This window comes from Artibeus jamaicensis, unplaced genomic scaffold (assembly GCF_021234435.1).
Source record: "Artibeus jamaicensis isolate MK-2021 breed Jamaican fruit bat unplaced genomic scaffold, CSHL_Jam_final contig_519, whole genome shotgun sequence".
In the NCBI taxonomy this organism is placed as follows: Eukaryota; Metazoa; Chordata; class Mammalia; order Chiroptera; family Phyllostomidae; genus Artibeus; species Artibeus jamaicensis.
The window spans coordinates 12,437,851-12,506,996 of NW_026521871.1; the positions used below are offsets into that span (position 1 = coordinate 12,437,851).

Here is a 69,146-nt window from a genome sequence, read left to right on the forward strand (position 1 = left end):
TTAGGCCCTAATAATTTTGAAGGGCCTGCCTCTAGTACTTTCTCAGGTAACATTAGCTGGTATCATCATTACAACTACTATTTCTCTCATTTTCATAACCCTCACCCCCCCCCCCCCCCCTTTACAGGCCCCTAAAACCCTGGGCTCACTCTCTCCAAGCCGGTGCTTGAGGATGGGTCTGCTCTGCTGGGGCAGAGTCCCACACTCACCAGCCCTGTGACCTTGTTGACTTTTGCAGTCTCAGTTTGCTCATCTGTGAAATGGGAGTCCAAGAAAGCCTCCCCTCTCTCTACTGCCCTAGGCCATGTGGAGGATGGAGAGACCGAGTGGTCTACAGTGAAGATGCAAGTCAACAGGCAAAGTCTGAGTCAAGCCTAGAACCTGGAGTGACTTCTACTTGTGTTTGGTTAATACCGCAGAGCAGTGCCTCCTGACTCAAGGGGGCCTGGCAGCCCATAACTGCCCAGTAAATGTCGGAGGAGGAGGCGTGGGGAGATTAGGCAGATGGAGAGGATCCGACCGGGTCTCCAGGCTTCCGGGATAGCGGCAGTTTCAGTTTGCCGCTCAGTACCGGTGGGCTGGGTCATCCGTTGCTCCCGGGGGCGGAGACCGAGGGGCGGAGACCAAGGGGCGGGGATGCCGGCCGCCTGGCGACCTGGGGTGATGCCGGCGCTCCGCCCTACGGGCGGGCCCGGGAGTCTTAACGCGCCACCGTGCGGCCCCCGGTCTCTGCCGCTGCCTGTCTCCGCCTGGGTCGCAACGCCGTCTCCTGCTCACCCGGCCACGCCATGGAGGGCTACCATAAGCCTGACCAGCAGAAGCTGCAGGCCCTGAAGGACACGGCCAATCGCCTGCGCATCAGTTCTATCCAGGCCACCACGGCGGCAGGCTCTGGGTGAGCGCGGGGGGCGCGGCGGGGCTCAGGCCTGGTGGGGGAGCCGTTTTCGGCGGCCGCGGGCACGCCGGCTCAGTGTGGCCCTGCACGGAGCCGCCTCGAGGGAGGCGGCCGGGGCCAGGTCAGGTGGCGGAGACCCGCACCTCGCAGAGCCTGGGCCGGAGGCCCCTTTTGCTGCGTCTCTCCGCAGGGCTTCCGCCTCGGCTCCGCCTCGGCTCCCTGTGCGCCTCCGGCTGGCTCTGCCCTTGCAGCACTCCGGCTACTCGGCTGCACTCTGGCGCGGGGAACACGACTTGTGAACCGCGCGGCCCCTCTGCGGCCCTGCGGGGAAGGCCACCATTATTACCTTGTCGCGGAGAGCCAGGCCCTGCGCCGTGCGCCACACACGCGCGAGGCTCAGGGTTTAAGTCAGTTGCTCATTGTCACACACGGTGAGAGCTGGAATTTGAACCCACGCTCCCCAACTTGAGAACGCCTGTTTTAACCCTCGTGTTGCAGAGACACTCGGGCCTGGCCTCCAGTTCTCCTCACAGTGCCCCTCACCTGACATTCCTGCCACCTTGGGTTGGGGTCCAGCTCTGCAGCAGGGGACTGCTGAGACCCCCGACTAGGAAGTAGAATGGGGTGGGGAGGAAGGCGGCCACGTGGATGCAGAACTCTGGCACTGTGAAGGGGAAGTCTTAGATCTGACTTGGTGGGTGGAGTGGGGGGCTCTAGGGCTTGTGGAGGAGAGACTTCAAGGCCAAGAGAACGGAGGACCTAGTCCCAGGGCCAGCAACCAGGTATACTTTCTCTGGGGCAGAGGCTGGGGTACCTGTCTCCCAGTATTTTTTTAGGGCCAGTCCTTGCTTCCGGAGGTGAACAAGGGCAGTTGCTCATCCCAAGGAACCTCTACTGAAGGAGGCTAGAAGCAGGAACAGTAATTACAACAGGGGCCACTGCACAGGCACCGGGTGGGGTAGTTAAGGGTGTGTCTCCTACTCTGAAATGAGAACAATAGTAGCGCCTGCACTCTGGGTGGTTTTGAGGACTCAAGCCCCTCCCTTGGGGTCTGGGGCAGAGGCTGTACAGACAGCAATGTGCTGGGTTCAGGAAATTAATTTGGGGGCTGGGCGGGGATGATTTCCAAGAACTTTCCCAATCAAGCTGTGTGTCTAGAACAAGGACAAGATTCTAGCTTCTGGCCAATTTCATACAAGCCATATTATTAATAAGTACATCTTTTTGACCTTAAGGTTGGGCATGCATGACACCTTTGTACCTTTAAGACAGCCAGTTTTCAGAAGGGATTAGACCTGTCTTGGCAGGCCCTTTCCCTCCACTCCACCCCCACGCATACTTTGGACCTGTTATGTCCACTGGGGTTAGACCAGTCCTACCCATTGTGTGGGAGTCCCTGCCCAGACAGGGGCCCAGCTTGCTCTCCAGGCCTCCTACCCCAGCCTGGAACACAGTAGGTCTGCACATTGTATTGCTTACTGGGTACTATGGGTCCCTTCCCTTGACCATTTCAGGGGGTGGTTTGTCCTGCAGGGGGTAAGGCCTTGTTGAACCTTATTGTGTGCTAGGAGCTATGTGGTCAGGCCCCTGGGGTCCAGCTGGAGAGACATAGCAGTTACCCAACTAAATAGTGTCACACACCTGAGCATCCTACAGGGTCATATGAGACCTGCAGACGATTATAGGGCTACTAAGCCAACTGGCATCTCTGATGTGACACAGAGCAACCTTATGGCTAATATTGTCTCATGCATTCTGAGAATGACCCTGGGAGACAGATGCTTTACACTCAGATTTTATAGATGAGGAAACTGAGGCTGGAGTGTTACGTGACTTGCCTAGCTGGTCTCTGGTGGCTGTTACGTGCTGTCCAGTGAAGGGCATGCATCTCGACTTCTTGGGCAGGTGGGAGAATGGAAAGAAATTGGAAATGGGGCAGTCAGGTGGATTAATGGCAGATATCAATCAGTTTGAAGGCACCTGAGGGAAATGAAACATTTACAGTTGTTGGGGACTCCCAAAGGGCGGGGTGTAGAGTAGGTCTGCTGGATCAGGGGGCTAAACTCTGATTTCTGTGAGCGGGAAAAGATACTGTGTGGCATCTGAGGCTTAAGCTAGGGTTTACATTGTAGTCATAGGGAGGAACCCACTGAACTGCAAGTGTCCATATGCAAAGAGAAAAAACGTGCAAAAGGCTGTGAGTGTGTAAAAGGTGCAGGAAAGAAATATAGAGAAAACTTATTTTGTAGAAGGAAGTAACACTGCTATGCAATCCCTATCGCAGAGATATTTCGAAAGGTGTTTAACAAGAGCTCTATGTGTGCACAGAACGGTTTTGAAAGATTTGAGGTCAGAGGGGTGTTCTGGTCACCAGATGTTTGTTTTGAGGCTCGCTGCTTCCTCAGTGTAGTGACCGAGCGCCATCCAGTGAAGGATGCCCTGAGACTCGGCCCAGTGCGGCAGGCAGGCAGATCCGAAGTGACCGCCTGTCAGGGTGCCCCCTTTCTGGGGGAGCTTACATCCATTCTGGGGGTGAAGCAACACCTTGCTTAGGTCTTTTCACGGTCACCCACACAGGCTGGACTTGGACATTCTGTCCAAGTGGACCTTGGCGGTAGGGTTCAGAGTTCAGTGAGGTCCTGGTTTCTCAGTGGCTTTTCAATTCCTGTGCCATCGCCAGGCCCCAGCAAGTGAGGACACTGGCTTCTGTGTCAGAGGAGCTGAGGGACAGAGGACTCTTTGTGGTTGCAGCACCCACAGTGGCCAGAGCTTCTCAGGGGTCATGTCCCTCCACGTGCTCAGGGAGCTGTGGCAAGGGTCCAGCTCACCCAGGCTTTAAAACAGCGGAACCCACTGGGTTTATCAGAAGGGGGCTGGCTGCCGAGGCTGGCGGTAATGGTTTTGTGGTCCTCACTGACCACGGCTAGACTGTGGCATCGTCCAAACAGTGCTGAGTGTCACCTGAGGACAGAAGCAGCCCTGAATTGGGGAGGCGCAGGCTGTGCTTTTAACGTGTCCCCAGGGCTCTGACCCACAGCGTTGGGGAGGATACTTGGAAGCTGCTATCTGGCAGGACCTGGCAGTGAGCACAGGGGGACAGGAACCCAACCCTGGCTCTGGCTCCGTTCAGAGTGGCTGTGTCCTGGTCAGGAAGGCCCTTCCACCCAGGGCCTTGATTTCCCTGTTTTTACAGGAGAGGTTCATAGATAGGCGGTTTCCAAACTGGGTCCCTCGGGAGTGTGACAGGGAGCAGAGGGAGCAAGCTCTGGGGCCCTGCGCCCTGCTGTTGTGCGATTCACGTCCTGGTGATCCATGTGACTTTGAAGTGGCCGGAAGTATATCCCTGTTCCCAGCTCTGGCGTTCAGGGATGCTTTGGCTGAGTACCCCCAGGCCCCCTTCAGGTCTCTGGCTTCTCTGGGCAGAAAACCGTGCCCAGGGCCTGCTTCTCCATTCTGGCTGCCGTGTCCCTGCCTGGCCGCGACTGAGGCAAGAGCAAAGCCCGTTGAGATTGCCCCAGCAGCAGCATTTCCCAAGCTGCTGTGAAGACACCTGGTTGCCCTGTAAGGACTTGGTCTGCTCGAGAGACTCTGACTCAGCAAAGCTGATAGCCAATGTTTCTTGAAGCTGGAAACCAGGTGCAGCCCCCTGATTAGGGCCTGGCTGAGAGGTTCCCCTGAGCTGACCACACTGTGGGCTTGTTGCAGCTCTGACTCCGAGACTTGGCTCCTTCAGCCAGGCCTGGTCACTGGAGCCTGGTCCCACAGAATCAGGAACTCCCTTACCGCCACAGATCAGAGCTCTGAGGGCAGGACTGCCAAGAGCCAGGTCTAGGCAAACTCTGCTCCGATCCTGACTGTGAGGAGTCCCCACAGAGGGGTGGGCTTGCAGGAGCCGGGTGGCACACCGAGTGTCCTGCCCGGAAGTCAGTTGCACTCGTGGGCTGGATGTGACCCTCTGAAGGCTGCGCAACTGGGCAGAGGGATGTGGACACTCGAGAACTTCCTCCTCTGGGCTCTCAGCACCTTTTTCTTAAAAAAAAAACAACAACAACAAATCTTTAACAGCTCTGTTAAGTCTAATTTGCAGATCATAATATTTGAAGTTTACAGTTCAGTGGCTTTAGTAAATTAGCAGCGATCTACCATAAGTTTTAGTGAATTTACCTCCTCTAATTTTAGGACGCTTCCTCCCTAAAAGACCCCTCCTGCTCTTTTATTGTCACTCCCCCGCCCCCCCTCCAAGCCCAGCTGCCAGGCAACCACTAATCACCTCTCTGTCTCTGTAAGTTTAACTCTGCTGGACATTTCCTATAAATGAGATCAGGCAGAATGTGGTCTTTGGGGTCCAGTTTTTATTTAGCGTAATGTTTGGATGCTCATGCATGCCGTAGCATGAATCAGCACTTCATTTCTTTAACTGCTGAGTATTCCATCGTGCAGATACACCACATCTTGTTCATTCGTTCCTATTTCTCACAGCATTTGCTCTTGTCCTACCCGGCTCGCCTGCTGGCAGACAGTGTGACCTTGGCAAGTTAGTTCCCTTCCGTGGACCTTAGAGGCCTCACCTCAGAATGAGGAAGAGGTTGGACTTCATCTCTGAATGTTAAGAGCTGATACTGAGCCATTGCCATCTGCTTGTGTGCTGTGCCAGACTCTCTGCCCACACACAACCTCCTTCATTCAGATTCTGTGACCGTCTCCATTGGACAGTGAGGAAACCGAGGCTCAGAGAGGTCATGTCCAGAGGGCCTGGGAACCAGGATGTATCATTTATTCATCTGTGCACTTCGTGCCAGGTGCTGTTATGGCCCAAGGATACAAGTGGAAAGGTTCACAGTCCCAGCCCTCTTGGAGCTTGAGTTGCAGTAGGATAGACAGCCAGTAAATAGACACATGATGTCAGTGGTGGCCAGCGTGAGTGAGGGGAAGAAGAGGCAGTAGTGTGGGCAAGGAGGGCTTCTCTAACCAGACGACACGGGGAAGAGCTGTGAGGGGACGTCCGGAGGTACGGAGAGGCAGCTAGGGCGTTCTGAAGAACAGGGACAGCTTCTGAGGATCGCTTCTGCCCTGGCATCCTGGCACATACCCGAGTATTTTTTTTTTAATAAATATATACTCTTAAAAGAATATAACGTAGCCCTGGCCAGGTGGCTTAGCTGGTTGGAGCATCATCCTGTACACCAAAAGGTTGCAGGTTTGATCCCTGGTCAGGGCACATAGTTAGGTTGAGGGTCCAGTCCCCAGTCAGACATGTACGGGAGGCAACCAATTGATGTTTCTCTCTCACTTCAGTCTTTCTCTCTCTCCCTCCCTTCCTCTCAAGAAAACAATAGACATCCTTTAAAAAAAACTGTAATATAAATGCTGTAGCCCTGACCAGTGTGGCTCAGTTGGTTACAGCATTGTCCTATAACCGAAAAGTTGCAGGTTGGATTCCCAGGCAGGGCACATACCTAGGTTGGGGGTTTGATTCCTGGTCTGGGTGCCAATCCCCAGTCTAGGTGTGAATGGGAGGCAACCAATTGATTCTTCTTTCCTCCATTGCTGTTTCTCTCTTTCCCTTATTTGTCTTTAAAAGCAGTGGGAAAAATGTCCTCAGGTAAGTATTAAAATAATAATAATATAAATACTGTATGTAGATTATAAATAATGAACCTTTATGTACCCACCACCAGCCTTAAGAACTGGAATGTTACAGTCCTTAAGGAACTCCTGGGTGGACACCCTCCTCCCCCAGCAAGAACTGCACCCCGAATTTTTCACGATCATTCCATTGTTTTCCTTGTAGTTTCACAGCATTTGTATAGATTCATAAACAGCGGTCTTTTCTGCTCTGCAGACCCTCCTGCATTTCGCTCCAGTCACGAGCATTGTGTGGCAGTGTTGATGTCGTGTGTGGTTCCCTTATTCGCACTGCTGCAGAGGTTTACTGGGTGAATGCCCGTGTGTTGTGCTTCACCTGTTACTGGTGCACACGTGGGTGGTCCCCAGGTCTGGCCCTCGCCCACAGTGCAGGGCCCTCTGTGTGTCTCCAGCACCTGCGTGACAGACGCGTGTGCGTTTTGTTCTGGGCGTGTTCCTACGAGCGGGGATGCTGGGCCTCGGGTGCAGCTCCTGATTCGCTTTCTGTTCACTGGTTAAAAGGTTACGTGGGTCTTCTGTTTCTCGAATCAGTTTTGGTAAGTTATTTTTTCCGAGTATTTTATCTGTTCTTATGCCCCTGCTTCCACTTCTCACATTGCCCTTTACTTTTCCTGGATCCTGCCTTATCTGAAGTTTGCTAAATTTTTTACGTTTTAGTTTAGCTTTTTTTTTTTTTTTTAGAATTAACTCTTGGCTTTGATTCTAACTTTTTGAGTTGGATCTTAGGTAATGGTTTTGCACTCTGCCGTTTTTCATTTACTTTCTTCTTAGGGTACTTATTTCTTCTCCATGACAGAGTTTATTCTCTTCTTTATTTTTACGCATTGAGGATTACTCCGACAGGGCTGTTTGAGGTGCTCAGCCTCCCCGGTGTGTCCACTCGCCGAGAGGCCATGTGACCGGACCCTGTGACTCAGGCCAGCGTGTGTGCGGCGTCGGTGTGCTGGGAGGCGTCAGGACGGTGGGAGACAGGCCACTTCTTAATGGAAGCTGACAGGCCTTGTGTCTTGATAGTGGAGGGAGCCCAGCCAGAGGAGTGAGGGATTTTTCTCTCCACTCTTCCTTCTGGAAACTGTGAGTGGGCAGAGTGTGTGCTAAAGGCCAAGGCACATCAGGAAGAATGTTTGTCCTCCTCCGGGTGGGGGCGTCTCTGAGTTTAACCGCTTTCGGCCCAGCTCTGAGCTCTCAGCATTGCCTCCGTAGACTGCACTGCCCGGCACTGTCAGTGGACTGTTCAGGCCAAGGCAGGGGTTTGGAGCTAACTCATTGACTCCCGTGCCTCTGGGGTAAAGCCCCCGGCAACGCCCCCTCCCCTACCTGTATTCCACCGAGTGTGTGCCCCTGGGTGTGACCTACGCAACACGGTGGAACGGGGTCTCCACCTGTGGTTGTCCCCACCGTGGAGGACAGGGTTACAGGAAAAGGTCAGACTCTGAGTCCGGGGACTCGGTATGTTTTCAGATCCGAAGGCCTTCTAATAGGTTGAGTTTAAAAGTGACTGTGTCTCCCGAATGCTCAGCACTTTACAGCTTACAGAGCCCTGTCTCAATTCTTGGCTCGTTTCTTCCCTCCCAGCTGCCCTGTGGTCAGTGGTTGGGGGCGGGGCTCACAGTCCCACGGGTGAAGAGGTTTGGCGTCGGGTCCTCCAGCAGGTGGCGGTGGCTGAGGCATTTTGAATGCATGACCTCACTGGGACTCCTGGGCCCCTCCCCCCCACATCGCAACTCCGTTTACAAGTGAAGAAGCTGAGCCTCGGGGAGGTGAAGCACTTGCACGGATCTCCACCTGGGACTCAGGGAGACCCCTGAAAGAGTGGGGCAGACTTCTGTCCCTCAGCACCCTTACACCCGAAGTATGTTTTTACTTAGTGGTCTGGGACCACGAGTGTGGCCAGAGGCAGGCTTTAGAAGAGATAAAACAATGCTGGCTCACCCACCGTGGGTCTACCTAGCAAGGGTTAAACATCAGCCAGTTTCTGCCTGCTGACGGCCCTCCTGCTCCTCCATGTCCACTCTGTCCAGGCCTGGGCGCACCTGCGCCTGCAGTGCTCTGTCTCGCACCCTCTCTGACAGTCAGGCCAGAACACCACCCTGGATTGCCCTGGGGAGGGGCGGGCAGAGTCCTGCACCTGCTTTTCTTCTTTCTCGAGGGGGCTGTTCGGCCCACTCTCTACCCACATCCTTCCCCTGCTCCTCTCATAGAAGGGTCAAGACGTTTGAACCAGGATTCCTCAGGAATGGGGCTGCTCTTGGTGGCAGGAAGGATAGGAGGTCAGCCTGAACCAGCGGTGACTCGGCTGTCCTCCAGCTGACGTTTGGCGCTGGGGACAAGGAATCTGGGTCCCCGGCAGGCAGAGAAGTCTCTCGTTGACGTTTCCTCACCTCCCTCTTTCAGGTCTAGTGTCCTTTCCCCATGACCAAGGAGCTGGTAGAAATGGTGAAGTATAAGACGGGGGTGTGCTGGGAGTGCGTGTACTAAACCAGCATGGACAGTTCTGGATTCCTACTAATGCGTCTGCACTGGGAGTGACTCACCCCTAACCCGGTGCAGGGTGGCAGCTGGCAGGGGAGGAGGGAGGCCTATGTGAACCCAGATGTGCATGTGCCCTTTGGTTTGGCATTGGGCATTTCTTAGCGTGAAGGACCTCAAAGAGTGTTGTTAGGGCTGCGTCGAGCTGCATGGCAGGGCGCCGTGGAGGCCCGTTCCCTCAACAAAACCGTGCGCCAGAGTGCTTCAGCAGGGTTAGCCAGGCATGAGTGTCCCGGCAGGAACCCTCACCTCTAACCCCGTTCTAGGGCCGGAAGGGCAGGCTCCGGCTTTTGTCAACCCCACCTCAGCTCTTGTCACAGGCAGAAGGGATTTTTATCTTTTCATGATGGTAGCCTTTCCAATGAAGTGTGTTTTACCTTTTAAATTCTACACGAAAGCATGACTCCTGATGGCTATAGCAGCCCTCGAAAGGCCCATTTAAAAAGGTGCCAGGTGGCCCAGTGATGCTATTGGAGAGCCTAAAGCCCAAGTTCTCAGACTATCAGCCCCATGAGGCTTCTGGGAGGTTTGTGGTAATTCCGTGAGCCACAGTTCCTTACCCCTTGCCCGTGGCCTCAGGACCAGCACCCCCGGGACCTGGGAGGGCAGGGTGACCCTCACAAGTAGGCAGAGTTGTGGGCAGTCCCAGTGGGATGGATGTAGCTCGCTGGTTCTTCACAGAGGGGCCACAAGTCCTCAGCTGCCAAGTCCTAACTCCTGCTGGGAGCCACAGGGCTGGAACTGGGCTCCACCCAGCACCAGCCACACCCCAGCCACAGCACTGGGTCTGTGTTAGCCTGCACAGTGTCCTGGGCCCTCCTTTCTCACTACAGTTCAGCCCCAGAATTTTTTAGCTGAGTGACTCTGAGGGAATAAACTGTTGGCCCCTAAGAGTGTGCAACCCCCATGCTGCCAGCAGTGGCTTCCTTGAGACCCTGTGTGGCCTTCCCCTAGGGAAGGAGCACATGGCACTCTGTGACTCCTTGGGACATGTATCCCCAGGCCTGCGTACACGGGCTAGGGTGAGCCCTGCAGGCCAGGGATCCAGGGTCATAATGCACCTGTCCGTCTCTCCTGGGCCACAGCCACCCCACATCATGCTGCAGTGCTGCGGAGATCATGGCTGTGCTCTTTTTCCACACCATGCGCTACAAGTCCCAGGACCCCCGGAACTCCCACAACGACCGCTTTGTGCTCTCCAAGGTAGGAGCCACCCTTCACCTGGGGCTGCGGGTTGTGGGCCCTGGACCCCTGAGAAGATGCTGGCAATGGGCCATCTCCAAGGGGACCCCGGTCCCTAGCGTAATCCCAGCCCTGGCCCGAGCTTCTTCCCCCAGGCCCCTCCCTCAGTGCCCTGCTCCATGCTGAGCCAAGTTAAGGAATAAATTAAAAGGGGACAATGGAAACGGTCTGCCGGGTGTCGTGCCTGTTGGCACATGCGGGACTTGAGTCCAGGTGTGGGCACAGCTTTATGGCTTTCTGCGCAAATCTTTCTGTGCTGTGCTAGCACCTCGGGCCATGGCTTGCTCCCTCCACCGCAGCAGGGTTTGGGATGGGGCACCCTGACCGGCCCCTCCCTCTGGAGAAGCACAGCCATGGCACAAACCCCTGAAATTCACCTGTACCCAGGCCTAGCTCTGTGGCCTCTCAGGGCATTAGAGCTCAGAAGTCTGTCCAAGTCTGCTCACACGCCAGAAACCAGGGATTAGGGCAGCCGGCTGCCTGCTGCGGTTTTGGCTCCGCAGGCCTCACAGCTGTGCTCCCCTGCACCTGTCCTGGGGCTCGCTCAGCCTTGGCTGTGGAACTTCGGGCTGGAGAGGATTAAAGGAGGGGAAGTAGCCTTCACGTGGTTCCTCCTTTGAAATGGATACCCTGGCCAGGCCCCGGGTGTCAGTGTGCGGTGGGAACAGCCCCGCAGCGCTGGCTCCCGTCTGACCACGCCCTCCACCATCCGCGGCAGGGTCACGCGGCTCCCATCCTGTACGCCGTCTGGGCTGAAGCCGGTTTCCTACCCGAGGCAGAGTTGCTGAACCTGAGGAAGATCAGCTCCGACTTGGATGGGCACCCGGTCCCGGTAAGTGTACGGGAGCCGCACGAGCCTCTGTCTCCACTTCCTGTTTCCCAAGTCATGTCAGAAGTGGGGCGGCGGCGCCCAGTGAGGAGCCAGGGTATTGAAAGGTGGAGAAGGGCACTGACTTAAGGAAGGAAAGAACTGGGTGTTTTCAGGGCTTGCTCCATTTGGGGTTGAAGGGTGAGGCCTTTCCAGGCCCCCGCCCAGGGGGCTCTGGGTCCACTGCAGAGACGACTTCTCCGCAAGCACCGAACACCCAGCTCTCCTACCCCCACGGGCCTCCCCTGCCATGTAGATGAGCTCGTGAGAGGTTCATGGTGGCAATAAGGGGGTTGTAGGATGGTGCCCCAGGGAAGGGACCCAGTGTGCTCCTCAGGGTGCTAATCCCTGAAGGTTACCATGGAAAGTATCAGCCGCCTCCCCCTCCCACACCTGGGCACCCACTAAGGCCATGCGTTCTGGCAGTTTTGTCATTCTCCCAGCTACAGCATGGGGTGAATGGTGTGGACTCCCCTCACAAATGAGGGCACTGTGGCCCACAGAGGTTCAGTTCCTGGCCTGAGGTCACACACCTGCCTGGTGGGCAGAGATGGTACCTGAACTGCACCCACAGTTACTGCCGTGTGCGACTGAGAACTCACATGTGGGTGGAGCTGCCCTGGGGCCGAGCCTTCTGCCGACCCAGCCTTCTGCAGACCCAGCCTGCACGGCCGAGCCGTGGGGATGAGGCCAGGACCCTGCGAGGTGAGCTGCTTCCTTCTCTCCCCTGTGAGTAACTGTGGCCCTCTGTTATGACAGAAACAAGCTTTCACTGATGTGGCCACTGGCTCCCTGGGCCAGGGCCTTGGGGCCGCTTGCGGGATGGCCTACACGGGCAAGTACTTCGACAAAGCCAGGTAACTCTCCCGTTCCCCACCCTGTCCCTCAGTAGTTCAGGGGGAGGGGTTCGGATTTAACTGCTGCCACCAGGCACCGGCTCTTGCCTGAGTCGGAGCCAAGGAACAACAGTGCACGTGTGGCCTGAGGCTGGTTCCAAGACCTGCTCCCTTTTCAGACAAGGAAACAGGCTCAGGGGAGTGAAGGGACCGGCCCACAGGCCCCTGACAGTGACCGCTGGGGCCAGGCTTGGGCCCAGCGCACATGCTCCTGACCTTGTGCTCTTTGTCCAGAGTGCCGTGGCCAGTGAGTCCCTGTGCCCCCCCCAGCCTGTTTCTTGGACCCCAGAAAGTCTCAGTGGGCCCCACCCTCTAGTGTTTGAGTAAGTGCCACAAGCCCAGGCTGAGCTTGCCTTTGTCTTGGGAAATGAGAAGATTGTATATTCGGGAGGGTTCTGGGCACCTCTGGGCCCCACCTATCAGCGGGGGGAGAAATAGGCACTGGAGAGAGTGACCTGACCGTAGAGACTTGCTGGTCCAGCACCAGGTGGTCAGAGGCACATTTCAGCCACAGGGCTGTCTACTGCAGCCCCTTTGACCTGCAGACCGGTCTCCACTGGGGGGGAGAGGTGGAGTGTTGGCTGTAGGCTTTGTCAGATGGTCTCTCGTGCCGTTACCTGTACTCAGTGCTCAGGGCTTCAGAGGCTTTCACCTTGATAAGCCCCCTATGAGCCGAGAGGTGACAGGTGTACAATTACCCGCCATACACTGATCAGGAAACTGAGGTAAGATGTGATGGAGGCAGGATTTGAACCCAGGGCCTGTATCCCAGGTCCATATTCAGAGTCCCCAGACTGTTCTGAGGGGCCAGAGGGAAGCATAGGGGGTTCAGGGAGCCCTGTGGGTAGGAAGTTTCCTAGAAGAGGGGCTGCTGGAGCCTGGCCTGCAGGTGGCAGGAGGGGTGCAGCTATGCAGCAGTGGCTTCCCCAAGTGCCTACAGTCCCCCCCGGCAGAAGGGCCACAGCCAGGTGGTTGGTCATGGGGTTGTGGTGGTTACTGCGGGCCCACCAAGGACAGGTGGCTGCAGGGAGCCTGATTGGATGCTCCACCGCAGTGAGCACCTACTGTGCGCAGGGGAAGGGGCTCCAGACAGCTCTTTGGGGTGGGGAGGCGGACTGTGAGGCGCCCCAGGCCCCCTCAGGCCTCTGTCACCTGGCAGCGCTTCATTCGGCTTCAGTCCCCAGAAGTGATTCACTGTGAAGTGAAGAAAGTCACGAAGAGTGGGATGTATGTTCAGGAGCATTTTATCTGGCACAGAACCAGAGGTGTGAGTTCATTAGTCCCTACAGCTGCTTGAAATGATTCTCTGGGAAGGGCCATTTCCTGACCCTAGTGCACCAAAAGGAGCCAGTGTAGGGAGAAGGTTGAGCTGGGTTCCCAGCAGCAGGGCTGGCTGAGGCTCCGGGCCTGGGCCTGTACCTGGGGGTGGGGCGGTGGGGCTGTCAGGAATTAATCAGGCCATGCCAGGCTCCTGGGGGTAGTGTCCTGATAGAGCAGACCTGGCCTCTGGGCCTGTAAACCCAGCCACCAACAGCTAGCGTACATCACATTGACTTTTTCTTTTTTAACTGATTTTTGTGTTTGGATTATAAAATACCTACTCATTTGAAAAATACAAAAAAAGCATTAAAAAGAAATTAATGCTTTTTTTATTCTTAACCACTCCCCCATTTAAATCTCACTTAATGTATCATAGTTCCCCCATATTATCATGAGGAGAAACATACAAATTTGTAATCCTAGTGTTTGTACAGTTTGACATTCCGCTCTCTAGAAAAATCTAAACACCGTGAACATTTTCTCATATTGTAGCTGTCAGGGAGTCATTTTAATGATTATGAGATGCTCTGTGCCACGGGCCTGCTGTAGCCGGTTTGGACTCTCCTCTTGGACATTTGAGGCAGTTTTGAAACACCTCTGCAGCAGGGGCTGGTCCTCTGTGCAGGGCCCTTCCCTTTGTGGTGGTAACTCAGAGCCTGGGGGTGAGACCCGGCTTCTGTGGGGCTCCAGTGTCTTCCGAGGACCCCAGGTGGCTTCCTGACCTGAGGGCTTCCAAGGAAGTGGGTGTGGGGTTGGGAAGGCAGCCAGTCTGCTTCCCGGGAATCCTTTTCTGGAGAAGCTGAGTTATCTTCGGGCCTCTGGCTCAGCCCCATCTGGCTGGTGACTTCCAGGAGCTTCTGTGCCAGGCATGACCCCCTGCAGAGCTGAGCTTTGGATAAGCCTGTGCGGGCCCTGGGCCTGCTGCTCCTGGCCAGGGAACTGGTGGCCTGGCCTGTTGGAGGACACAGAAGGGAAGAATGGGGGACTCTTCCTTGACCCGCTGGCCTACAGTGGTGCTGAGTCATGCTGACAGGGCCACGGTTTTCCCCGCCCCTTTCCCCATCCAGGGCTGCCTCCTGCTGCCAGGGCAGGCAGCCTGTCCCCTCTGCGCCCATCCAGGCACCAGCCTCACTCCCTGGGCCATGCACCTGGGCCCCGGGGAGGGGGCATGGGGGGGTCTCCCAAGTTCTGCTGCTCCTCCCCCTGTGTGCCTTCCTAGGCAGCAAAGAGCGGCAAAGAGCGGGCAGCCAGCCCTGCGTTTGAATCCCCGTTCAGCTACTCCCAACTGCGTGACCTTCAGACAAGTCCCTTAACATTGGAGCCCACTTCCTTATCTGTATGGTTTGGGAATAACACCTGCATTTACCTCCCCTGCAGGGTTCCTCAGCACAGGGCCCAGCACCCTGCTGGGGCCCCTGAGAGCCCAAATGCCACATGCCAGCCTGCGAGCAGGGTTCTGGTGTCTGTGCCCGTGGCTGCTGTCCCTCAGCCGTGCCCTCACGTCTGGGGGACATTGGGAATGGGACTCCCAGGGTCAGAGTCCCTGCTGGGTGCCCTGCCTCTGGCCTCACCCTCTTGGCTCCACCCTTCCTCGGGTCCAGGGAGGGTTCTGTTCACTGGGTGGCATCCCAAGTTCAGTGCTCCTCTAACCGAGTACACTGCCTTTGCAATGACTGTGGTTGCTTGTGTTGAGGGCGGAAAAAGGCCCCTCGGGTGGAGAAAGCCCAGACCTAGCTCCTCTTGTCTTGGGCATCAGCCAGCCCCGGACCCTTGGGAGAGTCCATCCTGTGAGGCACCCATCCCATCGTGAGTCCCCTCCTTCGATGGTGCTCATTCCTCACCTGAGGCCTCTCCCTCCAGGTGCTGCTTGGCACTCCCCCCAGCCTCCCCAGACCAGCTCCTTGGAGCAGAAAGGCCCCTTTCCCGCTGGCCCACCCAGCGAGTCCCGGGGCTCGCCCAGCGCTCCTGGTTCGTTGGGAGGTGGAAGGAAACGGGCCAATCAGCTGGCCTGATTCTCTGCATCTTACCGACCCAACTGCTGCGTCTTGGAGCTGGTTCCATGGCAACCAGCGCTTTCTGGAGCTCCTGACAGCTCCCTTCAGAGCCATTTCCTTGGGGTGGACATCAGGGAGCGCTCAGCACTGTTACACGTCATGGGTGGTGGCCCCTCTACCCGGAGCGCAGGCTCCTTGGGAGGGACAGGTCAAGAGCGCAGTGGCCCAGGCGAGAGGTGCCAGCCCCGTGCCCCTCCCCACCTGCAGCTACCGTGTCTATTGCCTGCTGGGAGACGGGGAGCTGTCGGAGGGCTCCGTGTGGGAGGCCATGGCCTTTGCCGGCATCTACAAGCTGGACAACCTCGTTGCCATTCTGGACATCAACCGCCTGGGCCAGAGCGATCCCACTCCCCTGCAGCACCAGCTGGACGTCTATCAGAAGCGCTGCGAAGCCTTCGGGTATGTACGAGGCCACGGCCAGAGGCCAATGAGTCTCCCTTCCTTAGTTTTGACTCACGATTTCAGCTTTGGGCATTTGGACTTAAAGTGACAGCCCGGGCCACTTCGAGGGTTTGTGGGCTAAAGCCCAGTTTTCAATGAGTTCCTTCGTGCGGGTGCGTGACACGAAAGTTCCGAGGCTCCGTAACATTCTCTCAAACATCCTTACTTTATTCTTGGGGGTGTGGTGGGGGCGCGGGGTGTGAACTAGGCTTGCTCAGTGAGGCTAAGGGAGAAGTAGGGGTTTGAACCTGAGTTGGCTGGCTTCCGTCGACCTGCAGAAGAGAACAGGCCCCTCTCGTAGTGAGATGGGAGAAAGCATTTTCAGACTCCCCCATGGGCCTTGAAAGGTTGTGAACTCAGAGTCACGAGTTACAAAGCGGGGAGGTCCTTCTGGGTGGACACCAGCCAGCAGGGTGTTCCCTCCCTTACAAGCCGCTCTGCAGTTAGGACTCGGGGGGGCCCCCTGCAGATGTCAGTGGCCGAGGAAGGTCGAGGTGGAGCTGTAGTGCTGAGTACACAGCAGACGTGGTTTGTCATCTCTGATGACTGCTCTTACAGGGAAGGTGAAGAGAGCAAGTATTCTTTCTGCGGGACAGAAGAGGGAACTGAAGCACAGGGTGCCTCAAGGGTCTCCGTCAGGCTGCTTCGGGCTGGAGACTTGGAGTAATACCAGCACTGGCCTGTGTCTAACCTTGTAGCTCTGAAGCCAAATTCCTTGAGTCCTGGCTCTATCACTAAGTTGCTTTCAGACCTTCAGCAGGTTACTCCACTTTCAGTGTCTCGGTTTACTTATCTGTAGAATGGGGGCGGCAGTGCCCCGCCCCCCAGCCTGTGCGGAGACTTGCACAGGTTAATGTGCGTGGCGCTTGGCCACCGCCTTCACGGAGTATGCACTTGGTACATTAGCAACTATTTTCATCATTATTTTGTTTGTTGATTTTAACAATAGAGAGGAATGGGGGGAGAGAGAGACAGACATTGATTTTATGTTCCACCTATTTACACATTCATTGGTTGATTCTTGTATGCGCCCTGACCAGGGATTGAACCCCCAACTTTGCACTGGGATGATGAACTAGCTGGCCAGGGCTCATTATTACTAACCTGCCATAAAGTGTCCCAGAAGGGATTGCTCCGAAGGGAAAGGTTGCCCCTCCCGCTTTTCCCTAGATGTTTGACAGCAAGGCCCGATTTAAAAAGTTTGTACCACCACATCCAGCGTCTGTGGAGTGATCAGATAAACAAAAATTGGGCCAGAAAATTCATCAAGAATCCAAACCAGTGCATTGTCCCAAAAGCAGCTTTTGGTAGGAAATGAATAGATCAGGAATGAAAGAGGCAATAAAGGAACTAAGCTTTGAATTACTTAGGAGAAGGGTTCAAAGCAACCAAGAGGAAGTGAAATAATGTGAAAAGAGAAAAGAAAACCCAGACTGGAAACAGGAGTGTTTTACACGCCCGACCCGCTGCTCTTCTCCAGACTGTAGTTGTGTGGTGGAGGGAGGGCAGGCCTTGCGCTCACTGCCCCCTCTCTGTCCCCAGCTGGCACACCATCATTGTGGACGGACACAGCGTGGAGGAGCTCTGCAAGGCCTTTGGCCAGGCCAAGCACCAGCCGACAGCCATCATCGCCAAGACGTTCAAGGGCCGAGGGATCTCGGGTCCGTAGGCACGAGCCTCCTCCCCCCCGCCCCTGGGACTGGGCCCTGTGGCTAGTTGGGGGACTGGGGGGCTGGGGGGGGTCGACGCAAGGGGGAGTGTCTCGAAGATCATGTGTCTGCAGGGGCACCGGCCCTTGGCTGCCCTCTGAAGTGCACACCAGCTGGTGACTCAGTGGTCTGCATGGCTGAGCTAGGGTTCAAACCCAGGGCAGGGTGGCCTTGGCTGAGGAGCACATGTGGGCAGGAGGAGAGGCGGGGCCTGGGTGGGGCCTGCGGGCAAGGAGAAGGGACACTGGTATGAGATCATGCCTCACATCCCTTCCCTGGCTGACATTTGCAGTGTCCTTGACAGCCCCAGCTGTCACCCCAGCTGAGCAGAGAGTCCTGGGAGAACCTGGAAAGACTTGGGTCCTCCCTGAGAGGCTAGTGGGCAGGACAGCCCTGCCCCAGCAGAACAGGGCTTAGCGAGGATCTGGCAGAGGGCCCTGCGGCAGGCAGGAGCGTGATGCCGCCAGGCTGCTCCCCAGCAGCCAGCTGGGAGGAGGGGCTGGAGGTGGTCGGGAACTTGAATAGGGACACGGAGTCTGTGGCACTGGAGGGCCTGGGACAAGGGGAGCTCTGGAAGCCGAGGTGTCTAGTTGGTTGGGGACCAGGCCTGTGGAGTCCTGGTCACCATGACTCCTTTCCTGACCCGCAGCGTGCCCAGCACAGGGCTGCCCTTGTGATGACACTCTTCCCCCCTCTGCCCTGACCTTCCTTCCACGGGCGGGGGCCCCGTGGAGGAGCTAGCTTCCTGGCCCCCTGGGAGTGTCTCTCTTACCCGGCTCTCTGCCCTCCCGCGTCGGACCCGCAGGGGTAGAAGACAAGGACTCGTGGCATGGGAAGCCGCTGCCCCAGAACATGGCCGACCAGATCGTCCAGGAGATCCAGAGCCAGATCCAGAGCAAAAAGAAGATCCTGGCCACTCCCCCGCAGGAGGATTCCCCCTCAGTGGACATCGCCAACGTCCGCATGCCCACTCCACCCAGCTACAAAGTTGGGGACAAGGTAGAGTGGGCCTCGCTTTTCTGGGCTAGCTGGGTAGGGGGCCGTGGTCTCTGACCCCCCAAAGTTGGGGCCAAGATATGTCTCTAGAGGGTTGGCAAAGTGAGGACAGGGATCATTTCAGAGTGAGAAGGAACCCTGAGGAGCTACTCCTACCAGTTCATGGGAACAGCCAGCCCTGGGATCATTTATCTACAGAAGCTCAGAGAGGGCAAGGAACTTGCCCACAGTCACACAGCAGGCTACTGGCAACACTGGGATCAAAGTAACACAGCTCCTGAGTACCCCATCAGGGCCTTGGCATCTTACAAAAGTTAACTTTCCACAGGGATGAGTGTGTTGCTCTTTGTTTTTCTGCCCTAAGTTTTGCTCTCTTCCTTCCTAAAAGGTGTAGCTCCCCAGAGGCTGTGCAGGGCGGTAGGCTGCAGGCTGCACCTCACACGTGCCCACAGTGGTGCTCAGCCTTCCCGCTGTCCTCTCCACAGATAGCGACCCGCAAGGCCTACGGGCAGGCCCTGGCCAAGCTGGGCCACGCCCACGACCGGGTCATCGCTCTGGACGGAGACACCAAGAATTCCACCTTCTCAGACCTCTTCAGGAAGGAGCACCCAGAACGCTTCATTGAGTGCTACATCGCCGAGCAGAACATGGTGGGTGCCAGGGGTGGGCAGGTGGCACAGGGCCAGCCGCACCTCGGGGGGGAGGTCCAAGGTGTGCAGGGGCAGGACTAGAGCTCCTCCGCACTGATTTGGGCAGCTACACTGGTCGTGCCAGGTGCCTCCCAGGTGTCTAGGGAGACCCCATAACAGCTAGGACCTGGCATTGACCCTTGACCTCAGTAGCCATAATTTGCGGGGCAGGGTGTCACATCTAGGTGTAAACACACTGGATGAGTGTGCAAACAGAGGAGCTGAGTGGGGCTGCAGGTGCGCACAGGAACTGCATGAAAGCCAGGGGTGGTGGTGAATGGGTTCTCTCTGGAGCCGAGGGGCCTTCTCAGTGGAAGGCGGAGCTGAAACACGATGGGCCACCAGTCAAGTCTGCTAAGCCCTTTTATGTACAAGCCTCTGGGCCTCTGCCATGCACACAGTTGGGTTAGCAGCCCCTTGTCAGGAACTGAGCTGGTGAAACAGGGAGGATGTTTTGTACTATTTTTCAAAATACCTGCTTCTCCTGGCCGAGAAGCCCAGTTGGACTGTAGGCCTTTAGGGACGGAGAGCTTCCTCCCTCAGGATGGCTCTACCACATCCAAACTTCTTCCAGCTGAACGTGAGGTGCTCACTCTGCGGCTTCCAGCCTTGGCAGCTGGAGGGTCCAGACTAGACTGGTGGGTGTGGAGGGCAGGGAGTCCCTGGATCTAGAGAAGGAGGGATCGTGTCTGCAGTGGGTTTCAGAGCTGTGAGGGGGCAGCTGGTCTGGAACCAGTGCCCATACTCGGTGCTGCTGGGCTGGAGCCTCCACGGGCACACAGAGGGGCTGGGAGGACTGGTCTCTGCAGAAGCCTTGGGGTTGGCAGGGAGGGGTGGGGGCTTGCACAGGTGGGGAAGGATAGACTGTTCTGTGCCTAGACTTAAGTAACCTGCCCTGTGGAAGGCTTTGCTTGTTACTAGGGGAAAAGGTATTCCCCAGGACACTAATTCTCAGAGTACTTCTAAAATGGTTATTTCAAGTCGGAGTTTGGTGTTTGGAAACAGACTGCAGAGTCCGTGGACGAGCAGAAATCAGCTGCATCAGGGAAGGGGGAGAATCCACAGTCCCTGGGATGACAGAGCCCCGTGACCACCTTCTCCCTCCTCTGCCCCCAGGTGAGCATCGCCGTGGGCTGTGCCACTCGCAACAGGACTATACCCTTCTGCAGCACGTTCGCAGCCTTCTTCACACGGGCCTTCGACCAAATTCGCATGGCAGCCATCTCCGAGAGCAACATCAACCTCTGTGGCTCGCACTGTGGCGTGTCCATTGGTGAGTTGCGCTGGGGCTGGGACACTTACACCTGTAACTTCCCTGGACTTCTGGACCAGGCAGTAAGCGGGGAGGTGGGCCCACGGCCGGGGGTCTTACTTCAGCATATCCTTTCCCAAATCCCAGGGGAAGATGGGCCCTCTCAGATGGCCCTGGAAGATCTGGCCATGTTTCGATCAGTCCCCATGTCAACTGTCTTTTACCCAAGTGATGGAGTGTCTACAGAGAAGGCGGTGGAATTAGCAGCCAATACAAAGGTTGGTCACGCCGTGCCTATAATTTTTTCAGCTGGCAGCTAGCTCTTCCTTAGAGGGGCGGGCAGGGAGGCCAGCACGCAGGCCTAGGGCTGCTTATTCGCTGCCCCACAGTGGTGTCTCTTGGCCTTGCCCCTGCTGTTTGTAGCTTGCAGGAGTTAGACTAGGAAAAACAAGACACATGCCATCCTCCTGCCACAGGGCATTGCTTGGTGATGGTCATGCTTTTTCTCCACTGAGAGTCCTGGCAGCCCCTGCCAGTGGGGGCAGTTGATGCCTCCCTGGCCTCCCTGAGTTGGATTCGTTGCGATGTAGTGAGTGGTGCGGGCCTGACCACGAGCCGTGCTGCCCCAGACCAGAGCGCCCTGAGGTCAGCGTGCTGGATGCATTCCAGCCAAGCGACTCCACGTGGAGGCCACTCTACCTGGTGGAAAACTCATTTTCCGTCTGGGGTGGGGGCTGGCAAAGCCGTTGGGCCAGTGTCACTCAGGAGGAATGTTTGGAGAGGTACGTGCTACAGAGGGCAAGAGGGTCCTTTTTCCCCCCCAGAGCAGCCAGCATGAGGGGACTGACAGACACCTCCATAGGGACAATAGCATGGAACATGTTTGCAAGTGGGAGGTGACAGCCTCTCTAGAGAGACTTTGCTATTCCAGGTTGGGTGTGCTATGTCCTGCAACCCTCAGTTATTCTGTTTCCTTCCAGGGCATCTGTTTCATCCGCACCAGCCGCCCAGAAAACGCCATCATCTATAACAACAACGAGGATTTCCAGATCGGACAAGCCAAGGTCGGTGCAGCTCATGCCCTTGCGACACACCACAGAATGCGCCCGAAGTCAGGGCCCTCCTCAGGTCACCTGTCCCTGAGTCTCACTGGACCTCCCTCCCCCGTGTCACCCCCAGGTGGTCCTGAAGAGCAAGGATGACCAGGTGACTGTGGTTGGAGCTGGGGTGACCCTGCACGAGGCCCTGGCTGCTGCGGACCTGCTGAAGAAAGGTGAGGAGGGAAGGACCCAGTCTTAGGTCAGATGCTGATGAGGTCCTAGATGCATACGAGGTCTCAGGGGCGGGAAGTAACTTCATCCAGTTACGTGATGATAACAGCCTCCCTTTGAGCACTTACTGCGTGCCCAGTATGATGCTGAATCCTGGGGCTGTAGTGGCCACAGTCCCTACCCAGGGGTTGAGGTGCCTAGCACAGCAGTCAGATCGGAGGCCTTGGGGCCTGCCAGCGCGAGTGAATCGCCACTGAGCTGAGCACTATTATTACCATTGCTAGCTTGAAAGTGTTGGCTGCTGGGAGTGTAGGGGAGACAGGCATTAGCCTCCCTACAACAGAGTCACCGATGTTACATCTCAGCCACGCTGAGCACACAGGAGAGGGCAGACGTGGGCGTTCTTGGGGCAGGGGCCTCAGATGTGTGTAGGACTGATAAGCAAAGAGGGGAGTGAAGAGGCCTAGGCAGAAGGAACGGCACGTCCAGAGCTCTGAGGAGCTGGAGGAAGATGGGGCCGGAGCAGGATGGACTGGGGAAGCCAGGGAGCCTGGCCCCAGCAGGGGTGGGATCCAGAGGAGGGTGTGAAGGAGGCACTGGCAGAGCTGGACTTGTCCTTCTGAGGTTGTTCAGCTGGGGGGTCACCTGACTTACGCCCTCACACCTGCCCACAGCCGCAGCTTCCCTCCCCATCGTTCCATGAGCACCTGACTCATCTCAGTGTAGACCCTTGGACCTGTCTCTAGCCAGAGAGGACCTGGAGACAGGTCCTCTCCACCTCCAAAGGCATCTGCGAGGTTGAAGGAAAGCTCTGCAGACCCTACCCACGCCACTTAGTATTCTTGGACAGTCCAAAGGCCAAGGTCCCCTGCCCCGAGGCGTGAGGGAAAACAGACCAGACGCTCCTGAAACAGGCCCGGAAAGGCTCCCAGGAGGCGGGCGCGTGCAGAATGCCGGGGCACATGGGCGCCACAGGGCGGCAGAGGAAAGGGGCCGGCCCCCAGTGGCTGGCAAGCATGAGCTCTATGGTGGGAATGGGGCAGGTGGCCCGCCCCGGGACAGGGGCAGGACACAGGCTGAGCGTTTAGCTAGGTGACAGACAGCTCTCAGGACACCCCAGCCAGTCCCTTTCCTGGGGGGCTCATCAAAGGGCAGGCCCACAGCATCCAGCCCAGTTCCCCTCAGCCACATCCCCTCATCTTCTACCCCTGCAGAAAAGATCAACATTCGTGTGTTGGACCCTTTCACCATCAAGCCCCTGGACCGAAAACTCATCCTCGACAGTGCCCGTGCTACCAAGGGCAGGGTCCTCACGGTGGAGGACCACTACTATGAAGGTAAAGGGCCTGGGCCAGAGGGCCTGGGTCACAGGAGGGCCCGGGACACAGGGCTGGACAACCCTCCTGTATCCCAGCCCTAGGAGGGAAACTGGCCCTCCCAGGGGCCACCCCAAAGCTGGCCTCAGAGCAGCTGGGCCTGGGAACCCAGCAGACGCTCCGCTGTGGGAATTGCTCCACGGAGCCCCTGCCACCCTGGAAGCCAGTGGGGATCCCGCTCTCACTGCTATGAGCAGGGAAAAGGTGGCTCTTGTCTGGAAGTAGCTGTTGTGTTGAATGAAACTGGGAAAGCCACACAGATTTGTTTCGTGAGTCCTCAAAGCTGTCCTTGACAACCACACACCACCTTCTCCCCAACAGGAGAGGAAATGGCCTAGACTCTGGGGTCAACTGCAAATGCTAGTCTATTGATGACAGCCACCCAGAGGATGTAGTTAAAATGATTCAGAGGCCACATTTGGGCTGACAGAAAAAACAGTACAGCGACTGATGGAGGAGTCATGTCTGCTCCTGCGGCCCTCGTGGGGAAGGGGTGCTGTGGGTGCCACCACTGCCATCCTTGGGGTGGGGCATAAACTCAGGGACAGGCAGAGGGCCAGGGGCACCACCCACTGCTCCGCCTGGGGCCAAGTCACCTGAATCACCTCTTTTCCTTCGCCCAGGTGGCATAGGTGAGGCCGTGTCCTCGGCAGTAGTGGGCGAGCCTGGCGTCACCGTCACCCGCCTGGCTGTCAGCCAGGTCCCGAGAAGCGGGAAGCCAGCTGAACTGCTGAAGATGTTTGGCATTGACAAGGACGCCATTGCACAAGCCGTGAGGAGCCTTGTCGCCAAGGCCTAGGGAGGGCAGCCGCACACATTCCTGAGAGGTCCCGGCAGAGGTGCTCAAAGATGTGCTGAGAGGAGTGGTAAATACATGTTTTGAGAAAAATCAGCCTCTGAAACGTTTTTTCTTTGTGGATGCAACCAGTGCTGGTTCTGAGGAAGAAAGCTGGGGGGACACAGAGGGGGACAGGTCATCCTTGTCTCTGGGCCAGAACTTGGGGGTCCCAGGGCCTTCTGCAGTCACCTCCCGTGGCATCCACCTCAACCACAATAACCGCTGCTGCCTCACAGACACCGCCAGGTGGCACTGGACTGCAGTCCACTCTCCTGCCCAGAGGCTGCAGCCCCAATCCCTCGCCTCACCCCCAGCTGCCAGCCCCAGGGAGGGTGGGAGCTGCCTCAGGCCAGGAGCTGTCCAGGGTACCTTAGGGCCACCTCAGCTCCCTCAGGGACCCACAGCCCTGCGATCAGAGGAGCATTTGTTCACTGTCCCTACTCCTTGCCATATCTTAACCAGTAATCTCCAAGAAGTGTCCTGGGAAGAAGGTGACCCTCGGGTTGGCATCAGAGCTGCAGGTGGCAGGTAACAAGAAGGTCCAACTCCCACCCTGAGCCACAGACCAGAAGTCTTCAGGACTGCCTCCCCTCAACTTGTTAAAATGACCCTGGGACTCTCTGCATTCTGATGTCACTTAGAGTCCTGCAGGTCTCCACTTCGGACCCTACCCACCGCTGGTTTCCTCACTTCTGTGACCACAGTTTATTTACCCCCACCCCCGCTACCTGGGCTCAGAGTCAGCTCTGCTTGTGGCCAACTGTAGAGACCTTTGCACTAGCCTAGGACAAATTAATGCCAGGGAAAGAGGGCTGGATGTCCCTGGCCACTGGTGGGGCTCCCCAGGAAATCCTCAGAGCTGGTGGGGCAGAGGAGACACATTGTAGATATGACCACCTGTCCATGGATAATCTGAACAGAAATAACCAGCCCAAACCCCAGACAGCAAACTGCCTCCCACTTGGCTATTGGTCCAGGTTTGGCTGTACCAGGGGCTACGTGTCTGCACTCAACTCACCCATGCCAGAGGGAGAGGAAGAGCAGAGATGGAGAGGAGGCCTGGGCCCGTGTGCCCATTCTCCACCTCTGGGTCAGGGCTTCTCAGCATGCAAGCACTAGCTGCAAGTGACTTCACTAGGCTTGGGGTTGACTAAGCCCCAGGGAACCTGTGGGCACCAAGCTTTGTAGGAGCCCACATGGGGAGGAGGAAGGGATTAGGCAAGCCCTCTCCTGCATGGGCCAATGGGGGTGGGGTGGGGACAGTTCTCAGCCAGAGCTCTGTGTCCAGACACAGTTATCATTCCCCCTTCCATAGTCATATGCTGTAAAACAACACTCTGGCCAGCAATGGAATGCATACCTGACAGTGGTCCCCGAAGGTTGATGCAGCTGAAAAGTTTATATCACCTAGTGACGTTCATAGCACACGAATTATCGACAAGTGGGTGTGGTGATTGATACTGGTGTAAGCAAAAGTATAGCAGTGTCTAGCACATATAGTTACAGTAGTATGTCATACCATTTAGGTTTTGTAAGTACACATTGACATTTGCACCTAAGGATGCATTTCTCAGAAGACATTCCTTAGTTAACTGGCATGTTACCATAATCAAAACAGTAGTAGCCCCGACCTGGTGGCTTAGTTGATTGGAGTGTTGTACACCAAAAAGGTCATGGGTTCTCTCCCATCAAGGCACATAACTAGGTTGTGGGTTTGATCCTTCGTTAGGGTGCATGCAGGAGGCAACCGATCGACGTTTCTCTCACATCAGTGTTTCTCCCTCTCTTCCCACGTCCTCTAAAATCGATAAAAACATGTCCTTGGTGAGGATTAAACACAACAGTAAACCATAGAAGAGTAAGGAAATGCTCTTCTGTATTTCCTGGGAGTCTACGGTCCTGGAAGGGGAAGCAGGGGTGTGTGCCACCTGGTGGTCTTCCCTGGTACTGCAATGCCTGGAACAGCCCCCAGGTGGCGCTAAGGGAGCAGTTTGGGGAGGAGCTACTGTGCTGACAGGGCTGCAGCCCGCAGGGAAGAGTGAGCATCAGGAGTGGGAGTTGAGGGTGATATGACTGAACACCTGCAAGCCAGTGCTTTCTGTGATTGCATCTTCTCAGTCCTCACAACAGGACTGTTCCCAGTTTACAGGTGAGGTAGAACTGAGGCCCAGAGGATATGCCAGTTACCCCAGCACAGAGGTAGAGCTGGGATTGAAACTCCGGTCTCTGTTACTCCGAGATCCCAGCCTCTTCACCCTGTTGCCCCTGGGGCCCACTGTAGAAGGGTTGTGCAGCAGACCCCCGGAGAAGGGCCTTGGGTCCTACAGGACAATGGCCATGGGGAGTGTGGAAGGAGCTCAGACCCTGTACATCTGTCAGTAAAGTCGCCTGGAGTCCCCAGAATCTATGGGCCCTCAGGGAAGTTTCTAGAAGCAAATGGGGGGACAAGGGCACCTGAGCCACAGGCACAGGCCTGGGCCTGCAGGGAGGCTAGTCTGGGCCTGCTGGGCCTGTGTCTCCTGGGAGCAATGGCCCCCAGGACCCGGGCAGGAGAGGCAGCTGTCCTCACTCCAGCCTGCCGCCGGCCTCTCAGGCTCACAGAGCTTGAGGAGAAGAGAAGGCCTGGGTGGGCAGGCCCCTGGGGCTTGGGCAGGCTAGGGGGGCCATGGTCATACTCCCAGGGTCCCTGACCCAGTCACCCACAGTCCTGGCCCAGCAAGTACACAGGAGCCTGGGACCTTTATGGATCCAGGGGCTATGAGGGGCCCCTGAAACTGCCCCCTCTTTTTTTGCTGAGAAGACTTAGTACAGGATACACTTGGTGCAGAATGTGCCCAAAGACAGTCAGCCGGACCCTCCTGAGAGTTTCAGGAACCTCTCATTTCTCCCTCAGCCCCAGACCAGGGAGGATGAGGAGCCAGGACAGATGGCCCGAGGCTCTTCATGGCCTGACCTCTCAGCCAGGAAGGCCTGGCCAGTCGGCATGGCCTGAGGAGGTCAGCTGGGCACCACAAAAGCCTCAGAACAAACTTCTCAGGTATGGAAGAATGGCCCTCCCAGGCCAGCTGGCAGAGAGAGGGGGCCAGAGACCCCTTTTCTTCACATGACCACACAGCTGTACATGGGGCAATGGAGGCTGTGGGCAAGTGTGTGCCCTGGTCATTTTTCACAGCCTCCAGGCCCCTCAAGTGAGGCTGCAGCCAGCTGAGCCTGACAAGGGGCAGCAAGGGAGACAAGCAGGGCTGGGGCACCTCACAGAGCTTTGCAGACCGGGCTGCGCCTCCTGCCTTCAGACCCCACCTTCACTGTTCTCCGCTCTGTGCCGTTGGGGGGTTACCTCTCCAAGCCTCGGTTTCCTCCCCTGTTAAGTGGGAATGAGAGGCGCCTCATAAAGCAGCTTTGAAAATGAAATGAGGGGCGCAGTGAGGTTGCCAGCACAGTGCTAGGGAGATGAGGGCTCTGAACGCAGAGGCAACACTTGACCAGTCAAAGGCAAGGCACCTGGTGGGGTTGGTGGTGTTCAGCCCAGGCCTCCGTATAATTGCAACACTTAGGGGTCACGGGACTCAACCTGCAGCAGCTCAGGATGCGGTCTCACAGCTGTTGTTTTTTAACAGCTTTACTGAGATATAACTCACCTGTTATAAGTGTACAGTATAAGTTTACACCCCACCAAAAATTTCATTTCACCTGCTCTCAGGGGCACAGTCCCAACAACCAGCTGCTCACCACCACCCTCAGAGAACTGAACTGCATCACCTTGCAGGACACAGTGGCCCATGTGGAGGAGGAATCTGCACCCCTACCTGTAGGACCAGGGACAGGTGGACTCACGGACCAGAGACCCTGGCTGCAGTTACACAGCATCAAAACTGCAAGATGCAAACTGGGGCAAAGAGGAAGCTTCTAGGCTATTACCCCTGAGAGGCAGGACAGGGCTCTCTCCCAATAACTTCAGGTCCTGTAGATTTTACTTCCTAAATGGTCCCAAATGTGTCACCTTCTGCCCTTTCCTGGACCAGACCCCTATCACCTCTCCCAGCACAGAGCAACAGTTAATGGCCTCCAGCTGCCTCTTGACCTCTGCCCCTCCCCCCAGTGTATTCTCTACACAGCAACCCAAGAGAACGCTGGAGAGCCCACACAAGCGCTCTCCAGTTCAAACACATTCCCTGCCCCGCTCCCACCCCACCACGGGTTTAAGCCCGACCTCGGGCAAGGAATGGCCTCCTCATGGCCCCTCCAGCCTCACCTCAAATGTCTCTCTTTTGCTCTAAAGGCCTCGAGCCAGTTTCAGTTCCACCATGGTCTCTCCCACTTCCTCTTCTGCCTCCTTTCCCTCCAGTCTGGGCTGGTGCTTGAACTCCTAGGGCAGAGGAAAACACAAGTCAGTTTGGCAATAGGAAGAAAACGGGGACCGACCAGAAGGAAGAGAGAGCTCAGTGGTGGCAGTGGGGGAGGGGATCAGAAGAGACTCTGGCGAAGCCTTGGGTGTAGACTGGGCTTTGCCTGCAAGTAGCCTGCAGGAGCATGCGCACTGGGCAAGGGCCGCCAGCCGGAGGGCGCAGCCTACTTGGGCGACAGTACACATCTGGTTTGACTAGAGGGCACGTGTAGGGGATGGCATTGTCACCGGAAAGGGACCAGGCCAGGAGCGGTCTGCCTCCGGCCAGTAGTGTGTGGGTTCTTGACTTCATACAGGAAAGATTTCACAACCTGACTCCAGGTGATGTTGAGAGTATGTTTATTAAAGTGGGGCGGGGGGCGGGGGCTGGGGTGGGCAGGCAGTGAAGCAACAGGAGAGAGCCTGGGCGGTGCTCTGCTTTGGTTCCAGAGAAACGTTATAGGAAAGGAGTGAGCCAAGGCGGGGGCAGCAGTTAGCTCACTGGAGGGTGAGAGAAAAGGGGGCCTTGGAGACGCGTTCAGGGACCAGCTGCCCGTAGCTCCCCTGGTTGCAAGTCTCATGGAGACCCCTAGAGTTTAGGAGAGAAAAGGAAAGGTGTGTGCCTGAGAGGGAAGGAAGGTGTGGGCGTGCTCCAGAGAGAGCCCACACTGGGTCTTCGTCTTGAGGACTCTTCTATTTTCTAAAGGTGGGAATTTTAGGGGAGGATCTGAATAGAATATTCCTTCAGCTTTATACTGATGCATCAAAATGAGGTTTATTCCCTTTGACTTCACCTGCCCTTGGGTGCAGTTGGCCAAACGGCAGTAATGGAATTCTGCCCTCTCCTGAGTGTGGTGATTTAAACAATCTACCCTTGGGTTGGGCAGAACTTTCCTCTCAGGTGTCCTTGGTTAGGGATGGTAGGATTTTGAGATTTACTAGATGGCGACTAACTGCTTAGCCATGTAGCCCCCTGCCTCAGTTTCCCTGTCCCCTCGCCCTGGCTTACTAGCCCATCTCAGGATGATGCAGCCTGAAAGCTAAATTCATCGTTTAGGCCCAACTATGCCTCAAAAGACTTCCATTTTTGCTTTTACAGGAAGAGACATTTTCTCCTTCTCCAAGCAGTATTTCATGAAATACTTTTCACTGTGCACAGAGGAACCCAAAGATGAACCAGCCCTAATTCACGGCCACCAGGCCAGGGACTTCCCACGCCTGGCTGAGGCAGAGTGGGACAGCTCCATGCATCCCTGGCCCAAAACACCACCTTTCTGTGGCTTTCTTCAGCCAAGACAAGACAGGCCAAAATTCTCAAAAAGGGTTTACTAAACCAAGAGCAAACAGGAAGGAAATAAACTCCTAGACTACTTGACATATAAAATGAATCAGACTTTCCACAGGTTCCCAAGCCTCCCAAGCCAAAAATGTTGTCTTTCTGTTCTCATCTGAGAAATCTGCACGCAAGCCCAACATGCGGTCGTGACAGCCAAGGCCGCCCACCCTCTCTCTCACCAGCCGCTCTGGAGATAGCTCATCTTAGACATTTTGGTGGCGAAAACAGCCTCCCCCCACTCTGCCCCTCACTTCCTGTTACCTGCGTTCTGGGTCCCCTCTTCCTCTCCCCTTCTCTCATTTCAGACTCACAGCACAGTAACAGACGGCGGGGAGGGAAGTGGAATATTTAATATGATACCCAGAAATTTAATCCTTTAATCAGAAGTTGCCAATGAGCAATAAGATAGAGCCTTTCCTCAGTAAATATTTCTAACTTCTCATGCTTTGGAGGGTGACCAAAGAACTGGCCCTCTGACCTCTGGCTGAGAGAAATCTCCCTGTCAGTGTCTTCCTTTCATGAGGCAATTGTATGCATTGCCTCCTATCACAGCAATTTGTCCCAGATGGTGGAATCCTTAAAACCTGGGTGATTTTCTGGCTCATCTTTACTTTCTCCACATAGCCAAGTGCAGGGTTGGGTGTGGGGCAGCTGCCACACACAGGGCTGGCTGTCCCACAACGTGGGCAGTTTCAAGGTGAGTGGCACCATGGCATGTGCCCCTGAGAAAACTCCAGTTTGGTGTTTGAGAAAGTTGCTCGCACAGATGCATTGCTGAAGATCTCCTGCATTTCATTCTCTGCACAGAAGCGTTTTTCCTGCCACGTGGCCACGCCCAGAGCAATCATGACATCTGCTGTTATAAAGGAATCTCAAATCACGAGACCTCTGGAAGTTATTTGCCTGCTCTGCAATTCCAGATCACAGTTCACCCATGTAGTTACTGCTTCTGGTGTTTGTTCGTCAGGGCAGATCTGTGTTTGCACCTGGGATGCTTTTCCTTGTGCCTGAAGGACTTGCTTTAACATTTTCCATAGATGCAGGAGATGCTTCAAATATCTGAAACACCCTCTCACCCCGTGCTGGACAGGGGATTCTGGACTGACTCTGTGTGTTGGTGCTTTTAGTGTTTTAAAGACTTGTCCCCATTGTGTCACTTGTTTGTTTTGAAAGAAAAATCTGTTATCATCCTTAGCAGCCTTATTTTTGTTCCTCTGTAACATGTTTTCTTTGGTTCTTTTTTTTTTTTTTTAAAGATTTTATTTATTTATTTATAGAGAGAGGGGAAGGGAGGGAGAGAAACATCAGTGTGTGGTTGCCTCTCACACACCCCCGACCGGGGACCTAGACTGCAACCCAGGCATGTGCTCTGACTAGGAATGGAACCAGAGACCCTTTGGTTCACTGGCTGGCCCTCCATCCACTGAGCCACAACAATCAGGGCTTTCTTTGGTTCTTTTAAGATTTCTCTTTATTGCTGTTCTTTTTTTTTTCTTTTCTTAGTCATTTAATTATGATGTGCTTTGGTGTCATTTTCCTTGTCTGTTATGTTTGGGATTCATTGAGCTTCTCGGACCTATATGAGGCAGGATAATAAGAAGCTAGGAAAATTCTTGGGCAAATGAAATGGGGAAACAGACAAGAAAATTTAACAAGGACAAACCCTTAGAGCAATTTACAGCCAGCTAGTGAGTTGCAAGACCATATCTCCCCTAACCAAGGACACTTGAGAGCAAATGGCTTACACTTCTCCTCCCTGACAGAGAGCACTCAACCTCCCCGGCCACAAACCGTGGACCTTGGGGAAGAGAGGAAGAGGAAAGCCAACGTGGATGGGGACCCAGCAGCCCGCTTGGGAAGAAGCTGCACATTCCCGTTCAGCTGCACCTCCCAAGAGAAACAGCACAGCTGCTCTCCGCCCAGGAATTTCTCCCTCCCAGATTCCTCCATTTCCCCTGTGTAAACTTGCTTCTGAAAGCCCAAGGGAAGGTGAACCTTAGTTTTAACCCTCCACCTGCTCAGACTGCTGGCCTCTGATATGAATAAAAGCGCAGTTATAATCCAATCCTTGTCTCTGCTTTTTGGCTGAGCGGTGACAGGCAGCACAAGCCCTACGCTCAGTTACCCTCCAGTTTCAATACTATAGATTTTATAGTTTTCGTCAAATCTGGAAATTTGCTATTATTCCTTTCAGTTTTTCTGTCCCATCAGCCCCTCTGCATTCAGAGATCCCACTTGCATGTGTATTACAGTGCTCAAAACTGTACCACAACTCAATGCTGTTATTCATTTTTTTAAAGTTATTTATTTTTAGAGAGGAGAAGGGAAGGAGAAAGAGAGGGAGAGAAATATCAATGTGTGCTTGCCTCTTGCACGCCCCCTGCTGGGGACCTGGCCCACAACCCTGGCATGTGCCCTGACTGGGAATCGAACTGGTGACCCTTTGGCTTGCAGGCCTGCACTCAACCACTGAGCCACACCAGCCAGGGCTCTTTCTGAGTCCTCTCGTAGCCCACATTGCCAACCACCCTAACATTTTGGTGGCCTGTACAGGGACATTCTCTATTTCTCTCTCTCGGGCCCTGAGACTTGAGACTAGGGGGGCAGTGGGCAGCAGAAGCTCAACCAGGTTAACCCCCAACCCTGGCTCTGTGAGGTTTGGAGAGCAGATTCCAATTCTTCTCTTTCTCTCCAGACTCTGTAGGCAGCCTCCTCCTCACCCATCTTCACGATGTTCGATATAAGAAAATTAGGTTTTTTCCACAGAACAATTTGACTGGAAATCACCGGAAAACAAGAACAGAACATGATTAACCATGCCCTGCAGCCGCGGGCAGAAGATGACACTGGAACCTACCACAGCCTCTGTTGTTACAACGTCCAACAGTCCGGGGGCCACACAGCAGCAACCTCCACTCTTTCTTAATCCAACATAAATCAATAAAAGCTCAAAGCCCCCCCCCCCACTTCAATGCTGCTGTATCTCTCCACACCATGCCCCTCTCCTTTCTTGGAGAGTGAATAAAAACTTTACTTTCCCCTTGGCTGGTGTGGCTCAGTGGACTGAGTGCTGGCCTGCAAGCCAGAGGATCTCTGGTCGATTCCCAATCAGGGCGCATGCCTGGGTTGCGAGCCAGGTCCCTGATGAGGGTGTGTGAGGGGCAAACACATTGATCTTCTCTCACTCACTTCTCCTCCACTTCTCCTCTGCCTAAAAATAAATAAATAATCTTTAAAACAAACAAAAAACAATTTTACTTTCTCCAAAAAAAAGTGATTGTGATTTTTATTTTATATCTCCATACCTCTGCTTCACTTAAAAAAAAATAGGCTCTATTTTTTAGAGCAGTTTTAGGCTCACAGCAAACTGAGAGAAGGTAGAGTTCCTTTATACATCCTGCCCCCACGTGCATAACGTCCCCGCTGTCAACACCCCCCACCAGAGTGGTGCGCTTGTTCTGTTTGATGAACCTGCGCTGACACATCATCATCATTCAAAGTCCACAGTTCACAGTGGGGTTTGGAGCTGGAAGAGCCAGCCTTCGTGCTGGCTGTCACTGCCAAAACCGCTAAGTAGAGACAGGGATCGGACCTCTCTGGGCCCTTTATTCAGACGCCAGCGATCTGAGGAGACAGCAGGTTATGTACCTCAAATACCAGCTTACGTCTCCTCTCAAGCTGACCTTTCTATAAGGAGAAGGGTAGGTAAGGGGTTTGGGAAAAAAAGATTAATCAGATAAGAGTTGCAATCAGGGTGGTTTTTCCTAGTACTTTTTATCTATTGATCAACAGTTCTTTATCTGCATATCCTCCCTAGAACACAATGGCTCAGCAGATTCCTGGGACACAAAGTTTAAACTGCTTGCCCGCCTCCTGGAGTCATAAATTCTAATTCCCGGAATAACTGCTTTCCACGTGCATTAATCACTTAAGCCTATCAACCATCATTAAGGCTAGAATCTGTGTCTCTCGAGCTCTCCTATCAGGCTGACTCTTAGTGTCCAACATTCTCTGGGTTTAAACAAATGTGTAATACCATATATTCATAATTATATTTCCACTGCACGATACAGAGTTATATATTCTGTATGATACAGAATAAGTTCACTACTCTAAAACTCCTGTGCTCCTCTTAGTCATCCTCTACTTATCTTTTTAAAAAATATATTTTATTAATTATGCTATTGCAGTTGTGCCATTTTTTCTCCCCTGTTTTTTTCTCCACCTGCACCCCCCCACCCCTCGCCACCAGCATTCCCCCACCTTAGTTCATGTCCCTGGTTTGTACATATAAGTTCTTTGGCCTCTCCATTTCCTATACTATTCTTAACCTCCCCCTGTCTATTTTGTACCTACCATTTATGCTTCTTATTCCCTGTACCTTTTCCCCTATTCTCCCCCTCCACCTCCCTACTGATAACCCTCCATGTGATCTCCATTTCTGTTATTCTGTTCCTGTTCCACTTGTTTGCTTAGTTCATTTTGTTTTTGTTTTTGTTTTAGGTTCAGTTATTGATATTGAATTTGTTGTCATTTTACTGTTCAAATTTTTGATCTTCTTTTTCTTAGATAAATCCCTTTAACATCTCATATAATAAGGGCTTGGTAATGATGCTCAACCATTTCTGTGAGCATCCTAATTACTAGTGTTTTGAACTGTGCATCTGATAGGTTGGCTATCTCCTCGTCACTTAATTCTATTTTTGGAGCTCTGATCTGTTCTTTCATTTTGTCTCGCTGCACCACTACATAGTAAGGGGCAGAGCCTTAGGTGTTCACCAGGGTGGGGCAACCCACTCAGCTGCATCCTGGTGGTCTATGTGGGGGAGGGGTCCAAGAGGGAACAATGCCACTTGCTCAGCTCTCAGCAGGCTTTCAGTCACTTCCCCCGCTACCCACAAGCAAATTGGGCCCTTCTGGTGCCGATTTCCAGGCGGGTGTGTGTGTGTACATTCTAGGGCCCTGTGAATCTCTTTAATGAACTCTCTTGTGAGGCTGGGTGTTTTTTCTGCTGCCACAACTCCCACAGGTTTTTACAGTCAGAGTTTTTGAGGTCCACGCTGGACCCCTGGGTTGCACAGGCCATCTCACTCCCCAGTTGTTCCTCCAGGTTTATCTGCACACACATGTGGGTCCACCAGCTACTGCCTCACCTGCCCTTGTCCTCTAGCCATTGCCTTGCCACATGTTCTCTCCACCCTGGCTGCCCTTCTCTGCCTAGCCTACTGGTCTGGCTGAATGTTTCTTCTTTAACAACTTGGTTGTCAGACTTCCATACAGTTCACTTTTTTGCCAGTTCTGGTTATTTTTTGTTTTTAAATTTGTTGTTGTCCTTCTTTTGGTCACATGAAGAGGTAGCATGTATCTACCTATGCCTCCATTTTGGCCAGAAGCCACCTTCTACCTAATATTTGAACATATGGAATACAGTGATCATAAGTTTTGATATCCTTGTCTACTAATTTTAATACTTGTGTTGGTTCTTGGTCAGTTTTAATTAATTGATATTTCTCCAGTTTCTTTTCATGCCTGGTAATTTCTGATTGGATTCAAAACATTGTGAATTTTACCTGACTGAGCACTGGATATTTTTTGTCTTTCTATAAATATTCTTGGGTTTTGTTCTAGGATGCAGTACCCTCTGGGTACTTTGCATGGTGACCCTGAATCATGATGTTTTCCAGTCTGGCTTCTGAGAACAGGCACTGCTCCCACCTCTGTGAGTTCTAAGGATTGTCCTCTCTCATCCAGTCAGATGGTTCTTTCCCCCAGCCTTGGACTTCATCACATGCATGCACTAATGAGTATTCAGCTGAGTACTCAAGGAGGACCCTTTCTTGCTCTGTCATCTCCAGTGGGCTGCACCGTGAATCTACCACCCTGGCTTCCCTGAACTCTTCCAGCTCCACTGGCTCCGCCTCCCTGTGCCTCAGCGTGGAGACTGTCTCCAGGCAGTAAGGCTGGGCAGTCAGAGGGCTTACCTCCTTCATTTCCCATATCTCAGAGTGTACCGCCCTTTTGTTGCCTGAGGTCCAGCATCTTGAGAACTGTTGTTTTATCAATTCGATCTCTCTCTCTCTTTTTAGTTTCTGTCAGGCAGGAAGGTAAATATAGTTCCTTTTACTCCATCTTGGTTGAAAGCAGGATTCCAGATGCTCCATCTGGAAAAATAAATTATGGTACATGTATGTGATGGAATATCATACGACCTTGAAAAAGAATGCCTTAACCTGTCACAAAAGACTACATATTGCATGATTCTATTTATATGAAATGTCCTGAATGGGTAAATCTATACAGTCAGAAACTGAAGCCACAGGGGAGTTGCAGGGAGGGGTGGCGGTAGCTAAAGGGTGTGGGGTTTCATTTTGGGTGATGAACCAGTTCCAAAACTGTGGCAAATGTTATACAACTCTGAATATACTGAAAACCATTGAACTGTGTACTTTAAAGGGGTGTAAAAGAAAAGAAATGCACTTGAGCTACATGGCTTTGAAAAAGTCAATTTCAGAAGCAGGGCAGGAGGAAATCTGGTGGCAGAAGAGTCCTCTGAGCACAAATAGCTGTTTACATAAAGCTTTAAAATAAGCACAACATTTCTCTGGATGTTCAGGGATGCCTCTGGCCTGTGGTGCAGAGAAAGGTGGGGTTGGTTCCTTCTGGAAGAACACAGATAAAATTAGGGCTGTGTGTTGGTGAGGGAGATAAAAGGGTGGTGATTTTATCTCTAATGTTTTATGTCTTGGTCTGGGGCAGCCTTCACCTGTGCGCTTTTCTTTATGTCTAAGTTTTCTTAGTAAGATTCCTTGTCAGATAAATCGTTCAGCCTTTCCCCTGATGCCGGGGCCCCCTTCTTCCCTGTGCCCACACAGCACCCCATGGAGAATTCCAGCACCATGCTGAGGGGCTGACTTCCCATTGCTGATGCAGAAAGAACACCTGATAGTTTTAGGAACAACTTCTCAAAGCATGTTTTTTACTTCCCCCAGAAAAACGCAAGTTTCCCATCACCCTTGCCCATGCCGCACTTTTCCTGATCTTCAAAAGTCCCAAAAAACCTACCGAGCTCATGAGCACAGCTTCCTCTGGGCCTCAGCCCAGGCTCATTCCGTTCTCTTCCTCCAGCCAGGCTGTGGCCATCACACTGCTGCTGCTGTGGTTCCCGCTGTAGCCCAGACGCCCCTGCCGCTTCCAACAGCAAATGCCTAGCTCACAGTAGCCCCACCTGCCGGCCGCACCAGGTGCTGGGGCCAACACTTGGTCAAGCCCATTCTTCTCCCCTCTCGCTGGCACCTCTCCCAGCAGGAGAGCCGTCTTTCCAGCCAGCCTCACCCAGGCCTGGGACTGGGTCAGGCCTGACCCCCAGGTGACAGGACAGAGAGCCTGACCCCACACAGCCCTGCAGGCAGGGCTGCCCCTCAGGGACCACCATCCTTGGGCCCAGCCTCCCAGGCCTGGCACACTCGGGGCTCTGCCCAGCTCCCAGGCCTTGGTTCCTGCTGGTTCCTCTGCCTGGGGCTCCTTCCCTGACCCCAGACTCTCGCCTACTCATTCCTTTTAACTTTTGAAAACTGTGAAATGTCACCTCCATAAAGAAAAGCACCTAGAACAGACAGACAGTGTAACAAACCATTTTAAAGGGATGCCTGGGTACCCAGCAGTCAGGTCAAGAGACAGAACGCCTATCTGTTCTTTAAAAAAACACTTTTTAAAAATTATGAAACATTTTCAACATAAAACACAGAGATGAAAATAAGTATTCCCAGGGCTTCCACGGAGCCCCATGGACCTCTAATGGTTTCCCTTACATTCTTCAGATTTTTTCAAAGAGGCAAATCATTCCAGATAGGGCCCCAGGACTCGTTCTCTCCGATCTGCCTCCCCCGGAAGAAGCCAGAGCCTGGGCCGGGTGTTCTCACCCCCGAGGTCTGTGCACATCACAGAAGTCTGCATCCTGAGCTCCCGCCTGCTCTGCCCTGAGTGGTGTCCTCGCCCCCACGCGACCTCCTGCAGCACGCGGCTTCCGGTGTCACGGCCAAGGCTTTCCCCAGCGATAAAAGTGTGGGTCTTCAGCACACCAAAAGGGTGCTAAATTGTCCTATAGGGGGAAGGTGTACATTTCCATCCTTGCTAATAGGGACACATAGCTTTGCCTCTCAGCAATACTTGGTATTAGCAGACTTTAAAAACGTCACAGGTCTGGACTTCCAGGCAAGATGGAGGCGTAGGTAGACACACTGTGCCTCCTCGCACAACCAAAATAAGGACAACAACAATTTAGAAACAAAATAACAACCAGAACTGACAGAAAATTTAACTGTATGGAAGTCCAACTACCAAGGAGATAAAATAGACACATTCATCCAGACCCGTAGGCCGGACGGATTTGGGCAGCAGGTGGAGAAGGGTTGCAGCACAAAAAGCGGTAGCACCAGACGCGCAAGGCACCCTGGGTGCATAAGACCACAGCGGGCAGACCCCGGGTGCAGGGTGGCAATGGGCAGACCCAGCAAGGCGGTGATTGTGAAGAGCGAGGCACTGTGAGCAAGGCGGCTGGCTGACCAGGCAGTCCCACATTCACACACACAGATAAACCAGGCAAAACTGGGGAGCAAGACAGTTCGTGCAACCCAGGGCCCCAGTGTGGGGAAATAAAGCCTCAAAACACTGATTGAAAATACCTGAGGGGGTTGAGGCAGCGGGAGAGACCCCCAGTCTCATAGTAGAGTTCATTGGAGAGACCCATGGGGTCCTAGAACATACACAAACCCACCCACATGGGAATCGGCACCAGAAAGGCCCAGTTTGCTTGGGGGAAGCGGCAGAAGGGACAGAAATCTGACAGAGAGTGGAGCAAGCACCATTGTTCCCTCTCGGACCCCTCCCCCACATACAGCATCACAACCCAGCAGCTGGGTTGTCCCACCCTGGTGAACACCTAAGGCTCCACCCCTCATTTGTAACAGGTGTGACAAGACAAAAAAAAATGGCCCAGACAGAAGGACAGATCAAAGCTCCACAGCAAATACAGCTAAGGGATGAAGAGATAGCCAACCTATCAGATGCGAAGTTCAAAACACTGGTGATCAGAATGCTCACAGAACTGGTTGAATTTGGTCGCAAATTAGATGAAAAAAAAATGAAGTCTACACTAAATGAAATGAAGGAAAATGCACAGGGAACCGATGGGGATGGGAAGGAAACTGGGACTCAAATCAATGGAGTGGACCAGAAGGAAGAAAGAAACAAACAGAAAATGAAGAAACAAGAATTCAAAAAAATGAGAAGAGGCTTAGGAAACTCCAGGACATCTTTAAACATTCCAACATCTGAATTATAGGGGTACCAGAAGGGGGAAAGGAAGAGCAACAAGTGGAAAAGTTATTTGAACAAATAGTAAAGTAGAACTTCCCTAATCTGACAGAGGAAATAGACTTCCAGGAAATCCAGGAAGCACAGAGAGTCCCAAAGAAGTTGGACCCAAGAAGGAACACACCAAGGCACATCATCATTACATTAGCCAAGATTAAAATGAAGGAGAGAATCCTAGAAGCAGCAAGAGATAAAGAGACAAGAGTTCCCATCAGACTGTCAGCTGATTTCTCAGAAGAGACCTTACAGGCAAGAAGGGGCTGGAAAGAGGTATTCCAAGTCATGAAAGGCAAGGACCTACATCCGAGATTGATCTATCCAGCAAAGCTTTCATTTAGAATGGAAGGGCAGATAAAGTGCTTCTCAGATAAGGTCAAATTCAAGGAGTTCATCATCACCAAGCCCTTATTATATGAAATGTTAAAGGGATTATCTAAGAAAAAGAAAATAAAAAACATGTATAGTAAAATGACAGCAAACTCACAATTATTAACAATCACACCTAAAACAAAAACAAAAACAAACTAAGCAAACCAGTGGAACAGGAACAGAACCACAGAAATGGAGATCACATGGAGGGTTAGCAACAGGGGAGTGGGAGGAGGAGAGAGGGAAAACGGTACAGAGAATGAGTAGCATAAATGGTAGGTAGAAAATAGACAGCGGGAGGGCAAGAATAGTATGGGAAATGTAGAAGCTAAAGAACTTATGACACATGGACATGAACTAAAGGGGAGAATGTAGGTGGGAGAGGGTGTGCAGGGGGAATGAAGGGGGAAAATGGGACAACTAATGAAAGGGGAAAATGGGACAACTAATTGTGGGGGCGACTACTTTCGAGAGGTCCCCCCGGTGTCACGGACACGCATGAATAAGTAAATATGGCCGAGACATGCTGAGACCTGTTTGGGGATGGAGGCGTGGGCTGTGTGGCCAGTTTCTCTGGGTAGAAAGAGGCCAGCAGCGGCCAGTTTCTCCGAGGAGAAAAAGGCCCCTAGCGCCTCCTCTCCATAGCCTTTTATTGGGTTGTAATACACAGGAGTACAGGGCGGCAAGGATCAAACAGTAGATAACATTACAAAGAGATCTGAGGGCTTCAGAGTCAGTGTCTGTCAGGAAGAGAGTTGCAGAAACTTTGGGAGACATACTCATTTCCTCTCGGACCTTTATCATACGAATGAAAGCACTCTTAGCAGAGCAGATTTCACAGGTTTATCAGCAAGTCTTTGTGGTGCCAGATTTTCCGCCAGGGCACGCTCTGACCAGGCAAGGAGCTGCACCTCTCCCCATCAGGTATTCAGGCTTAAGGGGATTAGAGCCGGGAAGTGCTTCTCCCAGAGTACATGGGGACTCGGGCTATGTCAAAGCCGGGGGGGCAAGAGTCTATTGCTCTTTGTTGCAGCCCCCCAGTCCTTCCATGAAGGCCTCCCAAGTGGTCGAGTCTGGCTTAGGTTGTCCCCCTGCTGTGAGGGGTCTTACTCGTCATTGACTTCCGACCAAGTTCTGGGGGCAGGGAGAGAAACTGAGGCAGCGTTTGCTACCAGAGACCGGCTTTGTCTCCTGCTGCTGGCATTCCAGAGGTCATCTCTCACCCTTAGCCACAAGGGGTAGAGATACAATTCCTAAAATCAGGCAGAGCGGTCTACTACAACTAATAGCACAATCAATAAAATATATTTTAAAAAATGTTGCAGGTCTGATGGTGGGACCTACTCAGTTTTTGGATCTCAGGATTAGACGTCTCCTCTTTCAGGAGGCCTTCCTCAGTCTCTGCTGAGGAAGGAAGAGCCAGCACCTCCTGTGTGCACCCACCATGCCCTGCACTGTAATACATTGTCTGCTCACAGACCTCCACGAGACCATGGGGCCTACTCCTTGTTTGCAGCAGTTCCCCCCCACCCCATTCTGCAGAGTCCCCAGCATGCAGTCTGCGCTCACGAAATGCTCAGAGTGAATTAAGGAGTCTGGCCTTCATTTCTGGGTCATGACCACAAATGTACTAGAGAAGCCTCGTACATCTAGACTAGAAGCCTAGCCTAGAGAAGCTCAGGCTCTGCCCTTAGTAGTGGATCAAGAAACATTGGCACAAACTGCAAATCCCCGTCCTGACTCTACCAGCAGGGGCTACCCTTGGGTGCTGGAGGGAGGTTCTTGGCTGTGCTGCTGGGACAGGCTGGGGAAGGTCTTGAGGGCTGAGGGAGGGGTAGCTAGCGGTGTGGGCCGTGAGACCAAACAAGAGGGGACAGAGAAGGGGACACACTCTAGGCATCGGTAGCTCTGCTGCTGCCACAGCTGTCAACAGAATTTCATGAATAAATTATTTTAAAAATTTTTGCAATCCTCACTCAAGGACATGTTCATAGATCCTAGAGAGAGGGAAAGGGAGGGAGAGAGAGAGGAAGAGAAACATGGATGTGAGAGAGAAACATTCATTGGTGCCTCCCATATGTACCCCGGCCAGGGATCAAACCCGCAACATAGGTGTGTGCCCTGACCTGGAATCACACGCACAAGCTTTTAGTTTACTGGACGATGTTCCAACCAACTGAGCTGCACCAGCCAGGGCTCATGAATAAGTAATTAAAGGCAACTTCCTAATTGTATTTGAAATCCACATCTCTGTTTCAGCCCATGGAATGAGCCCAAGGTTCTTGCTTCGCTGCTAAAAATCTGTGTGATGTTAGGCAAATTGCTTGAATAAACTGACAATATGTTTTTTAAACAGTAAAAAATAGAAAGAATTTTATGACAGTGGTAATTACTGCTTTTCACATTATTTGATTTTAATTTGTGCCAAGAACTGGGACATTTGACATTCAAATGTTCCTTATCATAAAAACCGCATGAGACCCACTCACCTTTCATATCAGCCTCAGACACTCATTTTCTTGCTGTTGAGCTGGCTGAGGGCCCAAAGCCCACAGTGACAGAGGCAGGGAGGGACCCTGCGGCCAAGCCTGGAACCTACTCCTGACTCGCAGTCCAGGGCTCTTCACTCCAATCCCAGGAGAAAGGAGACACAATTCCCCTTTCTACAGGACTCCCTGACGCTACTAACCTGAGCCCAGACAAGCCTTATACTTACAGCCTGGTTAAGGAAAACACGCACAAAGACATAGAAAATGTTCATAGAGCCCTGTGGTGTGGCTCAGTGGATTGAGAGCCGGCCTGCAAACCAAAATATCGCTGGTTCAATTCCCAGTCAGGGATCATACCCAGGTTGCAGGCCTCGTCCCCAGTTGGGGGCGCGTGAGAGGCAACTGATCAATGTTTCTCTCACACACTGATGTTCCTCTCCTTCTCTGTCTCCCTTCCTTCACCTCTGCTAAAAGCAAATAAAATCTTTAAAAAAAAAAGAAAATGTTCATGGAGTTAAGAATGATAGTCTTAGATTTCCTGAGTCCTTACTATATGCTGGGCTGCACCAACAGTTTTTTATGGTTTGGCCTGACAAACCCTGTAAAGCTGGTACTGTTATGCATAAGCTACAGGCGAGGGAACGGAGGGTCAGGGACTGAGCAGCAGCTGGGCATGGGACAGGCAGCTGTAGACTCAGACGTGTCTTCAAGCCTGTGTCCTGCGGTTCGGCCTGTGGTGCGGCCATGAGCACTACCGCCTCCCGAGCAGAGTGGGCTGAGTATAAGTGTGGGTGCAGTATAAACAGGGGCGTACGGTATCCACCTATAGCAAACCTGGGACCGGGGTTAAAGACAACAGTTTTAAAAGATTTTATTTATTTTTAGAGAGAGGGGAAGGGAAAGGGAGAGGGGGAGAAACATCAATGTGTGGTTGCCTGTTGCGGGACCACTACTGGAGACCTGGCCCACAACCCAGGCATGTGCCCCGACTGGGAATCAAACCAGTGACCCTTTAGTTTACAGGCCAGCACTCAATCCACTGCGCTATACAAGCCAGGGCTAAAGACAACTTTTTAAAACATACTTTATGTCCAAGCAGGACATTCAAGAACAATTAAGCTAACAAGATCATTTTTAATTCAATGCAAGCATTTTGTAAAGTGTGTTTTTAACTTAATTATTAATACAAAGTGTGTCTAAGTGGCTTAATTGTTTCTGAACTCATGATTTAAGACTCAGGAAATGGCTCAGAGAGGCCTTGCCAATACAATGGATGGCAGGTTTCTAATGGACTGCGGCCAACTGCATCTGCCCTGCTGTTGAACTAGGTCCCAACCCTCAGCTGGGGCTGTGAGCCTCCACCACCCACCAGCTGGTGGACACTGATTTCTGAGGTCCCTGGCTTTTGGTCACCTGCCGCTGCTAATGTTCTGAGGCAGAACTGGCAGCCGCCCCTTCTTGCCTTTGCCCCCCTCCCATACCAGAACAGGGGGAAGAGGGCAGAGCGAGAGGCAGGGCCGTGCTGGGAGTGTAGAAAGTGCTCAGTGTACACTTGCAGCTCACTCACCCACCCACGCTCATTCATCCACATCTACCAACCGCTCACGGTGTGCCCAGCTCAGTGCGAGTCTGCAGTGGGAAGCAAGGAGAAGGGGCCAGGCTCCTGCACTGTAGGAGGAAGAGGGCTGTGAACACACCTGGCTGCTCTGAAGGTTTTCCTGTGCGACCCTTCCCATTTCTAGCCTGTTTTCCACTGTGGATCCATGGAGATCCCCACTGAATACCCATGATTTCCAAGGGTCCTTCCAGCTCCAAGGTAGCCTGCCTTTGCCTCATCCTAGCTACCCTCCACTGTCCCTGCCTGCCACCGGGCTCACCTTCCTTCTTCCTGGTGCCTCTGCAGACCAGGACAAGAGACCCTGTGTTCTCTCTGCTAGCTCCTGAGCAGGTCCAGGAGACTGTTCATCTCTGTGGGGAACAACAAGACAGAGCCCCCAACCCAGAGCTGCCAAACCAATCCTTCAATCTCTCGGAGCCTCTGTTGCTGAGGGAGACTAACAGGCATTCCCTCGCAGGTTTGTTGTGAGGATTAATTGCTGTTGATGATGCAGAAAAAGCATCAAGCACAGTGCCAGACCCAGAATGTCACTGTCATAAGTTCTTGAGCTGCACACAGTGAGTCTAGCACTAGAACATGCTGTTGAGTGACAGCTCCAAGTGACGTCTATCAAACCACTGGCGCAGAGCAGGCACTTGTGCCATCTGGGAACGCATGAAGTCAGGGACCGACCCCAGAGCTGCTGCCCCACCCACAGCCAGTGTGTCTGTCATCGCCGGTGAAGTCAACAGAGAAGCCAACTCTCCTCTCCGAAGATAAAGAAAAAACACCATCTGAGCAGCAAATTCAAGGGCCTGCAGAGCATGTGTTTCACAACAGGGAAAGAGAAGTTGAGGGTCTTCTAGCCACTGAAGAAGCCTGATTTGGGCACTGGTATTAGCCTTGTTGAGGCTACAGCTAGTGACAGTTGAACTCAATCATGTGAAAGACCCAGGGAGTGCCTCAGGGTCCCAGACCTCATGGGTCTGGCCTAACCTGGGCCACACTAACCTGGGCCTGGCTCACACTTTGGGGGGCTGTCCTTTGCCCCTCTTGTCCTTCTTTGCTACTAGGTTCCATGGTTTCAGTTGTGTGCATCTCCTTCCTCCCCGGCCCCAAGGAAATAAAGGGCCTGGGAGGGCGGTCAGGACTCAGAGGAAGCAAAACCAGCTCGGCAGACTCGAACCTCACACAGAGCACTCAGAGGTCACATGCAGGGCACAGCCGCCATGCGGAAGGGAGCTGAAGCCCCACACAGCTTGAAGGGGGCCAAGGAGGAGGAGGTGGGGGCACGGTGGGCGGCAGAAGTGTGAACCCCCAGCCTGCTGGAGTGAGGCCAAGGGCATCAGCTGGAAGTCCTGAAGCCCAGTACCCCCACCCTCGCAAATGCTGCACACCCCTTTGTTTCCTGCTATTAAAACCTGCAGAAAACAGGAACCTCCCAGCTCATATCAGCTATTCACATCTTTTTTAATTTAATTTTTACTGTATTTTTCCATTGACATTTAGTCCCTTTCTACCCCCCACCCATTCACATCTTAAGGAAGAATTAAGGAAATGTGACTATAACGTTGGGTGAATGCCAGAGAATGGGGTTAAGATATGGATTATCCCAGAAAGATTTTTAAGTTTTAGGGGAGCTGTCTAGATGTGCAACCTCCATGTCTCTGAGTCTGCAAAATGATCCTCCGGCAATTTCCCTGGGGACAGGTGGGTTAAGAACCCAGAGCCGTACCTGTGCAAAGTGGGTCCTCCCGGGTCCGTGTCCGAGTACCACCAGAGGGCGCTGCAGCCCGACCCAGGTGGTGGCCTCTTTCCCTGCTCACCAATTTTTGACTAGTGGTTGGTGGTAGGGCAGGGGCCCTCCAGAGCACGGTCAGGAGGAACACAGGGCCTTCCAGGCTGTGGCCTGCTCATAGCAGGATTTCCTGGCTTCATCTATGTAAGTGGGAAAAATGCAGATTCCCAGATCTCACTCAACCGGCCCCCTATCCTAATGCAGGTCGGACCCTCCTCAGAGCTTTAGAAGTACTGGCGCCTGGGCCCCTCCAGAGAGCACCATTTTATTAGACCTGGGCAATCTAGTAGCGGGGTCCCAAGAGCAGTCGGGGCTGAGACCTGCTGCACAGAAGCTGGCCTAGAGGATACGTCCATGTTACTCTGCCCAGTACTGAGCAAGAGGCCCGCACACATTTCAGATGGGGTGTATAGCTCCCACCAGACCTGCAGTGGGCCAAGCTGACGTCTCCGTTCACACACCTACTTGGCGGGTGGGGTGGGGCATCCTGCCTGTTTCCGGACCCCCAGATCCCAGTGAAAGTGTGGCTCTGGGCCAAGCCACGAGAAGCATTTCCTGAGGCAGCTGGGTCAGGCCTGGCGCCTACCCAACTCTAGGAACAGGCCTGCCTCCCAGGCAATTTGTCTGGGTCTCTGACAGCTGCTTCCCCATCCCAGGCTGCTCTAAGTGGGCCCCTCAGTCCCAGCCTCTGTCCTTTTCTGGGCTTTGCCTGGCACCCTAGGGTACCCAGCTTCAGTCTTTAAGGGGCTCCCCAGAGCTGAGCACTTCACAAGGAAGCCATGATTAATGATCCCATTTTACAGATGAGGAAACTGAGGCCCAATAAAGAAACTCGTGGAGGCTCCACAGTGGGTGGGTGTCAGAATGGAACTCAAACCTCAGGCTCCTGATTCTAGGCTACGATATTCCCACCACCCTCCACTGTCTCTAGCTGCTAAACTACTTATTCTCCAGTTCCTCATGGGAAGAAACTGAAGCTCTGTGTGCAAAGCTCTGCCTTGGAGCTGCAAGGAGTGGATGAGAGGCTCTGAATTCAAACAGCCACAATATTCCTGTTCTGAACTCACTCTGGACAGCCCCTGTGAGGTTGGGGGGCTTGGGGGCCTGTGTGTGTTGCAGCACAGGAAGAGGACAGGGGTCCCCAGGCACCTCCTCTTGGTTCCCACAGCCCCAGCAGCCCCCAGCACAGCTCATGCCATGCTGTCTGTCTTCCCTGGGGTTTGCATTGCTCTGCGCAGAGCAGGGATTCAACTGATGTTTCCTGGGCGGACAGAGGGTGGAGAGAGGAGGTGGACATTTGGTCTCTGGGTTTGGCTCCCTTATCCCCACTATCCCCTCTCCTGTCCCCTCCCCTGGCTGGCACCAGCTCCACCTTGCCCTGCTTCTCTCCAGCTGTAAACATATACCTCAGCCTAGAAAAGTGAAAAGTCAGCTGACTGGCTGCAAGGAGCAGCCAATCAGGCTGGGGGCACCTCACCTACCTCTAAGGGATAAGAGCTGGACCAGAGTGGGTGGAGGGCAGGCCCTGCCACAAGGTCTGTAATCCCAGAGACAGAAAGAGGGAGCGAAGGGAGAGAGGTGAAGAGGAAGACCTAGGAGACAGGAGACACTGAAGTGGAGGAGGGCAGTCTCCACAGTTCAGGGCACACTGGGGCACGGCTGTCAACCTGGACCCTGTCACCTGGCACTTTCTTACCTTTTTCTCCTACTCTGGTCCCCTCCCCTTCTCCAGGTAGGCAAGTGCTCCTGAGAAGTAGATTCTGGAACTCGGACAGACTCCTCTGTGGCAAGAACAGGGATAAATAGTAGTGAGACGGGCGTTATACCTAGCATTAATTTGCCTTCTCCCCATTTTACAGATGAGGGAACGGAGGCTTAAAATAATTCACATGAGCACTTGGCCCCTCTGCAATTTGAATCCAGATCTTCCCAAAGCCTGAGCTGTGGTTAACTTTCTCTTCCCTTTCTTCTTTCCAGCCTGGGCCAGCCTCTAGGCCTTAGCTCCTGTTTTCTGGCCAGGTCGTCACCTCTCTGCTCTTTCCAGACTGGCCCCTCACTCTGCTGAGACACACTGCCTGCAGCTGGAACCACCTCCGCTCACCGCCCCACAGAGCCTCTGGGCTCTGTAAGCTACTCAGAGAAACCCAGGGCCCCAGAGCCAGAGGAAACCCATAAATACAAACACATTTGCATGAAATCGCAGGGGCCCGTGCCTACAGCTAACAACTCTGTCAGCTTCCAGGACACAGCTGCCACCAGCTTCCTGGGACAAACACGTTCCGACAGCCAGGATGGTACCATTTGGCATTTATTTTGATACACAAATAAAAGAACCTGGAGGTTCACACAGCTTGTGCTTCTTTTTTTTTCTTGTCATATACATATATTTTAAAAGATCAACACATTACCAGTCCCTCATGTTTTTTCCTCTACTAAGCAATATATACAGCCTGTTATTTGTGTGTGTGTGTGCATACATATATATGCATATATATAATACAATTTTTCAATAGATAACTACATTCAAGTAATGAAACACAGGATTTACAGTTTCCCTCTGAGGGCAGAGGAAAAGCAAATTCACACTCAGTTCACAGAGGAAGTACCATGAAGAGCCCCTTCAGACAGGGGCCGAGGCCCCTCCCGGGGGTGACGGGGGCGGGTGGCAGCAGCAATCACGACAGTCACACTGTTGCTTATCACAGGGGCAGGCAGGTACGCATGCAGGCTGGCGGAGCCCATCCTGTCTGGGCTGGGCAGGCACGGCGTGCTGGCCCACCCGGGCTCCTTGGCTGCGATGGGTTGGGGGGCATATCTGGGAACCTCACTTTTCCAGAAGCTTCTCAAATTTGGGATTCACAAAAGAGAAACCAGCGAATGCTGTCTGGTCCATGGAGTCAATGAGGTTCTTGTCACTGTAGGAGAGGCGTGCCTTCTCATTCAGGAACTCCTGGTCAAAGTTGTTATAGTCTCCAGAGGACTTCTGTGGGCACAGGATGGAAACAGGTGGCAGGACCCCAGGGGCAGCCTCCCCAGGCCCCCAGACACCTCGGGGGTCTCTGTCAGGCTGGGCCAGGCCAGAGCTGTTCTTAGTAAGACCGGAAAAGGTCTTACTAAGTCTTCCCCACAGCCTGAAGGGAGCCCAGCCAGAAAGTGGGTGCTGTTTTTTCCAAGGGGATGAGGGAAGCCAGCAGGGAGCTCTGAGCCTGGATTAGTAAAGGTGAGCAGGCCCATGGGCCAACCCTGCCCATCATCTGTTTTTGTTACTCCCATAAGCTAGGCATGGTTTTTACATTTTTCAATGTTTAGGAAAAAATCAACAGGAGAATACTATTTCATGACATGAAAATTAAATGAAATTCACATTTCAGCATCCATAAAGTTGTATCAGTACACAAACATGCCCAGTGATTGATGTATCATCTATGGCTTCTTTGAGAGCCTCTGGCCTGCAAAGCCTGAACCAGTTACTATCGGGCCATCCAAGCAAAAGCCTGCAGCTCTGCTTCTGAGGATCCAGTGAAATGGTAATGGAGAGCTCAAGCTGGTGGCTCTCAGGCCAAACTGAGCTGGCAAGTACAGAATTTTGACTAGCAGTGGTTTTTAATGGCATATGAGCCAGTATTTTTAAATTGGGCAATTTGACATAAAAACCCAGATTTCTGGCTTCTTTTGAAAACAGGCAGAGCAAAGCAGCCTTGAGCTCATTTCCTGGCCTATCCTCTCCTGGTGCTGAAGCGCCCGTGGGCCCTTGCCACAGGCCCTGCCCCTTCCCACTGACAGGCTGGCGATCACCACTCCCGCCTGGTGTTTCTTAGTACAGAGAAATCAGTCTATCACTCTTTCTATCACAACTGAGACTGAGAGCAGGCCTCGTGACTTTCCTGCAGCTGGTCTGGCCTGAAGCGGCATGCCCAGCCCAGCAGGCATTGAGTTTGAGGTCCCCGAGCAAGAAAAGTGGAGGAGAGAAAAGGAATAGGAAGAAGGAACCGTGAACAGAGAAGAGCCATAAAGTCCAACTTCTGAGGTGTTTGCGATGCTCCCAATTCTGGCCCCAACCTGCCTCTGCTCTCCTGTTGGCCTGTTGGCCTCTCTGGATTCTGGGACTTCGTGTGAACCATCCCTCCTCTACCTGGACAAACCTCCCAGATGCTCCCAGCCTGGCCTGCACCCCACTTCCTCTCAGATGCACCACATTCCATGGTTCTGGGCTCCTGCTGATAGACTCGCTTGATGACAACTGATCGCCTTGTGGCCTTGTGACAGCTCTCATACTGTTGTGTTATATCATGAGTGTGCATCTGTGTTCAGTTTCTTATCTCTGTTGAGCTGGGGGTTCCTCCAGCTCTGGGACTGGGCTTCTGGCTGTGCTGAGCAGCTTGGCACAGTGCTCCGCACCCAACGCACACTCAGCATTTCCAATACTTATTGGAAAATGGCTTTGATGGATGAAGGGAGATAGGCCTTAAATTCTGATTCCCAATCAGAATTTGGGATGTGCAAAGAGAACATACAGCATACAGCAGGTGCTAAAAAAATGTAGGTGAAGGGCTGGCCGGACCCACAGTTCCCAGTGTTCACTGAATGACTGAGTGAGGAGAGAGAGGGTGAGACTACTGGGGTAGAGGCTGTGAGTGCATGTGCCGGGGAGGTCATGGAGGCAGGTTTGCTGAAAGGAGGGAGAGGAGAAAGCACGTAAACGATGTAGGAGAGGCAGGCAGGGGAGGTACCCACCCTGAAGGCAGAGGGGGCAAGAACACTGAGCGGGTGGCCCTGCTAATGTTGGATCACATACCACTTTGGGCCTGAAGGGCGGCTCCACCATACGTTTCTCCAGCAGAGTCCAGTTAATGGTCTTGAAGAAGGGGTGCATTTTGATGTTCCCAGTCACTCCCAGCCTCTTGGTTGGGTCCCGTTCAAGCAGCTGCAACCCAGCAGGGGCCTTGGTTAGCACCCAAGGACTGTAGGAAATCAGAGCCTCAGCAAACCCCCAAGAGACCCAGGGTGTCCCAGAGGCCTGGCCCAGCCCAGTGGTGCAGCCCAGGGCCACCGAGGATGAGGGATCCTCTCTGGCCAGCTGTGCTCCCAGGTCCCCAGAGACAGCAGGTTGTAGGTGGGGGCTGCTGGGACTTGAGTAAAAGCCGTAGCTGTTTCTTGAGTGTTTGCTATCTACCTGGCACAAACCTAAGGTTCATACACGTATGTTTTCTTCCCAGCAACTCCAGTTTTCATAGCTCCATTGAGCAGATAAGGAGACAGACTCAGTGTTTAACCTCAGGTCTGTCTCCTGGCCTAAGCTCATAACCAATCACCACACCAGGCCAATTCAGTGCAGGGCACTCAGACAGGACCTCCTGTGAATGTGGAGAGAGAGCAATACCCCCACATGTTAGGACTGGAACATCAGAGAGGCTGCCGTCCCAGAGGCTTCTGGCATTCCCCTGACCTCATGTTTACCGGTTCTGGCCCCCAGCCAGCCTAGCCCGGGGCCTCCCACCTTCTCCAGGATATCCTTGGACTCCTTGGTGATCCAGCGGGGATAATGCGGCGTGTCCACACGGATGGACTCGAAGAGTTCGTCCTCATCGTCACCGTGGAAGGGGGACTGCCCAATGAGCATCTCATAGAGAAGGACTCCGAAGGACCACCAGTCCACAGAAAACGAGTACTTCAGACCCTGCAGGATCTGGGGCAGGAGGCGCCAGAGTTGAGAGGGACCCTGGAGCACAAGCCTCGCCAGTCCTCCTCGCCCTCCGGCCTGGCGCAGACATCACTGTCCAGGGGGAAGTGATGCCTTCCTGGCTCCACCCTGTTAAGACGCGTGTCTAACTGGGCTGGAGGCGGGGTGGGTGGGAGCTCACCTCGGGGGCGATGTAGTCAGGGGTGCCGCAGAAGGTGCTGGCCTGCTTCTCCCCAAATATGTTCTCCTTGCACATCCCAAAGTCAGCAATCTTGATGTGGCCATTCTGGTCCAGCATCACATTGTCCAGCTTCAGATCCCTGAGGAGAAAGGGCAGGAGAGGGGGTCAGCAGGGGCCAAGTCCACCCTGTCCCCCGGCCCCCATTTTCAGCCCTGTAAGCCTATTACTCTTCCCAAGGGGACAAGGAAGGAGCAAAAGGAAGCAGAAGGGAAGGAGGCTCCAAAACAGGTGCCTCCTGCAAGCTACCTACTGTCTGTCATATCTCGACACGTGCCGTCCTACTTTCCAGAACCCAAAATGAGACTCAGAGAGGTGATGTCACTTGCCCATGGTCACCTAGCCAGTCAGCAGTGGAAGTGGCCCTTGGTTTAAGTTTGTGTAACTCCAGAAGGGTAAGGGGCATGTCTGTTTTTATGTAGTTGTTTGTTGGAGTAGGTTAGTTTATACACATGGTAACGAGCACTAGAAAAGGGCAAACAGCATATGCAAAGTGCACCTTCCACTCACCTCGATGGTCAGGCCTTCCCTGCAGTGATTCTAGGTATGGACAAGCACACTTCAATATGCATTTCACCTCATCTTTTAAAACGTGCACCTTAATATTTAATATATACTGTCCCGTGGGTTGGTTTGCCACTTGACCACCCATCTTGGCATCATCCCGTATCAGGACATAGGACACGGCCTCAGCCTTTTTAATGAGTGCACTGTAATACTGTCGGATGGGACTGTCACTTACTGGGTGGGAGTTTTATGGGACCAGTTCCTATTGGTGGGAGCTGAGAGTATGCAGATGGGCCTTCAGATGGGACTAATTGCACTGAGGAAGGAAGACACCGTACCAATCAGTGCTGCGCTCCCACCAATGGCGCTGAGTATGGGCGGTGAGTTCCCAGTTCCTGGAGCTGTGCCAGCCTCAGCTGAGGGGCCACCAGGAATTCTAGCAATGGAGTAGGAGGGTTAGGCAAATACCTGACTAAACACTGACTCCAGGCGGAGATGGGGGAGAGCTGGGCTGGGCCCCTCTCAGGGCATTTCAGAGGATATGATGGCATTGGAGCTTTCCTTCCTGAAAGCTCCCCCAAACCCCAACTCCCCACCACCTGTACCTGTAAATGATCCCTTTACTGTGTAGAAACTGTAGTCCACAGATTATCTCAGCAGCATAAAACCTGGATGTGAGAGAGACAGAGAGGGAAGTGTTCTGGAGTTTCTGTCCATAGGCCCTTGCCTCTCCGGGGTCCCACAGCCCCACCTCCAGGGGCGGGCAGTGCCGCAGGGAACTCCACACGCCACCCAGGCCCGATCAAGTACATCTTCTGTCAGGCTGAGGAGGCTAGCTAGCGGCCCAGGCAGAAAAGAAAATTATAAAGGAAAAGCTCCAGATAAGACAATTTTCTGTCACAAGACTATATGCATTTATAGTGATACACATATGTATGTACACACACACAGAGTTTGGGGTGCATGTTAGTCTGGGGGTCACAGACCAGGGTCCTGTGTTCTGCAGATCACCACGTGTAAGGCTGCCCTGACTGAGGCCCAAGGAGGGGACAGAACCCAACACGCCTGTGCTATGCACCCAGCTGCAGCTCGCCCACCACCCAGGCTTCCCGTACAGTGGGGGCAGCCTCAGCTACCCCCACTCCCTCCAACCCCAGCTCCAGCTTCTCCAGGGAAAGGAAAAAGGGAGGTCAGACTGGCAGCGGACTCCTCCCGACATACATGGCACGGTACAGCTCGAAGCGGCCTTTGTCCTGGATGTGGAACATCAGGTCGCCCCCGTTGAGGAACTCCATCACGAAGAACAGGTGATCCTGGGGAGGGGAGGGTGGTGAGCAGAGGCACAGGAACGGGAGGGCCACTGCAGTGGGGGGGACAACTCTGCCCTGGGGGATGTAAGAGGAGACACAGCCCCGCCCTAGGGAGTGTGAGGAGGGCGATGACAGTGGGAGGGTCAGACACCTTGGTCTGGAAGGTGCAGTAGAGGTGGGTGAGAAAGGGATTCTCCCAGGCGAGCGCCAGCACCCGCTTCTCCACCATGGTGCACTCCACATCATCGTCGATCAGAACCACATCCTTCTTGAGGGCCTTGATAGCAAAGAACTGCTTTTTGCCCTTCAGCTCTGCAAGCAGCACCTGAGGGGTGAGTGGGGTGCTGAGCAGGAGAGGCCCCAGGCCACAGGCCAGAGCACCACAGCCCCACCCAGCCAGGTCCTTTGGACTGCCTCAGGGCCACGTGGCCCCTCACCTTCCCGAAGCTGCCTTTGCCCAGGACCTTGTGGAAGGTAAAGTTCTCAATGTTGCACCTGGTGCTGCCCTCCCAGATCTTGCCGTAGGTCCCACTGTCGGCTGGAGAGACAGTACTTCAGAAACAGGTCTCTGTCCACAGAGCCCCCCCCCTGGGGTCTGGGGTGAGCTGGGGCGAGAGGCCTCAGCGAGGAAGGGCCTCCTCCACGGCGGTGCCTCCTTTCAGGTCTCACTTGACCATGGAGGGAGGCCCGGCTCCATCCCGGGCCCCAGTGGGAATTAAGGGCTTTTCTGGGTAATAGGCCCTGATTTACGTGTTTCATCTCCAGAGACCAATGACTTCTTCTCAAAATTCTGGTAGATCCCAACAGGCTCCACAGACTCCGTCTCTGACTTCCGGGTGGGTTTCTGGAGAAGGTGGCCAGACAGCCGGTCAGATTAACGGTCGAACTCCCAGCCGAGAGAGGACCCAGCAATCATAACTCAACCTTGATACCAATGGGGGTGCAACGCAGGCTAGGCCCAGGACCCCCGAGTGCTGTGGCACACACACACACACACACACACACACACACACACACACACACACGCTCTCTCTCACACACTCTTCCAATGGCACAGGCGTGCCTGGGCGGTCTGGAAGGCAGGCATTACAAACATTAAGTTTCGTAAATTAGACACTACCTTCCCAACCGCTTCACAGATTTTTGTGTTGCCTTCACTTGTGAGTGATTCTAGAGTTTTACTTTAAATTTCATGTTATCCCTTGAACCCCACCATACCCAACACATACAAGAGCACACGCGTGCGCGTGCACACACACAAAAGCTTTTAGGTCCAAGTGTTTCACCTGCACCCCCACCCCTGCTTCACCCGCAATATGGAACTGTTAGAACAACTTGTTTCTAACGGGAATACACCCACCACGCTCTCCTGCTGAATTCTCAGACTGGATCTTCCAGAAGTGGGGTCTTGGGCATAAAGCCCCCCACTGTGGTCCCCAGGAGCGGGAGTGCGCCCTGACGGCCCCAACCCCACAACCCTCGGTCCCGGGTCCCCACGGTGCTGCCCACCTGGCTGACTTGGTTCAGGGCCTCAGCCAAAAGCTTCTGGTTGATGCCGCAGAGGTTGGCAACCTTCTTCTGGCACTTATGGTGCACGTTCATGCCACAGTCTGGGGTGAGGGAGAAGCAGGCCCGTGAGGCCGTGCCCAGGCAGGACAGCCTGCAGTCCCGACCCAGGGCAGGGAGGGGGAGGAGACTAGGAGGAAGGAGGGCTTTGTGGGGTCTGCTGGGTTTTCTGTCTTCAGAAAGAAATGCATCTGAAGTCATCGTGAGCAAGCACTTCACGTCTTTCATTTTTTGAAGAAGGAAAACAAAAAGCAGAAGATACTGGACCTAACCCTAACCCTTCAAAGGGTGTGTGGGATAACACAGACAAGTCCCTTTTCCCGTAAGAGACTCTTGTTTCCCTTCTCTCAGTGGAGGGGGGGGGGCGGGCGGGGGGTGCATTTGGGGACCTGCTGCAGTGCAGAGCAGTGACTCTGGATCCTACTCTACGCCAACCCCTGCACTTGAGGACGCGGAGCGCAGAGGCGGCGCCTCCTGTCTGGTCCTCACTGAGCAGGTAAATGGCAGAGCCGGTGGGGCTCGTGGGGCCAGTGGGGAGGGCTCCCCAGGGCCTCCCCATGTGAAAGCCCCCCCAGGGAGAGGGCAAAGGCAGCATCGGTTAGGCAGAGTTTGAGGTCTGGGTGGGTGGGCACAGCTGGGAGTCCCCCTCCCCAGCACCTCCGCCCCAGCCCCGGGGCTGGGTGGCACGCACCTTCACACTTCAATCCCTGCTTCACCAGCCCCCAGAGCAGGCTGCCACAGTGGTCACAGAAGGTGGGGCTCATGTAGTTGTAAACCTTGAACCGGTGCGGCATGTCGATGTTGAACCGCTCTTTCTGGAACTAGGGTGGGGTGGGGAGTGGGGTCACAGGTCAAGGTCACATGGCAGCTCCAGCCCTCTACTCAACCCCTAGCTCCCCCCCCCCATGCATGGCAAGATGTCAAAAGGGTTCCACTGGGGACTGGGAAATATGGGGGTCCAAGGAAGGACCAGGAAAGACAGGGAGGAAGGGTGAGCCCCACAGGGAAGGGGGAGGAGAGCCCAAGTCCCTCCCACCTGGCCAAGCCCCCGGATCCCCAGGGCCTGCCCTGGACCCAGCCTCACTATGGTGTCCCGGCTGTTGGTTGCAGTGCCTGTGCACCGGCCGATGATCTTGTCGATGCATTTCTTATGGATGGCAGCGTTGCATTCTTGAGGAGGCGCAGGCCCGGGAGGGGGATGGGAAGGCACCAGGAAGGGCAGAGGCTGTGAGCTGGCCCAGTCCAACCCCCTACACAAAGCCACCGTTCTCCCAACCACCCACACCCTCACCCCACCGAGGCCTGGGGCCCAGAGCTTTATTTTTCTCTCCTCCTGCCAGCCCTCGAAGGAGGGGCCTGGGAAGGATGGGGCAGGGAGGACAGGCCGGTCTGGTGGATCTCAGAAATTAGGCTAGAGGAGTGCTGGTGAGTGGGGGCGAGGGAGGGCAGAAGTGAGGGGTGTGGGGTACTGCAGTGAGAGAAGAGGAGGCAAGAGAGCCCGCCTTTCCCTCTCCAATGTCCCAGTGCAGCAAACAGCTCCCAGGCTCTCTCCCGGCACACGCACACACAGACAGGTGTGCCCCAGCTCCGGGACACGCATACACACAGCTGTACAGAACGACAGGGCTCCTCACACACTGACAGAACGCTTACCATGTGCCAGCCACACTTAACATACGGCTTCACATATTTCATTCCACTTGATCTCCACAATGACTCTACTATCCCTATTTTACAGATGAGAAAGTTGAGGCACAGAGGTGTTGGGTAACTTTACCCACAGCCCTACAGCTAGGAGGTGGTAGAGCCAGGATTCAAACCCAGGCAGTCTGGCTCCGGAGCCTGTGCTCATAACTGCCAGCCCACAATGCCTAGCGTTTGCCCCTCATGGAGAAAGGCGTGTTCATACATGTGCACCCAGATGCACACGTATCTAACAGAAGCACACATGCAGCAGGGGTGTGCCAGACAAGGTCCGACGGTCTCTCTGGGGGAAAAGGCCCTGACGTGTAGCACCGGCTGACTGCCCTGTGAATGCTCCACTGTGACCTGTTGCAGGCTGCCAGTGTGACGTCACTGAACTCAGAGAGTGGGGAGAGGCACGCAGGCCCGGCTCCAGCGCTCGCTGGGTGCAGCTGTCACACAGGCACTCCGGTATGGAAAACCTCGCACGCACACTCCAGCAGTCTTTGTCCAGGCATGCGGCCCCAACACAGGGACACAGGCTCTCCCGTGACCACGCCCAGGCACTGCTGGGCACCACGCACACACACTGCGAACAAGCCGAACTGTGGAGACACTTACGCCTGCATTTGTAGCCTTGCTTGTTGAGACCCCTGAAAGGCAAGTCCCCCGGCAGGGTTAGTGGGGGAAAAACTAGGAGTAGCCCTCCCTCAATCCCACCTACCAGTGGGTACAGCCAGCCCTCACCAAACAAAATCTTTGCATACAGAACAGAAGGTCGGCTGCCTAAAGAAGGTGGCAATAAACTCGTGGTTCTTGATGTAGTGGATCTTGGCCTGCTTAATGGCTCCACGGCGGTTCATCGTTGGGAACTTGGCCTCGTCTTCACCCCGCAGAGATTGCTTGCAATCTGGAGACCACGAAGGGTGAGGTCAGCCACAGCCACAAAAGGGACAGCTCCCATAGTCACTCCCAGGGAGGCCCTGGACAGACTGCTGATGGGGGCTGCTTCTCTAACCCTCCGTCCTGGTTCTGGCCTCTGAACCTACACCCCCAGCCCAGGTAGGACAGGCCTTACCTCCGTCTTCCAGGAAATACTGCACAGACATCAGCACCTTGGCCTGGGGTTGCAGGTCCAGCTGCAGGGGTGAGGGTGCGGGGTCAATGAGGGCGGGCCCAGGGCCGGGCCAGACTCAGAACCCGCCCCCATAATTGGTCCCCCAAGGCCAGGGAGTCCTGGCAGCCTGGTGGGAACACCTGTCTGCCTGGTATGTGTAGGAACAGGCCCCGCCCCTGAGCCCCACCCCACCCCCCACTCAGGGGTATTATTACATTTGGGGAAGTGAAAGGATCCAGCCCACACCCAGTCTAGCCACATGGCCAGGGAACAGAGTGGGAAGGGAAACTCCCCACCCTCAATACTGCTGCCCCCTTTAACGAGGGTGTCCGAACGGAGGCCCCACCCCCCGCACACACAGAGACGCAGACCCATGCATACTGACACCCCCGTGCTGGTTCTGTCCGGTGGTCTGCGCGTCCAGTCTCCTCACACAGACTGGCTGGTTCTGAAGGCAGGACCCTCACCTTCTCAGGCCCCAGGCCTGGGGTCGGACATTATCCCTTGGGGACAGGGAGCTCAGCAAGTGTCTCTGCTTGACTGGCCAAGGGTCAGGGCAGCCCTGAGTCAACTTGCCTCTCAGCCCAACCCCTTCAGCCCTCTGGTTGGAGGCCAACCAGAGTCCTAGATGGTCACAGGTCTTTTGCAGTGGCGACATTTTGGCTGCAGGAGACCACAGGTAACCCTGGGGGGGCAGGACTGCTATGCCAGCACTGGCATCCTGTGGCTACAAGGGACACATGGCCACATATGTGTAGAGTCCTGGTTTGGCAGGTGAGTGGTGGGCCACCAGCTTTCCCCTTCACCCACATCCTTGCTGTTGAAGGACATACCTCCTGCTCCCTAATGCCGGCCCGGGCCTGGAATATCTACAAAGGTTCCAAACAGAACTGGGAACAATGGGTGCCTCTGAGAAGGGGACTGGAGCCTGGGGCTAGGGTCAGACACACCCTTACAGTCTGAAATGTTCTGCTGCATGCACACCCTGCCTTTGTAAAATTAAACGGGAAGAAAGTAGTTGTAACAACGAGGATGGCTCTTTAGCACCTACCCTGTGCCTGGTCCTAAAATTAGCCCTTTGCATCCAGCTGCTCATTTCATCTGAACAACTGACACCAAGGCAGGGAGGGTCTTTTAGCAGTTTCTCCTTTTTATAGATTTGGGAACAGGCTCAGAGAGGCCGGGATTTGGTAAACTGCTGTGCTGGGATTCAAACTCAGCTGTTTCAGCTGCAAGGCTTCAGCCAGCAGCTATGCTCATTCACCGTGCACACATGTACACATGCACCCACACACCATTACAGCTCAAGGGCCCCTCACCCAGAACTCGGCCTTGCCATTGTTCTTCTTGCAGCGCTCCGCCAGCACCGACACGCCCACTGTCACCTCGGACACCGGCTCCTCCGCGGCCCGCATCAGCACAATCTGGATGACACGGCCCTCGTAAATGTGGGCGTCGAATGTGGACTTCCACTCGGGGTACATGGTGGGCTTCTTCTGCACCAGCGTCTTCCCACGCTCTGCAACGGGGGCCGAGCCGGCCACATCAGGCAAGGGCCCTCCCGGCCCTCCCTTCCCAGACCTCCCACAGCCTTCGGCCCCGACAGACTCTGCCTGGCTCTCTCCCCAAGGGCCCGCCGTGGCTTCCCAGTGTCCTTGGGACTGAGCCTCCACGGGTCAGCCTGCACGACTGTGCTCCGCTCACCTCGCCAGCCTCATCTTACTCCCAACACACAGCTGCTGGCAGCTCCTTCTTCCTGAGACCCTCTTCCTCCAGCCCCACTCAGATGCCCCTTCCCTATGCATTCACACTCAGTGGACATGTGCTGGGAGCTCCCACATGCCAGCCACTGTATCAGAGGCAAGGAACACGGCAGAAAGAAAAGTTAAGCCTGGTGCCTGCCCTCCTAGAGCCTCAATCCCAAGCAGACATGAACCAGTTCATGCCTCCAGTAAATGTTAAATCACAGCTGTAATGAAACCAAAGTGGGCAAAGTTGATTGTTCTAGAACTGCCCATGTCGGGGGCCCTGCCCCAGCTTAAGGGTTGGGAAAGCTTCTGGAAGAAGAGACAGCTTAGCTGACACCTAAAGGATGAGCCAGGGTTCACCAGAAGAGGGCAGATGCAAGGAGGAATACCCTGAACTATTCACCTCCTCCAGGAAGAATATCCTGGCCCCAGCAGGGGACAGCACCCTCTCTCAGCTTCCCTATCATAGGCTGCATTGTCCGCCGCCCTGAACTGACTGTGAGCCTCTCGGGGGCAGGGCCAGGTCGGCCCCAGTGCACAGCAATGTCCTCGGTGCTCAGCACAGGGCCTGGCACAGATGCACGTGTAAAAACCGTTTGCTGAAACAACCAGAGAGGGAGGAGCCAAAGCCCTGTGAGGGCTGCATGCAGCCAGTGCTGGTGCACTCTGCCATCTTGCATCTACACCTGGGCTGCCAGGAAGACAAGGATGAGGAAGAGTAGGATACTTCAGAGGTTCTGGAGGAATAAGGCCCAGCCCCTGCCAGTGCCGCCCACTGGGACCAAACTCTCAGCCCCACAGGCTGCTGCCACGTTTCCAGGGTCCAGCCTCCAGCCCTACCTGTGCTGAGTGCTTCCTTCATCTTCACAGCACAGAAGGGCTGGCTTGCCTCATCTTCGGCCTGCAGAGAACCCAGCTCATAGGAGTTGAAGGCGATGCGCAGGAATGGTGCCATGCTGGGCCTGCAGCGGGGTGGTACAGATAGAAGGAGTGAGGCTGGGCAGCAGGGCAGGGCCAGTGGGAACAGTCCTGGGAGGTGGTCAGGAATCCCCTCCCCCCAGGGCTCTCATGGCATTGACCTTGGCCCACGTGGTGCTTCAAATGTACTAGTCTTAGCTGCCAAAGCTAAAGTTGAGAAGTTTTATATAAGCTGATATTTGTGGCATCCCTAGTAAAACGAGATGACCAGACATCAGGCAAGAGCTGGCTGGCACGGCCCCCTTGGTCAGGACCCCTATCGGCTCCAGGCAGGGACCTTTTTCATGCCTCTCCAAAACCTCCCTTGGCCCTGGGGCCATTCGAATCTGTGACCTTCCTGTTGTTCATTTGCAAAGTCATTCACTGCCTCCTTTAATACCCAGCTAAATACATCTACTACTGTGTGCCTAGTACCCAGCATGCGCTGGCTACAAAGTGAAGGACAGTGCCCCTTCCTCCCCACACAGCCCTCTTGGTTTTCAAAGATTTTTGCTTATACCAGGGAGGGCAAGGCAGTGGCTGGCAGACCGGGCGGTGCCACATTTGTGTGCAGATAAACTGGGAGGAACAACTGGGAAGTGAGACAGACCATGCAACCCCACAATTCTAGCGTGGGGAAATAAAGCCTCAAAACCTGACTGAAAGAACCTGTGGAGATTGTGGCAGCAGGAGAAACTCCCAGCCTCACAGGAGAGTTCATTGGAGAGGCCCACGGGGTCCTAGAATGCACAAAAACCCACCCACCTGGGAATCAGCACCAGAAGGGCCCAATTTAATTGTGGGTATCGGGGGAAGTGACTGAAAGCTGGCTGAGAGCTGAGCAAGTGGCATTGGTCCCTCTTGCACCCCTCCCCCACAGACAGCACCACAGCGCATGGACGTGGGTTGCCCTGCCCTGGTGAACACCTAAGGCTATACACCCCTTACTATGTAACAGGCATGCAGACCCCCCCCCAGAAAAAAAGGCCAAAATGAAAGAAGAGATCAAAGCTCCAGAAAAAATACAAATAAGTGATGAAGAGATAGCCAACCTATCAGATGCACAGTTTAAAACACTGGTAATCAGAATGCTCACAAAATTGGTTGAGTATGGCCACAAAATAGAGGAAAAAGTGAAGGCTATGAAAAGTGAAAGAAAAAAATGTACGGGGAACCAACAGTGAAGGGAAGGAAACTGGGACTCGAATCAACGATTTGGAGCAGAAGGAAGAAACAAGAATTCAAAAAAAATGAGGAGAGGCTCAGGAACCTCCAGGACAACTTTAAACATTCCAACATCTGAATCATAGGGGTTCCAGAAAGAGAAGAGGAAGAGTAAGAAATTGAAAACTTATTTGAAAACATAACAGAGAACTTCCCCGATCTGGCAAAGAAAAATAAACTTCCAAGAAGCCCAGGAAGCTCAGAGTCCCAAAGAAGTTGGACCCAAGGAATCACACACCAAGGCACATCATCATTAAGTTACCCAAGATTAAAGAGAGGGAGAGAATCTTAAAAACAGCAAGAGAAAAGAAGACAGTTACCTACAAAGGAGTGCCCATAAGACTGTCAGCTGATTTCTCCAAAGAAAACTTTTGGGCAAGAAGGGGCTGGAGAGAAGTATTCCAAGTCATGAAAGGCAAGGACCTGCATTCAAGACTACTCTATCCAGCAAAGCTATCATTTAGAATGGAAGGGCAGATAAGTGCTTCCCAGGTAAGTTCAAGTCCAAGGAGTTCATCATCACCAAGCCCTTATTATATGAAATGTTAAAGGGACTTAAGAAAAAGACGATCAAAAATACAAACAGTAAACTGACAACAAACAACTATCAACAAACAAACCTAAAAAACCAAAACCAAAACCAAAAACAAACTAAGCAAACAAGTGGAACGGGAACAGAATGACGGAAATGGAGATCACGTGGAGGGTTATCAGTGGGGAGAGGAGGGGGAGGAATGGGGGAAAAGGTACAGGGAATAAGAAGCATAAATGGTAGGTACAAAATGGACATGGGGAGGTTAAGAATAGTATGGGAAATGGAGAAGCCAAAGAACTTATATGTATGACCCATGGACATGAACTAAGGTAGGGGAATGATGGTGGGAGGTGGGGTACAAGGCAGAAGGGAAAAAAGGGGGAGAAAAAATGGAACAACTGTAATAGCATAATCAATCAGATATATTTAAAAAATTTTTTTGCTCCTAAATACTCAGGTAAACAAGCAGAAACAAGATGACCACCCCCACTTTTCAGATGAGGAAACTGACACTGTGAGGCCAAGCCAGAATCTGAAGCTGAGATTCCACTGATGAAGCACCCGCTTTGTTCGGCAGCCAGGGCAGTGGAAGGCCCTGCCCACATCAGTGTCCCAACCTTTCTGAACCCGAACCCCTTGAGGTAGGGGCCTCTTGCCTTTCCGGAAGATTGCCTGTACTTTCAAACAAATTATTTTCCAAATATAAAACTATTTTAATGTTCCATGTAACACTGAATTTGTTTTTTAAACCACACAGGTTGGCCCACGCTCCCCACTCCTCATGTTCCTCAAATCGAGGGTCACTACAGGAAATGACCCTGAGCATCTTTCAGGCTATTGTTCATGAAGGATGCTCACGTGTGCAAACACACACTTGCACACTCATGTATCTACTTGGACAAGGGCCCTGGGCCCCATGCAGGAGGATGCACCACAGCCCTGGATGAACAAACACTCATGTATGCGTACGTACACGTGTACTCGTACCCCATCCTGAACACAGGCTGGTAGAGGGGGACTCACGCATGCCCCCCTACCCACACATGTGTATATGCGCACATGCAGTGGCCGCCTTGCCCAGGGACAGCTCCCCTGGCCTCTCCACGAGGCAGCCAGAGCAGCAGCTGTGTCTGCTGGGAGCCCCCAGCCCAGATGAGCTCATGGGAAACACTGACCTCAGCCTGCAGCCCAGCCCAGTGGCCTGGCCAGTCCTCTGAGGCTAACAGCCAGAGCAGAGGGGAGGGCCCCATAGGGGCAGACACCACCGTGTCCCCTGTCTAGGCCTGGCTCCTACTCAGAGGGAGTGAAAGTGGGTGTGCAAACTCACATCTGAGCCCAGGCTCCAGAGCCTTCAGCCTGAGCCCAACCAGGTCAGCTGCCATGACCTCTCTGTAAAGGGAGGGCGAGCCAGCTGTAGGCTGCTGCTGGCTCCTCCCTGGGCTGTACCATGCGTGAGTGTGAGTTGGTGTGTGTGAGGGTGCATATGGGAGTGACTGCACAGCTATGGAGAGGTGTGTGCCTGCAAGGACATGGAATAGATGGCACGTGGTGGGTACTCAGGTAATGTTAAAGTGAAGAGTGAGCTAGCTGCATTGGCCTCGCTGAGAGTGGGTATGAGTCTGGGCGAATGTCCCATACCCCCAGGCAAAATGACATCATGCCCCTCCTTCCACCTTGCCTGGCCCAGAGTCCAGTGTAGAGAGCACCCAGGTGAGTGCTCCCTGGGACTCCAGAATGATCAGCAGGGCCCCTGCACAGCATACACCTGCTACACATCTGCATCCACATTCCCTAGACCTGAGCCCAGTACACATGGCTCAGCCTCCCGAGTCCCAACAAGATAACCTCAAGACCCAGGTGGGGCAATGACGGACTTTCTGAGCAGTGTCTCAGAGGATCAGGGTTGAGTGGAAAGGTGGGCAGGGACAAAAGAGGAGCAGTTGTGCTGTAAGGTGCTTGGCTCTGGGGACAGAGGAGGTCAGGGAAGCCCTGGGTGGCAAAATAATGGTCAAGATGCCTGGCAGCAACACCCTAACAATACCAATGCTGCCCTGGCCACAGGACTCAGTGTGGGGCACTTGGCCTGAGTCTCAGCCAGCCCCCAGCTTCCAGATGAGAAATGGTCCCTTGGTGCAGGGCTGTCATAAGAATTTGTGAGGGACAAGAGCCAACATCAACCCCACAGGTCTCAGGGTGAAGTCCTTTAAATGCTATCACCCCTTCTTGCTTGCAGCAGCCATATGCACCTCCCTTCTCAGTCTACGAGGTACACTCACATCTCCCACCTACCCAACAGTCTGGGAAGAGAGTCCTGTTGAGCTCACTTCTCAGGTAGGCCAACCCAGTCTCCAGGAACACAGAGCTGCTCACCCTGAAACAGCGCCTGTGCCCAACACCTGCTGGCAGCTCCTTCTCCCCACTGCCTCCCCTTGGGACCAAACCCAGGCAGCCCATGCACTCCATGACCTCCCTTGCCTCCAGGTGGCCCAGCAGAGGCTGTCCATGGGAACCACCCAGCTTACATGGAGGAGAAGAGAGTGGGGCAGAGGAGGGGGGCGGGTATCAGAGAAGCCCTGGGAGGGTGAGGCAGAGCCCAGCCCTGCAGGCTGCCCATCAGGCCTGCCCTCTAGCTTTCTGCAGGCACACTGAGAGCAGCTGCTGCTCACAGTTAGCTAGAAGCCACTGGGGGAAAACCACAACCACAGCGGGCCCCAGACCCAAACCTGTACCACTAGGCCGCAGTGCCACAAGAAAGGAGACCTCCTGGGGCTCTTTGGCAGTAATCCTAGGGTTAGGCGGCCTGGCCCCAACTTCCTAGGACTAAAACTAGAGCATGGGTCCTGCCAGGCTCTACCACCTCCTTTACCCCAGTTATATGGCCTGGACCCCAGGACAGAGAGACACCAGGAGCCAGCATCTTCTTCCATCACTATGTGATTCTGATAGGTCCTGGGTCCCAGCACACCAAGTCCTCCACTGCACTGTGGAGCCAGAGTCGCCCACCTACCTTGAAGAGCGTCTGAACACTGGTGGGAAGGCCAAGGGGTAAAGTAACGGCACAAAAGCAAGGTGTGCCAACTATTTATAGCCCCATGCAAATAGGCCCAGGCTCACAGGCCTCAGAGGAAAGCCACTGGCTCAGCCTCACCGCCGCCCTGCAGCGCCATGGAGGCGGCTGGGCCTGGACCCCAGACACGGCTCCATAGAGACAAGCTCTTGGAGCCAGCTGAGGCCAGCCCAGCCTTTCCCAGCCATCTGTGGGCTCCCGGTCTCTATATTCCTTCTTCTCTAGCCCACAGAGAAGGCAGCCCAACGAGGCAGAGAGCACTGGGCTTGGAGTCAAAAGGTCTGGGTATGAATCTCAGAGCCCTTACTTACAAGATGAATCCTCCTTTTCTGAGGCCAACAACATACTAGATTAGCCTTGTAATGGCATCAGCATACTTCATCCCTGTGCAGGTCCAGGAGATCAGTATTTTACCAATGAGAAAAAACAAGCTCAGGGGGGCTAAGTGATTTGCCCAAGATCACACAGCCAGTAAGTGGTGGAAGAAGGACTTGAATCCAGGCTTGCCTGGTGTTTTGACCCACATTCTTTCCAATGCATCATGCCAAGAAGAGATGAAGGGAAAGAGAGGGCAGCATTAGAGAAGTAAATGCGCCAGGAGCAGCACACACCACACATTCATGAGGATAAAGAAAACAGAGGTGAGGACACCAGGAGACAGGTACCCTGTGCTTGATCAGAATCTTCCCCCCCCCCCACCTCCATGCTGGTCCTAGGCTTTGCGGACCACCCCCTCTCTATATAAAAAGGGTGGGTGGTACAGACCTCTGAACTGCTTCCTTTCCTCCTGTCCCTGCTGCTTGGCCAGCCCCCAGTTCTCAAAACCTGGGTAAGGGTTGGCCTTACTGGATTCCAGCCCCAGGGGATAGAGGCTCAGAGGCCCTGCTCCCCACCCTGCCCTCAACCAGCAGTGCAGAGGGAAGGAGAGGCCAGGCCAGAGCACGCATGCGCCTCCTCGGTGATGGACACCTGCTCCCAGCCAGTCCGGGAGAGAAGGCAAGGCTGACATTGAGCTGACCAGAGTGACTGACTACGCTGACTGGAGCTCCAGGACGCAGAGGACAAGTGTGCATGTTGCACAGCCACACAGGTGCACAGGAGTGTGCCCCAGCAAAGAAGGCAGGGTGGGGACACAGCCTGAGGGGCAGCACCACCAGCAACGGGAAAGCATTTCCTAATGTTTCTCCAACCATGTGTAAATTGTTTGATAACACTTTTGTTAGCGGGGAGAAATGAAACCTAGCAAGCCAAAATATCTCCAAGGGATGGGGCCCTCAGAGGTTGACATGCCCCTATAGATTGGGAAACTGAGGACAATGAGGGTCCCCTGGCCTGCAGAACTGACCTGGTGCCCTCCCCCCCAGCCCTTTCCTGGCATTTGATTCTGCCTCATAGGTCACAAGGTGATGCCCGCTGGACAGAGGAGCAAAGGGGGCCTGAAAACAAAGGCCTTGGCCAGGCTCTTGGAGTGTGTGTGAATGCGGAGAGGGTGTCCCTCAGAAAGTCTGCCAGCCAAGCAAGAACTGGCAGACCGAGATCTCACACACAAGGGGGAGCAGAGATCAGCTGAGGCCCTGGTGGGTCTGACCTCTGCTCCCTTCCATAGACCCCTGAGGAGCAGAGGTGCCCCTCCAGTGCACCGCCCCCCAAGCACACCTGCCCAGACTTGGGGCAGCCCCTGCTGCCTGCCCATGGAAGGCACCACCAAAACTGGTGGTGGTGGTATGAGACTAGGCCTCCTAGAGATGCAGACCCTACTCGGGCCTGCAAAGGACAGCCCACATAGGCCATGAAGGATGAATGAAGGCGGGTAGAGGCACATGAGACACCCAGGCGTTGGGAGGGAAGAAGAGTGAGAGGCAGTGTGATCAGCAGGAAGGAGAAGGGCTGGTCCTGGCAGAGTTGCAACAGGGCAGGGGGCCGGGTGTGGAGGAAGCTGCCGGGCTGGGCGGGCGGGCGGGTAGCAGATTGGCTGAGAGGATGGCCTCCCCAAGAAGCAAGTAAGGAGGCCACAGGGGTTTCACAACCCAGGAAATGGGCCCAGCTAGAAGATCAGGAGGTAGGGGAGGGGAAGGGCTAGGAAGACCCTTCCAAGGCCCCCACCAGGGCCTGTGTCCCAGCCCCCATGTGTGTCCAGCCCTGTCCAGGGAGGAGGACCAGCTATTATCTCAGGTCCTGGCCAAGCCCCAGAACAGGAGATGCTCCCCATACCTGCCCCTCCCTGGGACAGGAGTCTCATCCCCCGGGGATCCTTCTGTCACCTCCCTCACCTGCCACACACCAACCACTGCCTAGAGTCTCCTCCCTTTCCCCATGAACCCCTGCCACCTGTCACCATTCCTAGTCCCTTCCCATTCATTCTCCCCACAGCTTGGAACCTCCGGGGCTCCCACTGGCCCTTGGAGGAAGCCCACACCTCAGCCTTGCCCTGGCCTGTGCTCCACCTCTATCTCACTTCTGGCTATTCCAAGTACCTGTCCCATGTTCAAGCCACCCCACTTTTACATACGCGGTTCCCTCAGGAGGAATGTCTTCCTGAATTCCTACGTATCCTACCAGACAGTTCTAAAGGCTAGTCCCAGGGGATCCTTTCTCACTCCCCAGGTAGCCAGCTGCTTCCTGGCACCATGGCCCCCTGCGGGTATCCCATGCAGGTGTCTGGGATCCTGCTGCTGCAGAGGACTTGGGTCTGTTGCCTGGGCAGCGTCTCTGCCTCCAGCTCAGTCTTCTTAGCCATGGTCCAACTCCTAACTGTCCTGGGGACATTCAAAAATTCCACTGCTGGGTCTGGCCAGCCCACTGAAATCAGGTGGGAGTCGTGGAGAGGGGTGTAGCAGTGTGAATGAAACTTTTGCAATTGCAAAAGAGGTGACGATACCTTAAGAACCAATGAAAGGCCTTGGCCCTCTTCCCAGGAAAACACATGAAGTGATGTCTGCACATGACAGGGTGGGGGCTGCAGGTTCCGAAGGCCCAGCCTAGCTCCAGCTCACGCCCAGCGCTCCCCAAGCCCAGTCTGCAGGCACCACCATGACAAGACACACCAGATGCACAAAATGCAGACTGGCGGGGACAGTCACATAAATGTGTGATTACAGAGGAGGATAGGACCACTGCTCAAGCAGCAGGCAGGAAGAAGGGAGGGAGAGGGGCTGGGGCAGCATGAGGGCTGGAGCTTCTGTTGGATGGGAGGCCATGGGGGGTTTCAACCTGAGGGATGAGCAGAGGTGCCACGGCTCACTTGGCCAAAGGAACCCTGGCCTAGCATCAGCTCACACCTGCTCCAGCCAGCACGTGTGGGGGCAGGACCTCCTTGGGGACAGAGCCCATACCAGGCACAGGGTTCTGAGTCATTCAGCTAGCTGTAGGACCGGGGAAGCCTTCAGCTCAGCCGGAGGGAGAAGCCCCTGAGTACCCCTGAGGGAGAAACAAAGGCCCCTTCATGGCAGGACTGAGGACAAGGGGGCCTCTGTGAGCAGCCGGGGTGGGGGGTTATATCAGGCCCTCTCCCAGAATAACTGCACGCATGTGCATACATGGCACACCCGCCAGCCCAAACACGAAGTTACACAGGGGAGGCCCCACTTGCAGTCAGACATGCGCACAGGGACGGCTATAGCCACCGGCACAGACATACTCCTGGGACAACTCGGTGACACGTACACTGAGAAACGTACCCCGGCTCACTGACTTTCACATGTCACAGACGTCCAGGCCCACGCAGACCACACAGGACACTAACACCCACATGCACTCACCAGCACAGAGAGACCCCCGTGCACATGGGGTATCGCGGCACATAATGTGCACACGGCACAAAGACAAACACAGGCCTAGAAGGACCCACACATCCCTGACCAGGATCTGGCTCAGGAAATTGCACATGTAGCTTTTCCTACTGCAGTCCCTGGGGCACAGTGGCTGAGGAGATGAGCAAGGCAGCTGGGTGTCAGGCAGCCTGGGCCCCCTCAGTGAGGGAAGCTGGAGAGAGTCCTTCCTGGCCCCAAGTGGGCCAGGGAAGGAGGGAGCAGCAGGCCTGCTCACTGCTGGGCACGCCTGCTCCCCCCGCCTGTCTGAGAGGATGGGGCAGTCACAGGCCTGGCACACAGGAGAGGGCGAGGGCCTGAACCTGTGCAGATGCGATGGC

At 54.1% G+C, this 69,146-nt stretch overlaps 2 protein-coding genes and 1 long non-coding RNA gene across 5 annotated transcripts in view; 2 read left to right on the plus strand and 1 right to left on the minus strand.

Moving 5' to 3' along the window:
- Nucleotides 1-704: 704 nt before the first annotated feature.
- TKT (transketolase) lies at nt 705-24,076 on the plus strand. The gene is made up of 14 exons (XM_037134673.2): nt 705-895; nt 10,156-10,273; nt 11,031-11,144; nt 11,940-12,037; nt 15,658-15,849; nt 17,434-17,552; nt 18,406-18,599; nt 19,082-19,246; nt 20,402-20,558; nt 20,685-20,815; nt 21,518-21,601; nt 21,717-21,810; nt 23,023-23,145; nt 23,808-24,076. The coding sequence occupies exons 1-14, from the start codon at nt 789-791 to the stop codon at nt 23,981-23,983; spliced, it is 1,872 nt and encodes a 623-aa protein (XP_036990568.2). The 5' UTR covers nt 705-788; the 3' UTR covers nt 23,984-24,076.
- Nucleotides 24,077-33,281: 9,205 nt separating this feature from the next.
- On the plus strand, nt 33,282-36,669 carry LOC128628035 (uncharacterized). The gene is made up of 3 exons (XR_008392357.1): nt 33,282-33,443; nt 35,371-35,461; nt 35,598-36,669. It is a non-coding gene; the product is annotated as an uncharacterized LOC128628035 (long non-coding RNA).
- A 10,988-nt stretch (nt 36,670-47,657) lies between these two features.
- The window catches only part of PRKCD (protein kinase C delta), a 30,255-nt gene continuing 8,766 nt past the window's right edge, over nt 47,658-69,146 (minus strand). For 2 of the 3 annotated variants that reach the window (XM_037134726.2, XM_037134724.2), the window contains 17 exons: nt 60,057-60,178; nt 58,788-58,987; nt 57,430-57,490; nt 57,099-57,261; nt 56,973-57,004; nt 55,753-55,838; nt 55,360-55,489; nt 54,612-54,712; nt 53,853-53,946; nt 53,540-53,640; nt 53,254-53,427; nt 53,014-53,105; nt 52,398-52,460; nt 51,229-51,367; nt 50,865-51,053; nt 50,163-50,291; nt 47,658-48,350 (listed from right to left, as the gene is read on the minus strand). In XM_037134726.2, coding sequence (XP_036990621.2) covers nt 48,192-48,350; nt 50,163-50,291; nt 50,865-51,053; nt 51,229-51,367; nt 52,398-52,460; nt 53,014-53,105; nt 53,254-53,427; nt 53,540-53,640; nt 53,853-53,946; nt 54,612-54,712; nt 55,360-55,489; nt 55,753-55,838; nt 56,973-57,004; nt 57,099-57,261; nt 57,430-57,490; nt 58,788-58,987; nt 60,057-60,171 — 2,028 coding nt within the window. In that variant the 5' untranslated portion in view covers nt 60,172-60,178 and the 3' untranslated portion in view covers nt 47,658-48,191. Of the gene's footprint in view, nt 48,351-50,162; nt 50,292-50,864; nt 51,054-51,228; nt 51,368-52,397; nt 52,461-53,013; nt 53,106-53,253; nt 53,428-53,539; nt 53,641-53,852; nt 53,947-54,611; nt 54,713-55,359; nt 55,490-55,752; nt 55,839-56,972; nt 57,005-57,098; nt 57,262-57,429; nt 57,491-58,787; nt 58,988-60,056; nt 60,179-64,939; nt 64,963-69,146 lie in introns of those variants that run through there. The other variant, XM_037134723.2, reaches the window with a different exon arrangement.

What these genes read in the sequence shown, in the direction of transcription:
- TKT (XM_037134673.2), top strand. Translation starts at nt 789, where the DNA reads ATGGAGGGCTACCATAAGCCTGACCAGCAGAAGCTGCAGGCCCTGAAG. An exon ending in GCTACAAAGTTGGGGACAAG is followed by an intron (nt 18,600 to 19,081) that starts GTAGAGTGGGCC and finishes TCCTCTCCACAG; the next exon opens with ATAGCGACCCGCAAGGCCTA. An exon ending in TCCAGATCGGACAAGCCAAG is followed by an intron (nt 21,602 to 21,716) that starts GTCGGTGCAGCT and finishes TGTCACCCCCAG; the next exon opens with GTGGTCCTGAAGAGCAAGGA.